This window comes from Ziziphus jujuba, chromosome 5, assembly GCF_031755915.1.
Source record: "Ziziphus jujuba cultivar Dongzao chromosome 5, ASM3175591v1".
Classification (NCBI taxonomy): domain Eukaryota; kingdom Viridiplantae; phylum Streptophyta; class Magnoliopsida; order Rosales; family Rhamnaceae; genus Ziziphus; species Ziziphus jujuba.
The window spans coordinates 11,040,640-11,098,710 of record NC_083383.1 but is presented as its reverse complement, the minus strand read 5'-3'; the positions used below and the strand labels follow the sequence as shown (position 1 = coordinate 11,098,710).

General features: G+C 32.8%; 8 protein-coding genes across 13 annotated transcripts; 4 read left to right on the top strand and 4 right to left on the bottom strand.

The window, feature by feature from the left end:
* Positions 1-1,058: 1,058 nt before the first annotated feature.
* LOC107420760 (VQ motif-containing protein 9) lies at positions 1,059-6,068 on the bottom strand. Of its 2 annotated transcripts, XR_003056365.3 has the most exons (3): positions 3,964-6,068; positions 1,613-1,723; positions 1,059-1,439 (listed from the first exon to the last, which is right to left on the bottom strand). XR_003056365.3 is itself a non-coding variant. In XM_016029800.4 (2 exons), exon 1 carries the CDS (start codon positions 5,050-5,052, stop codon positions 3,976-3,978), a length of 1,077 nt encoding a protein of 358 aa, XP_015885286.2. In that variant the 5' UTR covers positions 5,053-6,067; the 3' UTR covers positions 2,209-2,880; positions 3,964-3,975. The 2 variants fall into 2 exon arrangements, 1 of the variants encoding a protein (XP_015885286.2); XM_016029800.4 differs by lacking the exons at positions 1,059-1,439; positions 1,613-1,723 and adding an exon at positions 2,209-2,880 and having other exon boundaries at positions 3,964-6,067.
* Positions 6,069-10,811: 4,743 nt separating this feature from the next.
* Positions 10,812-15,766, top strand: LOC107420743 (alcohol dehydrogenase-like 2). Of its 2 annotated transcripts, XM_016029780.4 has the most exons (10): positions 10,817-11,031; positions 11,158-11,297; positions 11,418-11,464; positions 11,556-11,881; positions 12,558-12,640; positions 13,091-13,166; positions 13,279-13,343; positions 13,907-14,002; positions 14,173-14,334; positions 14,454-15,766. In XM_016029780.4, exons 1-10 carry the CDS (start codon positions 10,977-10,979, stop codon positions 14,568-14,570), a joined length of 1,167 nt encoding a protein of 388 aa, XP_015885266.3. In that variant the 5' UTR covers positions 10,817-10,976; the 3' UTR covers positions 14,571-15,766. The 2 variants fall into 2 exon arrangements, with proteins under 2 accessions (XP_024930587.1, XP_015885266.3); XM_025074819.3 differs by lacking the exons at positions 14,173-14,334; positions 14,454-15,766 and having other exon boundaries at positions 10,812-11,031; positions 13,882-13,995.
* On the top strand, positions 15,633-19,099 carry LOC107420769 (cytochrome c oxidase subunit 6b-1). Its single transcript, XM_016029816.4, has 5 exons — positions 15,633-15,774; positions 17,284-17,598; positions 17,726-17,808; positions 17,933-18,014; positions 18,744-19,099. The coding sequence occupies exons 1-5, from the start codon at positions 15,733-15,735 to the stop codon at positions 18,795-18,797; spliced, it is 576 nt and encodes a 191-aa protein (XP_015885302.2). The 5' UTR covers positions 15,633-15,732; the 3' UTR covers positions 18,798-19,099.
* Positions 19,100-20,305: 1,206 nt separating this feature from the next.
* Positions 20,306-21,626, bottom strand: LOC107420752 (histone H3.3). Its single transcript, XM_016029789.4, has 4 exons — positions 21,487-21,626; positions 21,072-21,143; positions 20,905-20,981; positions 20,306-20,744 (listed from the first exon to the last, which is right to left on the bottom strand). Exons 2-4 carry the CDS (start codon positions 21,141-21,143, stop codon positions 20,483-20,485), a joined length of 411 nt encoding a protein of 136 aa, XP_015885275.1. The 5' UTR covers positions 21,487-21,626; the 3' UTR covers positions 20,306-20,482.
* A 265-nt stretch (positions 21,627-21,891) lies between these two features.
* Positions 21,892-26,320, top strand: LOC107420751 (serine--tRNA ligase, chloroplastic/mitochondrial). Of its 2 annotated transcripts, XM_016029788.4 has the most exons (10): positions 21,892-22,141; positions 22,298-22,446; positions 23,086-23,179; positions 23,261-23,409; positions 23,506-23,598; positions 23,990-24,169; positions 24,323-24,489; positions 25,159-25,293; positions 25,396-25,489; positions 25,735-26,320. In XM_016029788.4, the coding sequence occupies exons 1-10, from the start codon at positions 21,892-21,894 to the stop codon at positions 26,008-26,010; spliced, it is 1,587 nt and encodes a 528-aa protein (XP_015885274.1). In that variant the 3' UTR covers positions 26,011-26,320. The 2 variants fall into 2 exon arrangements, with proteins under 2 accessions (XP_015885274.1, XP_024930731.1); XM_025074963.3 differs by lacking the exon at positions 21,892-22,141 and having other exon boundaries at positions 22,305-22,446; positions 23,079-23,179.
* A 24-nt stretch (positions 26,321-26,344) lies between these two features.
* On the bottom strand, positions 26,345-29,882 carry LOC107420732 (thylakoid lumenal 29 kDa protein, chloroplastic). Its single transcript, XM_016029766.4, has 11 exons — positions 29,599-29,882; positions 29,328-29,426; positions 28,906-28,990; positions 28,790-28,824; positions 28,590-28,655; positions 28,449-28,489; positions 28,061-28,191; positions 27,713-27,819; positions 27,102-27,239; positions 26,774-26,908; positions 26,345-26,669 (listed from the first exon to the last, which is right to left on the bottom strand). Exons 1-11 carry the CDS (start codon positions 29,698-29,700, stop codon positions 26,559-26,561), a joined length of 1,050 nt encoding a protein of 349 aa, XP_015885252.3. The 5' UTR covers positions 29,701-29,882; the 3' UTR covers positions 26,345-26,558.
* Positions 29,883-30,728: 846 nt separating this feature from the next.
* LOC107420768 (O-fucosyltransferase 7) lies at positions 30,729-36,419 on the bottom strand. 3 transcript variants are annotated; one of them, XM_048475727.2, is made up of 12 exons: positions 35,915-36,419; positions 35,313-35,408; positions 34,843-34,942; positions 34,694-34,761; positions 33,796-33,884; positions 33,519-33,699; positions 33,274-33,402; positions 33,045-33,178; positions 32,726-32,939; positions 31,812-31,996; positions 31,610-31,705; positions 30,729-31,308 (listed from the first exon to the last, which is right to left on the bottom strand). In XM_048475727.2, the coding sequence occupies exons 1-12, from the start codon at positions 36,068-36,070 to the stop codon at positions 31,155-31,157; spliced, it is 1,602 nt and encodes a 533-aa protein (XP_048331684.2). In that variant the 5' UTR covers positions 36,071-36,419; the 3' UTR covers positions 30,729-31,154. The 3 variants fall into 3 exon arrangements, with proteins under 3 accessions (XP_048331684.2, XP_048331685.2, XP_015885301.3); XM_048475728.2 differs by having other exon boundaries at positions 35,313-35,387; XM_016029815.4 differs by lacking the exon at positions 35,313-35,408.
* Positions 36,420-56,208: 19,789 nt separating this feature from the next.
* LOC132803894 (uncharacterized) lies at positions 56,209-57,429 on the top strand. The gene is made up of 2 exons (XM_060817700.1): positions 56,209-56,410; positions 56,727-57,429. The coding sequence occupies exons 1-2, from the start codon at positions 56,216-56,218 to the stop codon at positions 57,318-57,320; spliced, it is 789 nt and encodes a 262-aa protein (XP_060673683.1). The 5' UTR covers positions 56,209-56,215; the 3' UTR covers positions 57,321-57,429.
* Positions 57,430-58,071: the final 642 nt, after the last annotated feature.

Genomic DNA, 58,071 nt, shown 5'->3' with positions numbered 1-58,071 from the left:
TGTTTGAAAGCTTTGCCCAAATATAGCACAAAAATGCATTTTTCTGGTATAAACAGCTTAGATAAGTTTTAGTGGATGCTAAATGTTGTTGTCTAAAATAATACAAATTAAATAATGGGATATTAAGTACTAAAAATGTAATTACTCTTTTATTTTCTTTATATTCTATTTATAGTTGGGACTTGAAAATATGACGTTCTTGATTTGAACTAAATATAAACACAGCGTGCATTCTTATAAAATTATGAAGTTTATATATATATATATATATATATATATATATATAAGTTTCTTTAACAATTTCCTATTCCTTTCTAAAATGATTAAAGATGAATAAGCTCAACGATTTATTATTATTATTATTTAGTATTGAGATTAGGATATTCAAACCTTTGCTAAAGAAAATAATATGAAAACTTGATTGAAGACTTTTACTTCAGTTCTATTTGGTGTATGAACTAAAAAGGAATATGGCAATACGAGTTTCTAATGCTTAATGGAAATCAGTATGGTGTTCATCTATTTAGGATGCATCCGGGTGAGTCACTGGAAACATGGTTGCTCTTTTTTCATTTTCCTTTTTTCTGAAAAAGACCTTTTTTCTTTAAAATAAAAAAAAAATTATAAAACAAAAGAGAGATTATTTGGATAAGCTTCGAATGTTTTGTAGGATCACGATCCCTCCACTACACACTTTAAAAGAAGGAATAAATTATTTTAGGCTGTACGAATGTGGTTCAGCAACTAGACAGGGCTAATATGAAAAAAGTCTTAAGGACCAAAAGAACCGAGTGAGACCCATTTGTTTCCTGAACGGACTGTCCATAAAAATTCATGACCCTTGAGGCGTAAAAGACGACGAGAATGATGATATCACAGTTGTTTCAACCATATCTAGTCAAACCTCATTGCTATCCCATCCCAGTCAAATTTGATGGTCCCACACTGCACGTTTGCTTAATATGACATTTTCGTCCTGATCAGTAATTCACACCGACGGCATAAATGTGATCTAACAGAGACACCAAGGCAATTTTTAAAGACAGTTTCCGCAACCAAAGGAAAACATGTGGTGGTGATTTTTATTCTTCAAGCTCTGTGCTAATTATAGGAAATGCGCATATAAACATATCAATTCAAGGAATCCACACAAGAATTTATATCAGAATATACATAAAGGTCTGTTACGAAGAAAAGGGTGAACGGAATATGTCCAGCTAGAATATTTGAAGAAATTCTTCAAATATAGTAATCTAAATGAATGGTATTCACGCACATGTAGGGACTTTTACAGTGTCAGTTCTCATTTTCTAGCTTCGAAATGTACAAAACACCAACCATGAGTAATAAGCTTCAATCATACTTGGACAAGACAAGATCTTGTTTCCTTACACGGTTTCTCTTTCTTTCTCCATAACAGTTATCATACACAGCAGCATCTGCTTTTTAGCAGTTAAAATGTCATTCATTTTCACAGTTCATAGGTAACTTTTTATTTTCCGCAGAGAACAGTTTATAAGTAAATTATGAGCAAGAAATATGATCGTTTGAACTACCAAATTAGAAGAGCAGTCAAGTTGACATATATCGAAAGGTTAAATTTACATTTTACCTCTCTTAAAGTCAGCCTTCACCTAGCGGCTCAGACTTGGGTCACAGTTCGAATACAAATAGCTCAAACTGCTTTATCCATTGGAATACAGAGCAAGGAGGGGAAGTAAACCTAAGAAATACAGAACGCTCCATATCAAGGAACACTAATCAAATAACTCCCATAAAAACTCAACATTTGCATCGGCTCTACTATTATAAGATACAGAGGGAATATATAGTATAGTAACAGTTAAAATACAAGTAAACACATGAAGTTGAATAAAGAACTCCAGAGGGGAAAAACCAATACAAAACCTAGTTTAGAAAAATGGATTGATGATACCATGGGATTCGAAGGTATAAACATCGTTGAAAATTCAGATGAGATTTAGATCAGGTGCATCAACTAAACTTTTCGAAGATATCTGGGGAAATCTAGTGGTAAAAGTTAAAATTAAACACATGAAGTTGAATAAAGAACTCCAGATTCGAAGGTATAACATTGTTAAAAATTTAGACTGAGAACCAGATCAGCTCTACTGTGTTATCATCCTTAAAAGATTATAGGCACCAAGCATATTTGTAGACTCAAATTCAAATAGTTATCAAGATAAATAAAACTCAAAAGTCTGGCTGGTGGGTTTCAGCACCCAACCAAGTCCAGGAATTCAGGCCCCAAAAATAAGTGGTGCAGATTTTATCATGATGAAATTTATAGGTACCAATTGAAATATCTTATTCTGGTGGACTGAATGAATCATCATTCACCAGATGCACAGTACAATTAGCATAAATATTAGGTAGAAACCCTAGTCTACGTTAGAGAAATCAGATACTACAGGTGGTGTAATAAATTGTGTGGGCATTTTTCTCTATACTTAGGTCACAGAAGCAAAAATCAACTAGGAAACTGAAAGAGCATACGAACAAAAAGGAATAACAATAATAGTATATGCTGATTCTTCCCTCTCCTCTCCTCTAAGTAGGGAGCTTCAAAAAGACTATTTCCTTCAAGTTGAATATGACTTTTGTTTGTCCAACTAGAACGGTCCGTTTACTAGATTCCCAAGTCTTCAGGAAACCTAATTAGCAATCACAATAAAGGCTACACCCGCCTAAGGCTAATTTGCATTTTCTAGCTTAACACCTTGAACAACAAAAGAGCCTTCATATGCCACAAATTTTGAGCTCGTAGGAAGAGTAAGCCATTCCCCATTTCCACAAGAATATAGATCAGAACTTCATTGAACCAACAACGGTACTAGATGGATTTGCAGACATGTTTTCCTAAAGCAAGGATATCAATATTATTAAAATTTCTGACCACAAATGACTTGCAAGCAACTATATATAATTTTAGTTACTACATATACAAATGATTGATCAATCATCAGCGGACCAAATATCTTACAGAGCCAGAAGTTCCAACAATAATAATTATTTCAATTGCAATAAGGATGTACTTGCAATTTTTATATTCAAATCAAAGCGTAATTATTTAAATCAAAATATCCTGGCAGACATGTGAATACACACTGTTCGAATGAAATAAGCAATCAAAGCTCAAATAAAAGTACCTTTCCTATACATTCACATAATGTCAAAGGAATAGCCCACCCTTTGAATTCCCCAGAAGAAAAGGCAATTATTAGTAACCACCGTGCTCAACATGGCCATACCCACTTGGGAAGTTGGGTCATATTTAGTAATTTCAAATCCCCAAACAAAGTCTGTTTTATTTATCTATTTTATTTTATTTTTTAAAAAAATTTTGCTTGGTAGCGAATGTTACTACAATTGAAGCATCTTACACTAACTACTCAAATTGCTAATCTGACCAAAATTGGCATCCTTTGTTCTTGTCAGATAAAAAATTGGCTAACAAAACTAATAAGGACGATACGTTCACAGAATGGAATCAGAAAAAACCATATGTATATATTTAAGTGCATAGAAATTTCACAAAAGTAAAATAGCTGATAAAAAATTTAAAAAAAAAAAAGAAAAAAAGAAAAAAGAAAAAAGAAAAAAGAACAACATCATCCTTCCCACCACAGATTCTATCTATAGCTTTTTTCCAGCTTCTGTTTAACCCATATGTAATCCAACAAGAGCAACAAATCTAGGGTTTCTTTTTTTTTTTTTTTTTTTTTTTTTTTTCCTTCCTCTTTACTTTTCTGTGTCTTTCTCATATGTCCTCTGATATACCATTTACACATAACAAACACCTAGTTAAGCCAGTAGTTGAGCAATTTTCAACTTCAACCACTGGCAATAGAATCAAAATCCCCACCCCCAAATGTACAAAGTCATGAAGAACTAAACCCTAAATCCTGAAACAACGACGTCAACTAAAAAGCGTTTACTTACCCCAAAAGTTAATCAGAAACCTCTCCATCTAGGGCTTGGCAAAGGCACAGTCGGCGAGAGGGGGAGCTGAGGGAAACCTAATTGACCCGACGAAGGAGAAAGTAGAAGACTTGGTGAAAGCAACGGGTACCTTGGCGACCTCGGAGAATTCAAGCACCCGAATGGGAGCGGCGACGACGGCATCGGAAGCTGTGACTGTGACGGTATCATTGCCGGCGCCGGCGGCGGAGCCGAAGGGTGTACCCCATGCTGCTGCGGCGGCGGCATAGGAGCAAGCGGCTGATGTGGGGCCAGATTACTCCATCGAGGCGACACCAAAGGGGCTAAAGGTGAGAATCCCGAGAATTGCTTGTGATTGGGATCGGCGGCCGAGACCGAGTTCTGGAGGTACCGCAGGTAGGCCGAGACAGGCGACTCGGCCGCCGCGTGGACCGTCGGTAACGGCGGCAGAGGCGATAGAGGAGCCACCGGCCGACCGATACCGCCAAAGTGGGAGGTGGTGGGGATAGGGTTATTAGGGTCTCCATTGGTGGGTGGTGGCTGTTGAGGCGGGACGGCGTTGTTCAGCAGCGGAGGAGGACGATTGCTAACATGCTCAAGGGGAGGAGGTCTTATACGATGTAGACGAGAGCTCGGCGGCTTAGGTGGATGAATAGGCGGCGGCGTAGAGAAACGCTCATGCGCCGGCGACCCCGTGAGCTTCTGAACAACATCCCGAAAATCATTCTTATTGATGTTGTAGACCGGCGGTTGATGCTGCTGCTGAGCTTGCAGATTCTGTTGCTGGGTTTGTGTCGAAGCCGCCGCCGCAGCCGGAGGCGGCTGGGGCTGGGCTTGCGGCTGCAAAGGCGGATTGGGCTGCGGCTGCAAAGGCTGCTGTTGAGGATTGAAATTAGTCTGATTCTGATTCTGATGGGTAAGAGAGGAAGGATCAAAGGCTGTTGGTTTTTTGATGATGGGTTTGGAGATCTTATGAGAAAGCTTGTTGAGGTGCTTCAGGTTCAGGTAGTGATCTCTGCCACTGGTGCTACTGTTACTGCTGGTTGTGATACTACTAGACTCTCCAGAGGATTGACAGCTTTTATCCATATTATTATTATCCCGATACTACCACAACACTCTCTCTCTCTCTATCTCTCTCACACACACACACACACACCACAGACTCACCTCTCTGTTTCTCTCTCTAGATCTTAAAATCTTACTCTCTATCTCTATATAGCAACCAAGCTATAATCTCTTACGTCTTTGTGTTTGTGTGTTTTGTGCTTTGTGGGGATAAATCTCCTGGTTGTGGCAGTCGGCGAGTAGGGACAGATAAACAAGTTCATAGAAAAATTGATTTTCCCAGGTTTGAGATATGGTCCCCAAAAAATAAGTCTTAAAATACCAGTATTTTCCAGAGAGAGAATTTGGGGAAAAAATATAAATTAAAAAGAAAACTAAATAAATATTAAAAAGATGTAAAAAGAAGGAATATGTCTGTGTCTCCTTTGGCCTTTCTTTGGCTTTGGCTTTGGCTTTGGCTTTGGCTTAAAAGAAGTAAAAAGACACTTGACCCGTAAATGAAGGCAAGCATCCCTGTCACCCTCCCTATCTTTTATGTTTTACACCCATCTTTTTTTCATCTATTATTTCTCATCTTCTAATCTCACTCAATCAGACTCAGACTCAGCCTCAGCCTCAGCCTCGGCCTCTTTTTGCTGAATTTCACAGCCCGAGTTTCAAACTCAGTCGCTCAGTCTCAGTCCTTCCACTGTTGCTGGTCAAAAGACAAGAAAACTGACATTATAATATCATACAGAGATTCTGTATTGTGTTTCCGCTCAGACCCAAAAAATAAAAAAGTAAAAAAAAAAAAAAAAACCAGTCACTATTTAGAGCCATTTGTGGGGTTGGTCAGGGACCCAGAAAGGGTTCCATCTCAATCTATCGTTGATATCATCTTTCTTTAAAAGATTTTCATGTAAATGTGCTTTGTCAGGTCTGAGTCATCATGTAGGTGATAATTTTGGGATGTAAAATCTGGGATGATCTAAATTCTTTGGCTAAATATTATTGGGAAACAATATCCAAAACGCATATTTTTAATTGGGAAAATCATCAAATTACTTTTAAATATTGGTGTTGTACTGTGTAAATCTATTTAATGATGTTGGTTATTTCCAACTCATCAGTCCCCGAAATGATTGTCTCTCTTGGAATTTTCTAAAGTGGTCAAATTGCCGTTACACTTGAAGACTAAAGCCAAAACGTTACCAAAAACAAAAAAGAAATTCAAGTAAGTGGGTCATTCACTCCTCCTTTACTCTTTAAACCGGGCAAAGACTGCAAAAGCTTAAAGGGGTTTCATGTCTCAAATTTCCTTCTATGCCCACCACCACATCTGCCTGAAAATTCCCAAATTTTTCTGATTCTGTATCAGAAATCGATAACAGGTAAACACATATAAAAATTTGCGTCAAACTTATTGGATTGTCAGTTAGAGATAACACTTTATCATTTATGTTCCAACCCAGTTTCTAAACTTGTCCTCTTCTTGGAAAATTTTTCTTCCTCTAGTGTGTATCACCTTTGCTTCCTATGTTTTCAAATGTCTTTCTTTTTGCTATTGTTTTTTACCCCCTAGTAAACAATAGCCTGTAGATCGGGATTCTCTTCTAACTTAATACGAAAATGTAAACCCTTTTACTTTTTTTGGTGGAAAAAAACATCACTTTGAAGGGAAAACTGAAGGGAAAACTCAAGTCTAAATTGACTAATGCTAATTTCTGTCTTTATATATGTATATATATATATACATGAATCTAGCATTTATTTGACTACATAGATGGCAAAAACAGTTTGATATTGATGTAATATCAATCCTTGTACTTCAATCAACAGTTTACTTAGAAAGGCATTTGTGCCTATTATTTTAAACTAAGCTACAGGGCAAAATTCACGATATTAAACAGTGTTCTTAAAAAGTTTTACAAGAAAGAAGGCTAACAGGAAAAAATTTTCTTAGGCAACTATTTTAGTCAAAAAAAAAAAAAAAAAACTGTGGTGATGTGTTTAAAAAAAAAAAAAAAAAAAATTGAGCTGAGGAGATTTTGTTGCCCGTTAGCACCGATTATAGTATGATTCAAATTATTGTACGGGAAAAAAAAAAAAAAAAAAGTGTGATTGAACCAATTATGAGGTGGGAGATTGTCTAATCTTTCAAAGGGACTATAAATTTACACTCGAGTACACTTCCCACTCTGCTGTGTTTTCTTGTTTTACTGCCTGTGGAACTTTTTCTTCTTCCTTTATTTCTTTTTTTTTTTTTTTTGTTTTTTGGTAATTTTCTTTATTTGTTTTTGTCGTTTCTACTAGCACAATTGGATTTCGTTTTCAGTATGAATGCATCAAGTTTCTTTTAATTTGGAACCCAAAATCAGTGAGTGATAAGCATCTATTATTTAATTAGGTGATCGTACAATGATTTGATTAACACTATGAAAATCACTCTCGATGTTTTTTTATACTTCTCCGCAGTCATGATGAATCAATCTTGATTCATATGACTAAACCTTTTGTATATGTGTTTGTTTAAAAAATAGTTTTAATTTTAATTTTCCTGAATAAAACGGAAATGCAAGGACATTTTGTTAAACGCCACAATTCCTTCAAATCTCTTTTGCAAAAATATCAAGGGCTTTGACATTAAAAGGAGGTATAATAATAACATTTTTTTGCTTCACATTGATTTTAAAAATAGACACAAAATCAAAGGAAAAAAAAGAAAAAAAATATATATATATATATCTATTTATATAAGAAGTTGGGTAATTTTGAAGTCATTCTGTGTGATTGTGATGCTGATGATGTGAATAGTTAGGTGGCCGTTGAATTATATATTCTTAATTTTTTTGTATATAATTAATTGTTTTCTTTTTAAATAAAAGAAATTGGGTGGCGTTTTCATGTTTGACTACTGGTTTTAGAGGCTGGTTTGGACAGTGGGCGGTGAGGGTAGAAAGTCGTTTTCTCTTGGTGGTACACAATCCTTTCACGGGCCCTTGAACCTCACTAAAGTTTTGTACCTCACAACTTCCCAATAATTTCATGATATACCACTGCAACAAAATTAAAACATTTCTTAGTAATTTTTTATTTGTGGGGGATAAGATTTTCGTTAATTAATTAGTTTTTTATGTTGAACTATACGTAACTTTTATCACATATAATAATTTATGCTTATGGTTGTGGATGGGTATTGGCTCTCTCTGCCATAAGTCATGGTGTTAATTTCTTTATTTTAATGTTTCAGAACGAGTCTAACTCACTATTTGTTTTTTTTTTTTTTTTTAAGAAAGACCCTTAACCATACGTAATATTAAATAATGCATATGTGAAATTTGTGCAACCCACGGACTATTATCTAATTGTATCAATCATATGATGTATTTTTCATATTTAATTAAAATATAATCGATTACAACCTATAACTAATTCAACCAGGTCTTTCATAACAAGTTAGTAGGGTAGATATATTAAAAAAGGTGAGATTAATGTAATGGTTGGCTTAACTTATAAGGTTGGGGTTTGCTATGTGCCAAGGATGCTGAACCATATCTTTTTTCTGAGGAACAGACGAGTTACCCATTTACAAATATATATATATATATTTTTTTTCCATAAGAATAAAATAGTAAACAAGTTGTTTCTATCCTTAAAGAAATAAAAAATTAGAAGTGTCATTTTGAGAACAACAATCTAACATATAAATTAAATTAGAATAAAAATAAAAAATAAGAATTATATTCCAATTTTATGAAATAGAGATGCTTCTTACAAGAAAGGAAAAAAAAAAAAAAAAAAAAAGAAGAAGGAGGGGGCAAAATATAGAGGGTAATTTTAAAAATTACCATATAGAAATACTAATGAGAGCCTCACGTTATTTGTTAACATGAACAATAGTTTTCTTGTACCAAAAATCTGTTGTCTCTTTGTCAAAAGCAAGATGAATTGCCTCTGTCCATAATTGTTTGTCTTGAGCTTAATTTTGTAACTTACAGCTTGGAATTAAAATTGAAACGGAGTCCCCCCCAAATGCTTTATTTTAGAAAGTTTAGAAGAAAAAAATTGTTAAATTTTTTATTTATTTATTTTGAAATGGTAAAAGTATTTAGATTTTTCGGGTAGTTTCACGTAGTCGAAAGCGAGGTAAATTATCATTTAAAACCCAATGGGCTTTTTGGCATGTGAACTTTGAAGCCCATTAAACTTGAAATGGCAAGCTTCTAAATTGTGACCCTCATTCTGGTCCAATTATAGATTGTGCAAAACAGATAAATCTGACCCCCCAAAAAATCCACAATCATGTGTGTTTTTTTTTTTTTTTTAAGATCACCAAAAAAAGAAAATCCATACTTTTTTTTTTTTTTTGTTCTCTGAGTACCAATAATCATGTTAAAAGATGTCTAATTTATATAAGTACCTTTCAACCATATATGGTTCCTTGTTTACTTTATGTTGCTTCTTTTGTTCTTTTACTGAATATTTTACCTTTGCTTTTTGGACTTGCTTAGGTTTAAATTAGAAATTTTCATTTGTTGATGCTATTTAAATCATAAATATATTTGTTAGATTTATATCTAGGGGGTCATAGATTAGGATGCCCTGTGATGCATGTGAAAAGAAATAAGCTATTTTATTGGGTAAGTTTATTATGCACTAATATCTAGGTTAGATTTAATGTGCATGCTCACTGTGCTATAGGGAAATATTAAATATTATAAGAGACATAGAAGACGTCACTTTAAAAATTGTTATCTTCTGCATTCTTTTTTAACCAAAAATCAATTAAATAAAAACATTGTGTCTTTGACCCAAACAAACCAATTTTAAACACTAGGAGCATCATAATCAGTTTGGTTATTTAAATTCGTAAAAATCACCTTTTTCTCCGACAATAACTTGAGTTTAAATTGTTAAATCCTCAATAATAAAACAAAAACGCGAGATATTAAATACATATAAATTTAAGTAAAACTTATTTTTTTTTTTTAAATATATATATTTTTTAAAAATTGTTATTTGACATGTAATAAATCATGCGCTTCGTTACTTCTTCTGGCAAATGGATTTTTTCATAAAGAAGAAAAAAAAAAGATTGGAATCAAAAGGATTGTATATATATATAAGCTCAAATTAAGTATGCTAATATTTTTATGGTACACAGATACAGACAGCTCGTAGTTTGTTTTTTATATTATTTATTTATTTATTTATTTTTATGAAGTTTTAATTCAGCTCATAAGTTGAAATGTTGGTGCCATCACGTTATCACATTATCTCTATTTATTTATTTATTTATTTATTTTTGTGTGTCTTTGTCAAAGAGCTTGTCATGATGACAGACAATGACTCTTCAGCTCCAGGAATTCATTGAAACATATTTCTTTATGGTTTTGCAAAGAAAATTTTTGTCCCTAACAAAAGCCTAATGAAATCTAAATTTAGGTTACCATCTGGACTGATAGTTTGGTAGCTATTTGATCATCACTGGTATTTGGCAGCCACTATTAATTATTTCATAAAAGTAATAATATCTGTTTTCCTTTTTTTATATGTAAATAAAGATTTTAGACGTGCAATATCAATTCTACATTCATAAAAGTCTTATGACTCGTATGTTATAAGTTATAACTACTCTTAGCAACTTGGATATTAATGTAATACATATCAACATCAAATTAGAACCCCTTCGGCATGGTCCACGAGATTGAGTTTAATTGTCTTTGCTAGCTCCATGATTCTATCTCTTAAGTTCTAAATCAAACACGTACAAATTCAATGGCCGCGACTAGTATACAAAAAAAAATAATATATATATATATATATTACTAATTTTGTCCTACATATAACACGTTGTGTCCATTTGAAGAGTTGTGGGATCAAGAACACGGAGTCAAAGCAAGCAAACAAATATTCTTGAAACGCTGCAAGAAAAATTTGATCCGAGATATTTATCGGTTTTATTAATGGAGATCGGAAGAACCAGCTCGGAAACTGCAGGAAAAGTTATAAGATGCAAAGGTTCCTATATATATATATATATATATATTTACATATTTTCATATTTTTGTTCTTCTTTGTCCTAGTCGATTCGATCATTTTACATATAGATACTGAATCTTTTGGTTTCTTGGTGACTGTTTTCAGCTGCAATTTGCAGAAATCCTGGAGACCCACTAGTTATAGAGGAAATACAAGTAGACCCACCTAAAGCTTGGGAGGTCCGGATCAAAATCATCTGCACATCTCTCTGTCACACAGATGTTACCTTCTGGAAATTGAATACGGTAATAAGCACCACCACCATGCATGTTCATGATCTCTACTCTCAATTAATAGTAATCTATAAATTTAAAAAAAAAAAAAAATTTCTAAAACAGGGTTCACCATTAATTCTATTTCTCCAGGGACCCATTGCAGTTTTTCCAAGGATTTTCGGTCATGAAGCTGTTGGGTACGTAATAAATATTAATATATTACTCAGCTTTAAGGGTAATTAATTTGTAATTTTTGTTTTGTTATTATATATATATATATATTTGTAGTGTGGTTGAAAGTGTTGGAAAGCATGTGGAAGAAGTAGAAGAAGGAGACAAAGTGGTGCCGGTGTTTTTACCCAATTGTAAAGAATGCAGAGATTGCCAATCCACGAAGAGCAATGCTTGCTCTGTATTTAACAAGAAGTTAGCCATCGATATGCCTAGAGACGGAACCAGCAGATTCAGGGACATGAATGGGGAAGTTCTGCACCATTTTCTCTACGTCTCGAGCTTCTCGGAGTTTACTGTGGTGGATGTTGCCCATGTGGTGAGGATTAGCCCACAAGTCCCTGTTGATAAGGCCTGCTTGCTCAGTTGTGGCATATCCACAGGTATGTATCAGCTTTCCTCTTTTTGCTTATATCACAGTAAAAGAATAAAAACTTTTTATCCTTGGTCAGGCCTCTATCTGTCTTTGTCTGCTCTATTGACATTTCTATTAAAAAATACAGGCATTATTATTGGATTGATTTATATTTAATAGTATTTATCATGGTTTGTTCATCAATTTTTAAATTCTATTAACATGTTAACTAATTGAATAATATATATATATATATATATATATTTTTAATAAATATATTGATAGATTAGATAATATGTTAACTGTATATTCTATACTAATTACTATTTCTAAATAAATTATATTCAATTAATAAGCATTAAAGGATTTTAACTAGTAAGAATCACCGTTATCTGACTTAGGAGCTAAATATTTGCATTTTCAATGTATAAAGCTGAAAGTACTAATAAGTATTATTTTTTCCTTTTTTTGGGCTTTCTGGAGTATCCAAATATATTGATGTCTAGAAAATATGTCAGGCATCAGACATAAAAATAAAAACTACTGTTTCAATTTTTTTCTGTTGATGATCCAAAGAACCAAAATAAAAATAAAGATGAATTAAATTTCTGCAAAAGAAAAGAAATTGAGCACATTTGACATGTAAATAGAAAGTACTTTTTCAATTTTTTCTACTGTTTCATTGGCAAGTGGCCTGATTTCAGGGATTGGAGCAGCTTGGAAGGTAGCAGAGGTGGAAGAAGGATCCACCGTCGCTATCTTTGGACTCGGCTCTGTTGGACTCGCGGTATGCTCCGTATTGTTTATTCAGTGGACCATGCATCCTGATTATTTCAACCCAACAACTGGCCCTGTTTTGTCTCTGTGTTGGACGCTTTTGTCCGCTTCCCCTTTGAAAAATAATCTTCGACTCCTAACCTTGACTTTATAGGATCAAAATTTTAATTTTCTATTTCTCGCTCATTTTTTTTTTCCTTGTTTGACCGTTTAATTACCGTCTTCTAGTATGTTGAATTTTGAAAAAATAAGGTGCTCTCCGAATAAATAAAGATGTTGAATTTTAATTTTTAATATTCGACAAATTATACATATAATGCACAATGGTGCACCATAAAATAAATTGTTATATCAATGCGTGCATATTTATTTGCTTTATATTAAACAAAACTACTTTAGTAGATGCAGAGAGGATATATGCAATTTGATCAACTTTAGGAAATTACAAAAATGATATCAGGTTGCAGAGGGAGCGAAGTTACGTGGAGCTTCAAAGATCATTGGGATCGATTTAAATCCTGAAAAGTTTGAGATTGGTGAGGCTGATCAGCTGCGTGTCTTCAAAATTTCAAACTTTTGAAGTCCTTCTTAATTTGACAAATAATTTCTTTTGCTGACTACAATCCCGTTTCCCTTTTTTACGTGCAGCAAAAGAATTTGGAGTGACTGATTTTGTTAACCCTGCCACCATCGGTGAAAAGCCAGTTAGCGAGGTTGGTTCTTTTGTATATTAAAAGTTTCTGCTGGGCGTGTCCATTGCATGTAATGTATTTGATATATTACCTCACTTACAATGGGCACCATATCTCTGCTTGATGATAAACAGATTTCTGTTGGGTTTTTTTTTTTTTTGAAAAAATCAATTTGGGATCCAACATAAACCCATCTATACATTGAATAATACACTTATCATCATTTTTTTCCATTTTGAAAAATGAATTTACTTTATTATCTCTTGTCTAAAATTTTTTTTAATCCAATGATATAATTATTTTTGTCAAAAATTGTAATTTTTAAAAGAAACAGCAATCCATTTGTATCGACCATCTAATATCAAATCTATCAAATATTCATTTTTCAAGCTTTATTTATTTGGTTAGATTCACATTTTAGACTAAATCCCGTTATATAATAAAAAGATTTTACAAATTTTTGTTGGATCCTCCTTAAAAATGATTGATTTCAAATCCAACATAGGCTCATCCATTTGTTTAATAGTACACCAATATCAAGATGCTTAAAACTTTATAGGTAATTAGTTGATTATGATAAGCAGACGATAAGGGATTTAACTGATGGAGGGGCTGACTATTGCTTTGAGTGCATTGGCTTGGCATCCTTAATGCAAGAGGCTTTTAATTCTTGCCGAGAGGTTCTCTTTTCTCTCTCTCTCTCTCTCTCTCTCTCTCTCTCTCTCTGTCTCTTACACACACACACACACACCCCAAAAAGAAAAAAATAAAAAAAGAGAACCTTTGAATCTTTTTTCTTATCATCGCTATAAGAAATTAGTTGTGTGATTTGATTTGATCTATTTTTCAGGGGTGGGGCAAGACGGTGATACTAGGAGTGGAGATGCTTGGAACGCCGCTAACTTTGAAGTCATTCGACATTCTAAGAGGCAGAACTGTGACTGGCTCGTTGTTTGGAGGTCTCAAACCAAAAACTGATATTCCTCTCCTCGTCACCAAATACCTAAACAAGGCACGTAAATTTGCACTACTTTTACTAACTAAATCCCACTAATTTATGAACCTAATTAATTTAGCTTCTGATTAATTAATTTTATAGGAAGTAAAGCATGGTGTTTGGTTGAGTTTCAGGAACTTAATTTGGATAGCTTCATATCACATAAGGTGAGCTTCAAAGAAATCAACAAAGCTTTCGATTTACTCCTTCAAGGAAAGAGCCTCCGTTGTATCATATGGATGGATGAGTAGCTTGCTTGATTAATCGTTAACCTTTTTCATTTTTATTGTATGGTTAATGCAAATTCATCATAATTCAATGAATTTGTTTACGTTGCAAGTGGACATCCCATAGATGTTTGTTACATTGCTTTTCGAAGCAGACATTAAATGTTTCATAAGGAAAAAAAAAAGAAAAAAAAGAAAGAAGGTTCTATTTGCACCATCCATCAAGAAATAGAATAACAAAATCCATTAAAAGTTTTTTCTCCAAAAGAGGCTATTGGATTCATTTGCTATTTCTAAATTCTGATTATGAATTATTGTTGATGCAATTTGTATAAGGTAATTAACAAGTTTTTGCTAAATGAAGGTTGAATGTGATTTAAATTTCAAAAAAAGAAAATCATCTTTCAAATTTTTGATACACATATTTAGTTTATATAGACTCAAGAAAATAAAGAAAAATCGAAAAAAATCGAAAAAAATTTGTCTTTTATAGACTCAAGAAAATAAAAAAAGAGAAAAAAAAATTGTCTTTTAATTTTATTATTAAAAAGTCTTTATGGGGCAAGCCCAATGGTTAAAATTAATCGGGCAATGACCAAATCCCCGCCCCCCGACATGAAAAATAGTTATGAATGTAAATAAAAAAAGGATATTAAGAAAATTTGTTCAAAAAATAAAAATAAAATTTTGTTTTTTATTACGAAAGAAAAATCAAATTTACACTAGTGTAATTAGCCAAAGGCCCAATCAAATTGTCAGGCCCAAATAAGGTATTGATGGGCTGTCCTGCACTGATTCCACGCTCGCTCGACCGTTGGATAACTTCATATCAATGTGTGGAAGCACCCAGTGGCTTCCTCTAAAGTCAACATTCCCAGCTCTCCGAATTAACTTGAAACTAGAAAAGGACACGTGGCTCATCATGGATGGGTGGACTTGGGTCCTCCGTATCAATCTCATATATATATATATATATAATATATTTTTTTTACCATACTTGACCACCACAGTAACTAAGTAAAAGAATCCTCCTTTAACCATGACCTAACACAAACCATTGCCTCTCTCTCTCTCTTCCTGCCCTGTTTCTGCTTTGGCCGCCTAACCCAAAAAAAGAAAAAGAAAAAAAAAGAAGAAGATAAAAGACAAAACGAAAAAAAGCTGACCAGATCGCGGTGCTCATCAAATGGCGGAAGCCCAAGGCGACAAAACCCTAACCCTATCCGAGGTACTATTTTCTTCATCTGCTCTATGCATCCAAATCCAAAATGCCGCTTATTTAATTTCATAGCAGAGCTCGCAGTTTAACTTCGATCCATATTCCCATTTTTCATTTTTTATTTTTTATTTTTTATTTTTTTGGGTCTTTTTGGTTAAGCAAATTTTAATGCTGTATCAAACAAATTATCTCCGTTTTCTGTTTTCTTGAGCTTCGATTTGAGCTAGATCGGTTGCTGTTTATATCGAAAATACATGCTTTCTCTTTTTGTTTTTATTTTTTTAAAATTTTTTATAGAGGGGCTTTGATTCGAATGTAATTGTTTTGGAGTTATGAAATCGAGAGTTTAATTTTCTACTGGGAGAAAGGAAGTGACAGTGTAGCCGTGGTTGACCATGAAATAAACTTGTTTGTCGCCTCGCTGCCTAATGAAACTTCCCTTTTTATTTGTTTATATTTTGTTATGTATAAATCTTACTAATACTTTGGGCCGCATATGCTAATTGTCTAGAATTATAGGTTTTTATTTCCACCTCGATGAAATGGTTTTTACCTTTTAACTTGACTTCTTAATTAACGTGCTGGTGCTAGAAATGAAATGAAATGAAATAATCAAAATTGTTTCTTATAGATTGAGACGTAATTAGGACTTGCTAGCAGTGTGTGTATTCGGTGTTATTGCAGGGCGATCAGTTTTTCAATCATTTTTTGTATTTGCATCAAATTATGGAAGATTTTATCAAGTCATTGATTGCAGTTCCACCCAAAAAAAAAAATATATATATATATATATATATATGTATATACTGTAAGATGAAAGATAAAGAAAAGAACCTACTGAGTCAAGCGTGAACCACTTTAAGTTATTATGCTCGTTAACAGTTCGTTTCAGGGTCTTTAACAGGAATAAAATCACCTAATAGGAAACCTATCTGAAGTTGCTGCTTTTGAGAGTTGACACGGTTTGAAGATAATGAATTGTTTGATTTAGGATATCTATGCTTCAATTGAATTAGCAGACATGCTTGTGCCATATTCTGATATGAACAAGTAAATCTTCTTACGTTATTCATTCGTTCTCATCATTGGTTGGAAAAAAGAAAAAGAAAAAAAAAAAAAAAAAGGTTCCATGTTCAGGAACATAGAAGGTAGCATTAAGCTGGATTGATGCAATTTGGTCACCTATTGCCTTTTTTAACTGAATTTAAACATTACCTCACCATCCTTTAAGTGTTTTTTGGAATTGCAGCTTGTGGGCAAACCTAAATTTCTAAACACCAAAGCTGCCGCTATGATACAAATTTTCAGGCCTATAAAATTCCATTTTCAGTGTGAATATGAATTCCCTGATTGTTGTCAACTATGTGTCTCTATGTCACTGATGTTTTTATCATATCAACTCTGGAGGATGCTAAAAGAATTTTCCTTCATTGGACTCATCTTTTGGCGCACTTCATAATATCTATTATGCATATGCTTATGGTGGTGGAAATGTTTACCTATTACTCTCCATTGCAGCAATACCACTTGAAGGGAAATGAAGAAAAAGCAAATGTAGGTATAAAACCTGAAGAAGTGAAAGAGGTTCAAAACCCAGAGAATGCAGCTTCTAAAGAAGTAGTTGCTGACAAAGCTGAGGAAACACCAGCTGCAGCTGCTGCTGTTGCTAGTGAAGAAAGCAGTGGATCCACTCCTACTGCTGTTGGTGAAGAGAGCACTGAAGACAATACTGGTGCTGCTGAAAACAGCACTGAAGCAGCTCCTGAGGAAAGCAGTGAAAATACTGAAAACTCAGGTGAACAAGAAGTGGAAGAAGAAACACCTGAAGTTAAGGTTGGTCTGACTATGACTTTATTGGCAGTTTATTTTGTTGGCATGTGATATAACTTGGATAATGTGCTTGTCATTTTCATCTTTGTATGTCTACATTTGTTCGCTTATGTATATATTTGTTGTCCAGCTTGAGACAGCACCAGCAGATTTCCGTTTCCCTACAACAAATCAAACTAGGCATTGCTTTACACGTTATGTAGAATATCATCGGTAAGTCTGCTGTGAGTTTTTTTTTTTTTGGTCGGTTTGTAGTTTGTACATTATCTGTACTTAAGATAATAGCTCAGTCCTACATTCTAACAAATTATATTTTGATTATTTTAATTGTATTCAGGTGCGTAGCTGCGAAGGGAGAAGGAGCTCCAGAGTGTGAGAAGTTTGCAAAATATTATCGTTCTCTTTGCCCTGGTGAATGGGTTAGTATCTTTAGTATTTTACTACTGTCATAATTTGGTAATAATAATTTTGTTCAGATGTTAGATGGTTATATGATGGACATTGTTGTTCACCGTCCATTCATGCCTAACTATATAATCCAAGTTAGGGGAATGCCTACTACAAATTGCACGCAAGGGTTTACACAATGAATATAACGGAAATATCTTAGTGACAGTCACTGAATCACAGTTGATGATGATATTTACCGCAACTTGGCTATGAGAATTTTACAGGTCGATTAGGTTTCTAGATCTCTCCAGTAAGGCCCTAGCTTTAATTTTCGGCCCTGGTTATTGGGCTCTCTCTCTCTCTCTCTCTCTCTCGACACATGTTTGGTACTTAAGAGGGAGAGAGAGAGAGGGTGGGTAGGGCTGAAGACAAAATATGCTAGCCATTTGCAGTGGTAGAAATGTTAAGAGGCTAGTCAGGCTTAGATATCTCCTCTCTGCTTGGCCTTGATCTCCAGCTTTAGGTATTGGCTGAACCTTCCCCCTCCCCCCCCCCATGGATGGCAAACCAAAAATTGAGATAAAACTTGGGGAGAGAGAAAAGTTACTATGTCATGGACTCATGGACGAATCTGATTGCAACACTATAATGATCTTATAACAGCTTTGTTTAAATCTGCCTAAATTTATACTCTTGGACTGTTAACTTTGATGGTATTTTCCTTTTATGCTAATTGTTGTATTTCTCGTGGTTGCCAGGTGGAGAGATGGAATGAACAAAGGGAGAATGGAACCTTTCCAGGGCCTCTGTAGCTGGTCTCTGTTTGAAGCGTTGATATTGTTTGCTCACTCAGATAAATTTCTTTGATGAGAATCGAACTCTCAGGGAATATCCTATTTAAGACAACGAGTTAATAAGAAATTTTGGCTTGTCTCCTAATACAGAAGATTTGTTGCTCATAATGTTTGACATCTGTGAGGCTCTTTTCCTTTGGTATTTCTTTCCCGTATCGTACAACAACGGTTACGGTTTATTGACTGAGACCCTTTAGATAATCATTTACCTTTGGTGAATTGTGTACCTACAAAATAAAAATATGCATTACTTCTTGATAGATTTTTTTCAATTCTTATTGGCCTTGGTTAGAAAAGTAAATTAAGCCGTGCCTCCTTTAGTTTCTGTTTTGGTTTTGCGTTTCCCACTGAACAAAATAAAAGAAAAAAGGAATACAGGGTTTTTTGTATATGGTATGGGAGGATAATCACTAACCGGACTCAAAAATTGTTTAATAAATGTTATCAAGGTTTATTGATTGCTAAACTAACTTTTATTAGTAGAGTATAACACCAGGCTAGGACATTTTAAAACCCAATCTCATTATGTGTCTGCCGACTGCATCACCTTAACAGAAAATATATTTTTGGTGAATTTTATTTATCAAAATATATATATATATATATATTGTGAGTTAACTTACCAGTAAATATATAGATGTATATATATATATATATATATTTTATTTTTTTTGTTCGGTCGACAGGGCTTCACTTTTATAGTGTAATGGGCTTCTCTACGTCCACTAGCTTATCGATGTGGGATAAGGAGTCTACCAAAACAAACGCAGTGTTGGCCGAAGAGGGGCGTTATTTCATTTAATTAAAGCTGACATCGGGCGTCTATGTATGAGTCTATGACCAATTATATTTCTCGAATCAGCTCAATCCCCAGTGGAGTCAGCTTTTTCCATCATTATTTCTTTTAATTTAACCAAGAGTAGACATACTATATTGGTTCATATGAAGTAAGAAGGAATGGAACCACCTGGAGAGTCACTGCAATTTTTTTTTCTCCATTTAATGAAGAGATATTAGTAGTGGACTAAACTGAAAGTTTTCCATTCAATATGGCACTAAATGAAGAGATAAAATTTTACTTTTACATTCCATCAAGTTATAAAAAATGAAAATCTGCTGTTTTCTTTCTTCTTTTGGACGTCAGAAACTCCCTTTGTTGAAAGATTGCCTATCCTAATATCAATACCTGTATGATTGCTCATTAATTACCCTTTTAATATCATAATTACTACCACAAAAGATCATGTCAAGATTAATCACCTCATATTATTGTGGACAAATTTTTAAGGTTTGATGTGTTAATTGTGCATTAGTTGCTGCGCAGTTGAATTACATTCTCATGTCTACATTGATTAGTCTAGTTCCAGGCAACACCATAATTGTTCAAGCCCAATTGCACAAAGCAGTTCATAAATTCAAAAACTACACCCAAATCATGAAAATTTCCCAACAGAAATATCGGACACTTAGCACAAACCACAGTAGTAAGTTGATAGTTTTTAACTCCAAACAAAAACATTTATCAATCCAATATCAAATTCAAGATTCAAATGACACTGATATGTTCCAAAAGGTACACAAACCAATAAGAAAACCCATTTCCACAAAATCAAACTCCCCCGTCTGGTTTTTCTATATTTTCTTTAAGCCCTCTCACCCCGGATTCTCCTGGCAAGCTGGATATCCTTAGGCATGATGGTAACGCGCTTGGCATGGATAGCGCAGAGATTGGTGTCTTCAAACAATCCAACAAGGTAAGCCTCCGCTGCCTCCTGCAAAGCCAACACCGCGTGGCTCTGGAACCGAAGATCTGTCTTGAAGTCCTGCGCAATTTCACGAACCAGCCTCTGGAATGGTAGCTTCCTGATGAGGAGCTCAGTGCTCTTCTGGTACTTGCGGATTTCTCTGCATCACAATGGTTCATAAATTTCCCTTCAATTTTCCTTCTTTCTTTTTTTTTTTTTTTTTTTTTTTTTTTCAGAAAACACCCAGAAGCCAAAAACCACTTTCAAAATCAAAACCAAAAAAAAAAAAAAAAAGTTGAGTTGGGTCATAATTCAAATACCGGAGGGCAACTGTTCCAGGTCGGTATCTGTGGGGCTTTTTCACGCCTCCAGTAGTTGGGGCTGACTTGCGAGCAGCCTACAGTAATAAAGAAAAAACAAAATCAATAAAATGCCAGAAAAAAAATATATATATCAAAAAAGAAAATTGATAGGGTATTTGTTAAACCTTGGTGGCAAGCTGCTTCCTTGGAGCCTTGCCTCCGGTGGACTTTCGAGCAGTTTGCTTCGTACGTGCCATCTGCCAAAAAAAAATGCATTGCCATTCCTTATCAAACACCAATTCCTTCAAATTTTACTCCGAAAAAGTTTCAATTACAGAACTTTTTTTTTCTTCTTTTTTTTTTTTGGGTTCATATTGAATAGCATAAGAATAAAATCGCAGAATATGTGTGAAAATAAATTACAATACAAAGCCGGCGAAATTGGCAAATTGGGGAAAACCGAAAAGAAAAATTAAAACAAAAAAAATGAACAGTTTTTTTGGGGACTAATATTGCATTACAACGAAAAACAAACAACAGTCCACAGAGAAAGAAAAAACAAAAGAAAGAGAAAAGAATTTTGAGAAAGAAAACGCTTACCTTTGAAGAGGATTTTTCGCCGCTGCAGCTCTCTCTCTCAGAGACCTCAGAAGAAGAGCTCTAAACGAATTTGCGAAGAAAAAATTTTGTGAAATGAACAGGGATTTCTCGCTCCCCTCTCTCTATTTATAATATCTACAGGTGAACGGTGGACAGCCGCGATTCACTTCCACTGTGTTTTCCCGGTTCCAAATCCGACGGTTCAAAAACATTACTGGCTCTTTGAGGAAATTACGACGTCGTTTGGCTTGACCCGAATTTATTTATTTTTCCTGCATATTTTATTATTTTTTATGTGAAGGAGTTGAAGATAAATTATGCCCAAAAACTAGAAAAACGAAGGAAAAAAAAGCGTGTCTTTCTCTGAGTGTTACAAACTCAGAAGTTCCAAAGAACTTCTAAGTCATGGGTCTCCAATGTCTGTGCGGGACGACCCTGCAAACTCTGAAACTCGCTGTGATTCCCTCATCATCATCTTCGTCTTCGTCTTCTTCACGCTTCGTTTTCGGACCACTTGCCAAAGTTTACTTCCCTTTCCACCGCCGTACAGCAAGTGCTCAGAGGCCTCCATTCCCCCTCCTTCTTAGAGCTTTCTCGGCCCCTGCTGTTCAAGCTACTCCCACCACCACAACTACGAAGACCCCAGATGAAAAGGGTAAGCTTTTTCTTCTATCAGTTTTTGTTTTTGAATGATATTCCTTCTCTCTCAGAAAGCAAACTTCTTGTCGTTTTAGTAAGATGCGCAAAATATAATATATATATATATATATATATATATATATATATATATATTATATTTGTGGTGATGCAGTGTTGAAACCTCAATGGAAAGCGGCGATAGATTTCAAGTGGATAAGAGACAACAAGGATGCTGTTGCTGCCAACATAAGGAACAGGAATTCCAATGCAAATTTGGAGCTTGTGCTTGAGCTCTATGAGAAAATGTCCAACCTCCAAAAGGTCATTATTATTGTCATTAATCAATCGTTGTGGAGTAATTTTCATTATTTTGCTGAGGGTATGTTAAATCTCGATGAACTAATTGCTAAATTATGGGCCTCTGAATGTTCATTATTTAGCCAAACTATGTTATTTGTGTATTATAGACTGTATGGTTACAGTGTTAACGAGGACCTTTTGATTGAGAATTTCTAGCTTCCTCCAATAATTTTTTAGATTTGAAAGATAAGAAACCATGACAAAATGAATTAGTGCTACTAAACATTTAGGGGTCTCTACCTTTTTACAATATAATTTATATTTTTCCTTGGACACTTTTGGAAGTCTATTAAAGAGCTGTTCATTTCCATAGAAAGGTCATGTAACTCCAGAGGGGAGAATCCTGAAGGGGATTACTCCAAGATTAGGAAATGGTATGATGGATTAGCTTCATTCATATCACAGGAAGTTAAACATAGGAAAAACCTGAATTGGGAATCCCTTTTACAATATCCTTTGCAAGGTTGTAGGAAAGTAGTGTATGAATGGTTTTTGGAGGTTCCATTAGATGAATAATGTGTTTAGATTGGAGCTACTTGCCAAATTTATCAAACTGGTTTTCTTTCTCAGTTTTAGCTAATTGTCACTCACAGATAGCAGGAAGTTGAGCGGCTTCGTGGTGAAAGGAATTTGGTGGCAAACAAGATGAAAGGGAAACTTGAACCATCTGAGCGTCAAAAACTGATTGAAGAAGGTAAAGTTGTGATGTAAATCATGCATTTTCATTGTACTTGTTTTTGGAACTCTTCTTAAGGTTTCTTTAATTTACACTCAGGAAAGAATCTGAAAGAAGGGCTTCTTGCTTTGGAAGAAGACCTGCTTAAACTCACTGATGACCTTCAGCAGGAAGCACAATGTATACCAAATATGACACATCCTGATGTTCCCATAGGTGGGGAGGACTGCTCAACCATAAGAAAGACGGTATTCTCCACTCTTTCTCTCTCCCTCTCTCTTGCAAGGAGGTTTTCGACAAGTTTCAATTAAGCTTTCTTCCTCATTTTGTATGTTCTTTTGCAGTATGGAAGCCCACGTGAGTTTATCTTCCCTGTTAAGGATCATCTTCAACTTGGAAAACAGCTGGATCTTTTTGACTTAGATGCAGCTTCAGAGGTCCTTCTTTACTTTAAGGCTCTTTAAATTATCTCTTATTATATGGTAATTCATCCTAGTTGGAACTTAAAAGAAATCATCATTTAGCTCTTAGCATCTTTATGACATATACTTTTTTGATAGAATGTATTGTATGAACTTTTATCATATCAGTGTCTAAATTGAACTTTGGTCTTATGACTCATAATCTGGGCCCTTTCTGTATTAATTACTGAAGCACTATTTCTGCAGATCTACATTTCCTGCTCTGGTATAAATTAGAATTTCTAATTCATGGTTAGGTTTTCCTTAAACTAAACTAAGCCTTGAATTGATCCTTTGAAAATTAAGCTTTTGTTGCAGTGGCTTCTACCTAGCAAGAAAAGATGTAATTTTCTACATACTTATACAGGTCAGTGGATCAAAGTTCTACTATTTGAAGAATGAAGCAGTTATGTTAGAGATGGGCCTTATTAACTGGACACTATCGGAAGTCATGAGAAGGGGTTTTATACCTTTAACAACCCCAGAAATTGTTAGGTCCTCTGTTGTTGAAAAATGTGGTTTCCAACCCCGTGGAACAAATACCCAGGTTTGTAATTTTCTTTTTGATTTACCTCTCTTATAGATATGAAATGCTGACTTAAATGTACATTTAACGTATGTGGTTAATGGCAAGTGTATTCTTTTTCCTCTCAGTTCTGGGTGGTATGGTTTTCTTGATCGTCTTTCTAATCAATAACAGGTTTATTCAATCGAGGGTACTGACCAGTGCCTTATTGGCACTGCAGAGATTCCAGTTGGGGGAATTCATATGGATTCCATTCTTTCTGAATCATTGCTACCTTTGAAGTATGTTGCATTCTCTCATTGCTTTCGTACTGAGGCAGGCGCTGCAGGCACAGCAACAAAGTATATTTCCACTCTTAGCACATAGTCATTCTAACCTCGTATATTTCCTCTTCAGTGTTTATAGGAATTGAATAACTTTCTTATTAATAGATCTTGAATAAATCAAACTGTTTTTTAGCAGTTAGGCAGATGAACATGTTTGTATTTTCATTTCACCAATTCAAAGTTGATGGTCTTTATATTCCATAAGAAGGTGGGGCATCAGATATAAAAAATTTAGGAATGAGTTGTATTATGTATGATGCTGTTCACTGAGTGATCAAGAGGCACATGACCTTTCATACACTGTTAGTACCATAAGCCAAAGCAAATTGAGGGCACATATCGTCTTAGACAAGCAAAGCAGATTCTAGGTGGTTCAGCTTTTAGGATGAAAGCATATCGTTGTGTTTGCAACTCAACATATGGAAAAGCATATAGAATAAATTTTCGATTTATATAGGTTGTTTTTCAACTTTACATTGTTAAAATTGATAGCTGTTTAAATTGCCTATCATGGAAGGTCGTTCAACATTTTCAATAGATGGATGCTTTCTGTCCACATAAAGTTCTTTTTGGTCTAGGGAATGGCATTTCCCATGGGATCGCTTAAAGTCTTGTGTTCATGTTACCTTTAAATCCATGGTAACACAATTTTCTTCCCATTGTGTAACATATAATTCTCTTCAGGGGTCTGTATCGAGTACACCAGTTCAGCAAAGTGGAGATGTTCATTTTGTGCCGACCAGATGAGAGTGATTCATACCTTGAGGAGCTCATCAGAATTGAGGAGGATCTTTTCTCATCTCTGGGATTACATTATAAGTTAGCACTTCCTAGTCATCCTCCCTGATTAATTGAATTGTTTTTTCCTTTCCTGTACTTATGGTGATATCAAGTTTATGGTGATATTGAGTTTCTTTGCAGAACTTTGGATATGGCTTCTGAGGATTTGGGTGCCCCTGCTTATCGTAAATATGATATTGAGGCATGGATGCCTGGTTTAGAACGTTTTGGTGAGGTATGGCTGTGAATTAATCTGTCCCTCTATATATATAAGTCTGTGTAATATGCAGTCTTTACCCCTTCCCCAGCTACTGCCATCGCTACTATATAAAAGGGGCTTGTGTGGGCTATCAATTTGGCATATCCACCGTAATTAATTAAATATGGGTTTCAAGATCTATGTAATCATCTGATCAGTTGAGGTTGTTATTGCTTGTAGATAAATTTCAAATTCTTTTTACTTCTCATGAATTTGAACAGATATCAAGTGCATCAAATTGTAGAGACTATCAAAGTCGACGGCTTGGAATTCGGTATCGTCCATCAGAACCGTCATCAGCAACTCCTAAGAAGGGTAAAAGCAGTCTTGCTCCACCTCAGTTTGTTCACACCTTAAATGCAACAGCCTGTGCAATACCACGAATGATTGTATGTCTGCTTGAGAATTACCAGCAAGAAGATGGATCTATCATTATCCCCGAGCCTCTGAGGCCCTTTGTTGGTGGTCTTGAGCTTATTGCTCCTAAATCCAGATAAGATGCTGAAATCATTGTACTCGTCTTTACATTTTTTTTTTTTTTGCCCGAGGGATTCTAGTTGCGGTATCATTCTTTGATCAACTTTGATACAAGCTTGTTCTTCATGAGGACGACAAAAATAATTTAACAGCGGAAAGAAAGTAGAAATGAAATGTTTGCTCTTTAAGGATCTGTACTTCCAATATACAGACGAAATATTTGGGCAACTTTTCTTGCTACCAGTAGAAGCGCCCATATATGTAATTTTTAGAGTTTTTGTCCTGGATTGAGGATTTTATAAATTGAACTGGAAGAAGCCAATACTTGGACGCTGCTGAGCACTGCTGCTGATCTATAGTCAACTTATTGTTACCCATTTTTATGTAATCTAGCCACCAGTTGAGTATTTGGCATCCATAAGAGACACAATCTCCAGAGATTAAAAGCTTACAGAGATACACTGTTCAGATGAAAAGTTTTAGCTCCAAAAAATAAGTAAAAAAACTAGTTGACGACTCTACGTTGTGTTGATAAAGCATGGCATGGACATGGGGGCCTGCTTTCTCTCTATAATTTGAGTTTGGTGATATCAACTTTTTGGGGAGGATATGTGTATGCCTCAGAGTTAATTTGTTGGCCCAAGGTACTCAATTTTGTGAGGGTAGTTATCAGATCAACCTGCACAATGAATATGTACACAAAATATTCCAGTCAGTCAATGTGACAGCCACGTGAAGGGTAAATAAAATCTAAAACTCTAATGATAGAATTATGAGACAGACCTCATAATTGGTCTGAGAAACCGTCTCTCGGCTTTGCTGATATTTCTGAACCCAAGGCAAAACCTCCGGATCTGAGGCCAGTAAGGTCTCTGTGGCTGTCTGATCAGGACCCAAGAATGCAGACATTACAGCTAGCTGCCCAAACAATTAACTTAAACAATCATCACCTTGACATTTTGTTTATTTGAAGAGCATATTATTTGTCCATGGAGTGGCATTATCTATAGTGGTATTGCCGCATTTTAGTTTGTTAATTTGAGTGAGAAAAAAAAAAAAATCCAGTGAACGTGAAACGCTATTGAAGAAGCTAAAATAGTGAAGAAAAAACCTGGCGTGGACCGAGGCCAACAGCAGAGAATTTGTCTTTCATTTCCTTAACGCTTGCTTTGTCCCATTGAGGAATCCTTCCCTCTGGATCAGCTTCCTGAGCATCTGTCCTCCCAAATTGCTTATCAAACAAGCCCCACTGTTGCCAAAATAATGGTTGTATGCCAAAACCTTTAGCTACTTTTAACAATATAACAAATGCACCGTAGTTTATGAAAGATTAGTCTCCATCAGCTTTTTTGCAACAAGTGTATCTACATCAAACAACTTCTACAGTTCCATTTGATGCAACTGGTCATTACTCGTTAGAACCATAAATTGAGTTACCATTACCATCTACCTACCCAAAAAGCTTAAGCTAATAGGAACTAAACCCAACTATGATCTCCATCCATACAAGGTTGTTGCTCAATACGATTAATAGGTGAATATTATTAACTAATTCAGGCTTAAAATTTCCCATTAGCATTTGTAATGCAGAATACATTGACGAAAACTGCATTTAATCCACGATTTCCAAAAAATTGCATGGAATTTAGCAGTATCCATCCATGATTTCCAGAATTATACTAGGAATACCTATACAACAGTATTGCAAATCAACAAACTAACCTGCCCATTTGAACCATATGCAGTATATAATAATTTTCCCTTTTCTTCATTGCCACCAGTTTTGCGAATGGCAGCAGCTAAAAAGGTAGCTTTAACTGCAGCTTGACCTGCACTTCTTAAGGAAATCAAGTCAGAAGCACGAACCTCCAAAACATCCAACCATATTCAGAAGAAAAATTATGTTCATTTTCCATGAATAAGTCCATTCTAGAAGACCATAACAAGAGCTTTCGAGAACCAAAAACATTGTGGAAGACAGTATCAGGACTCCAAACAAAAAGGCCATGATATATCACCGGATAAATCAATGGTGCATCGCTCAAATGGTAATATCTACAGATATACAACCTGCATATTGGATAAGATCCGCATAGGAAATGGGTCCACCCTTGGAGAAAGAATCTATCTCTTTCTTTGCTTCCTCTATTAAATCCAAAGCAGCAGAAAGTCCCTTGTTTTCAGGTCTGCTTATCTCTGAGCTTCAAGAAAGAAAATCAAGGGTGAATTCAAGCTAGCTCTCAAACTAATGTTGCCAGAAGGAGAATACAGTAATGTCAAGCAATACAAACAGGACAAGCTAGAACAACCAAACGTTCAATGACTAGTTCCTCACCGTGTAGCCCATATGATACTCAGTTAAGTGTTGAGAGTTTACTTTCCATTACTATGTAAGATTACACTCAGCATACATATTACCGCTTAGTACGCACATAAAATTTCTACATATAACATGTACCTGAATCTTATGGATCCATTTGGGCCTCCAGATTTGGTAGCCTACACATTTAGAAACCATTATTAGCTTCCTTTTCCTCTGTGTTTAAGTTTTGACCTTAGTATTTCAATATTCACAGCTTAAGTTCATTTTTTGACCTACCTTATCATAAGTAAGGGCATCATTCAGTGTCAAAGTAAGTATGGATGGGATAAGATCTGGTTTACCCTGAAATAAATAGTAGACAGAAACTTGATAGCATGTCAATCCATCGGCATCATCTTGAACTGTGAATGGGTTATAAATATGTAGTTGTAGCATGACTTTTTTATTGTGCCCAAGTTAAAATTGGTATGACTTACATTTATTGCTGTTGAAAGAGTTCCCTTAATGCTCGCTGCAAAAAAGAAAATCTAAATTTGATTCAGCAGCTTTAACCAATTATAGCATTTTCAAAAAAGTGTTATGAAGATCTTACAAAGAAGTTCAGAACGCTGTCTTCGCTGTATCAAATCAGCAGCACAAGCCTCTTCAACAAATTTTCCTGAGCTTGCAATCAATTCCTAACATAACAACTGGCAGAAACTCATCGTCGCAAACTTCTATTCCTGGATTCTATGTGTTGTATGCATCTAAAAGAATAACAAAATCGGTGCATGCACAAAACCCAAATCTCACCTTTGGCCAGTGGCATTTTATCTGTTCAATTTTCCTATCAGACTATGTAATTACAATCTAAATTTTCAGAGAAAAATCATTTTTTCAGTAATATTGGAGTTAAAAACAGCATAATTGTTCCCTACAATTTCCCCCCTCTCTTTTATTATCAAGTAAAGTCAACTTCACTAAACACGCTTAAACAAAAGAAGAGAAACAATTAGAAGCAAGGTTTTCTCTCACCATGCCAACCGTGGCACCAATGCATTTAAGGATGTCCCTGCGTCGGAACCCATTTTCATCACAAATTTCAGCTTCCATTTTATTGCAACGAATTGTAACCTGAAATTCCATAACAATGAATCTCAAAGCAATCTTCTAAATGAAGCAAGCTATACTACACGCCAAAAATACCCATTTTAATCTCATATTACAGCAACCTATTTCGTGAAAAAGACAAACATAAACACAATAATTGTTCCACAAACATAAATTAAAAGTAGTCAAAACTTACTGCCTGAGTGGGATATCGAGTAGCAGAGAGAGAAGGGACAGGAACAAGTGGAAGCATGGAAGGGAAAGTTGAAAGGAAGGACACCCCCATTTTACCAAACATTCCTCGCTAAAATTCGCAATGACACTATGAAGTCTCAAGTCTAAGTGTGGAGGATGGAAAGAGAGAAAGAGAGGATATCTCAATGCCTAAATGGCTAACATAGGTGGCGTTAATGGCTTATATGTGTGGAGCTTGCTGATTAATGATATGTGCTATCCTATCTTTATGTCTGACTCGGATCCAAATATCTAGGTCCTGATCCTGTACCAATGTTAATACCCGAATAACCAACTCAATGCCTAAATTTTCTGATGAATATATATATATATATATATTTTTTTTTTTTTGCTAGAAAGTACGTGTTATAAAACCAAAACCCAGAAAGCTTGCACAAGAGCTTGCAAAAGAGAGTTGGTCGCACTCCCATTCTCCTGGGAAACAAAATTAGACAAAAACCTAGGACAAGATAATATATATATATATATATATCTATATTTCGTGTTCTTATCAAATGGGGACTATTTCCAAATAAACTTCAAATTCTCACAATAGGTGAATCCAAAACACTTCCTATAATTATTTCTAAAATGTGCCAAAACCATTAACTTTGCTTAACTGAAAAATCTACTACATTATACTTCATTACATTCTTCATGGACATGCGAAACACGGAAATTTTATGATAACGATGTCATTTTAAACCTGACAAATTTATTGTAGTATTTGTCTTCACCTAGACAGCTTAAATGTTTTGCCATGCACAGGCGAGATCCATTACTTTGGTTTGGCTGTAGTATTGAATTAAGTTGGAAAAAGACCCAAGCTTTTGGACTTAATTCCAAAACACATAAAGCTGATGGAATCGAAATCCTTGAAGTAAAATTTGTTAACATCAAGCTAATAATGATCTCAGATTACAACCAAGTCTTTGTTTTTACTAGTTTCCTTGATGTCCTTTTAATTTATATCCACGTCCTTCGTGTAGATCAATGGAAACGGCAAAACCCACAAGTTTAGCCAAACTTGTGGAACAAATTATAAAAATGTGGTGCTGTAAAATCGAAAAACCCGAGCTTATACCGTGAAGATGAGAAATCTTCTCTTGATTTTCTTCTTTTCTTTTTATTATTGAATTTAGTGAAAATACATGAAGCGTGAGAGTAAATTTCAAACTAACGGAAAAAGTATCGTATCCCAAATGATCCCACTATCCAAACCTAACCAACTTCGCAAAGCGCACATAAATATAAATGCCTTTGGTCATTGAAGGAAAGGCTGTTTTTGGTTCCCATCCCTGTCCTGAACCCTAATGCATTGTCCTTTTCATTTGTAAATTTCCTGTATAGCCCCCAAGCTATCTAAACTCACAATTTACAAACACCGCGTTCCTAGGCCTTTACATATTGGCACCACCAATAATTTGTAAGGTACCAACAAAGTGTTAAGGAATGATATGCGCTAACCCGCAGCTTACAGTTTTTTTCTCAAGTGTAACCCTTCTGCACTCCATGATCCTACTCCATAGCTAGAGAGTTATTCGTATGTGGTGATTCTCGTCGACACAAACAATCTGGTAAAGGGTTTACATAAAAAGCTTCTTCTGAACGAAATCTATCCATGCCCCTTGTTCCAGAGACAGGGCCTCTTCTTTTCCTTGGCGAGCCTAGTCTGCATAATCAAACATTAAAAATAAAAAAAAATAAAAAATAAAATAAAAATAAAAAAGAAGAAGAAGAAATAATATAGAATTGAAACTGTGAGATGCAACAAATTTTAAATTTGAGAAAACTGCAAAATTACTATTGTTTTAACACTTGCACAGAATCCTGAAAGCTATATTGGTTAAGAGAAAGTGGCTGTGAAAACAAAGTTTCAAGCTCTAATGAAACAACCGATCAGCCATTTAGACTCCATAACAATGCCAGTTCAAATAACATAAGCTAAAAAGCACTGTACATAAATCATATACCTCTTTTTGTGCAATTCAATGATTCGATTTGACATCTTTTTTCCTTCCATAATTGTTCCCTGTTCAAGTTTGTCAAACAGACGAACAAGAGATTTCCTGATGGACAAATAAAGATGGACAAGGACAGCTCCAGTTAATGGGCACGTTTGGTGTTATAGAAGTAGTTCAAATCTATAAATGCTCCAAAAATGATTCATCTTACCTGTCAGGAGATATTGTCTTCCTATGACCAAGAAAACGACGATGACCTTCAACTGCACGTGCCATGTTACCAGAGTGCGAAGATATAAACACATCACTTTCAATTGATACTATGTAGTCAAGCGCAGCCAGTTGAGAAGCATAATCTTTAAAAGGTTCGAGCTCCTCAACGGATGCCAATATCTCCTGCATTATGATAGAAAAGAGATGAATCACCACACCAGCCAAAAGCCAATGACTTTTTATCCTTTTGGCAGAAATAGAGGCCAATAACTTGTTCAAGCCAACTAAAGTTGCTCTATATGAGTAATGAGTTTTCTGCCAAACAATTGGAACCTATCACCTTCTCCCAAAAAAAACAAACGCGCATTCATACACACAGTGCTGGATCACAAATGAAAATTTCAAATGTTGCATATAGGAGGTTTGCCAGTGCAACAGATGAAATTTGAGAAACAGTTATATAATTTTAAACAAACAAAGGATCCAAAGTAAAATATGCAAGATAGAGGGGTTGTTAAAAGAGTAATTAAACATTTTTCAAATTCTTACTACCAACTTCAAAGTTTCAAATATAAAAGAAACTAAAATCACAGTTAAATTCAAAAAGAAGAAGTATGTTCAAAGTTGAAGTTTTTAAAGTAACTCAGAGTTACTAGGACGACAAGTACAAAAATTGATCCCATCAGGCCCAGATGAATTTTGGAGAGAGTGGTATGGCAAATATGATCTGAGCAATATTTTGTAGAGAAAAATCTTATAGGTACTATTCCAAATATGAATTTTCTAAAAATTTAGGGCTCACATGGTCAATGTTCCCCTAGAGTTTAATGGCACCCAATCCTAAGGTTCAATAAATTCCCTTAGCCATCTATAATCATGAAGTGTCAAAAACAATATGATACAAATATATACCTTGCTCATTAATAGGGGATAGCGAGATCGAAAATCTATCATATGAGAATCACCCCCATAAATCTCTCCAGCAGCAACATATATGGGAGTGTTTGATGGGTATCCAAGGGCAGTTAGAAATATTCCAACCTCTTTCGGTGTTAAAGGACAAGCACCTTTAGATCTTTCTTCTTCAGAATCAATATCCTTTCTTTTCCAGTACGGCGTGTTTTCCCTAAAGGTTAAAAAAAAAAAAAAAAAAAATGTCAGACATCATTTATTCAGAGTACTATTGTCAAATGACCAAAAAAACACTGAATGCTTGTAAGCAATTCCATACCTAATTATCCTAAGTTCCTCAGCTTCAGCTGGCAATAAATCATGTGTACATCCACTAAAGGCAAGCATATCCTTCTCAAATCGTAAATGCAAAGCAATATAAGGACCATAAGACCTCATCCGCTCCACTAACAACTACAATGTTGTTGAAACCACAAAACTTTTACAATGGGTCTATAAAAGAGAAAGAGACACTCAAGATAAAATATGCATTTAGTCAGATTGCTTACTTTTCCAAAAGCTTCGATTCGAGGCGCAAAACGGAGAGCTTCATAACAAGCACGACAGCGCAGCTTCTGTATTTCTGGAGGCAGGTTGTTATTTGCTAAGCGAGAATCAGACTTGGCAGCACGAATAACCTTATGGGAAAGGAAAAAGAAATGAAGACAACAAAAAGAAAAGAAACTACATGTTCAACAAGGTGATTGTATGAAACTAAGAAACACATGCAAAAGAAGCATTCCAGAAAACATACTTGGTAATCTTCCCACAAGCTACCTATCTCATTCTCATAGTAATCCATACCAGACCAGCTTCTGAAATGCTTTACAGCTCTAGTAGCATTAGCAAATTCCTTAGGAAGCTTTTTTATGACTTTTATGTCATTGGCGAGAGTATTAATAAAATGATCTTCATCAAAAACATCAGAAAAATTGCTGCACATCAAGCAATGAAACAAACTCTAACATCAGTTCATGTGATTGAAAAAGTAAAGAGTATGACTGCAAAAATAACTTAAAAAACATTGCTACCTGGTATCATTCCAAAATGACCTTTTATCAAGTTCCGGAATTACAAGAGTAGCATTTATAATTCGGGCCACAGCTACCATGTCACATATCTGCAAGGATGAAAATTTGTCTTCTTACATGGTAGTATATTATACATATCAAACAATTGACAGTTAATTATCAAATTTCAGAGGTATGTGTTTCAAATAAACCAACACCCAAGCACTGATGTGTCTAACATCAAGAACAACATTAATTAACTATGTCTATGTATTAGAGCAAAGAATAAAAAGATTAGTTAGACAGGTTTGATCTCAAACTTTACCATGTCAAGATTCTTAGCATTTCAAGTCATGCAGATTTTCGAAGGACGTATTTTGCATCAAATACAAAACTAAACCACAAATGATTCCAGGCTGCCTGAGTTAGAGGCTAACACCCTTGTAGTCATATTTCTATTTAATTAGTACATGTATGTGATATAGGAACTTTCAGAAGCTTTTATATAAGTGCTTCAATTAGAATCGTTAATGGAATTAGATTACTGCATTTAAAAGATGGGAGAGCCATTGAAAGCCTATCTCAATGTACTTAAGAACTCCCTTTTTTGAAAGATCAATGAAAAAGAGTAAAAAACCAAGAAACCAACAACCTATGAGCAGAAAAATGAGCATCATTCTACATAACAGAAATTAATACCGTTGGTTTGTACAATGTCTAGAAATTAATTTTAGTACATGAATAAATTTTATTAATGATACAATAACAAGGAAAATACATTTACACCGTCATTTAAAAGTCAAGTACATAAATATTCCAGATTCTAATTAACCAATCATAGAGGATCAATAAATTTCCAAGTTTCACTTCTTCCACAATTATATCACATACATAACAGAGGGTTTCAATTTTTACATACCCCAGCACGCATTTGGTTGAGCCCTCCATTTGAATGAACTAGAAGGTAACCTTGCGACTCCTGTGGAGCTGAAATATGAAACAATTATGGAAAATAAGTATTCAAGATCTCACAGCTGATCGATAAAATTACATCAGTAACTTCCTTACATGTATAATTAAGAGTCGGCTCTATACACTGCACGAAATCACGATTCAATGGACGCTTCCATAGCTTGTCGAAATCCAAAATCCCATTTGCGCCATTCAACTGTCAAGTCTAAAGGAGTGAAAACATGAAAGAAGCATGACTTCTTCATATCAAAAAGAGTCATCAGAACCAATGAGGTTCAAATCTAACTGAACAGGGGTTTAAATCTCAACCCCTTTCCCTTTTTTCATCTTTGTTCACTTTTCTCCGATGCAATCTAACATGAAAAGAAACAAATCCGTATTGCCTAGTATGTATTTTGCAAAGTCCTTGAAGTGCTGATTGTAAAATCCAAAACTTTCAAATCCCAAATGTCCTTTTATGAAGAATTAACAACGGGTAAATATATATATATATATATATATGTATGTATGTATAGTATTTATTAGCTAGTCATTAATTATAAAAAGTATTGGTAGAAACACAAAACCTTGGGAGAAGGAAGAGGAGCTTTGGAATGGGGCGGAACGAGCTCCTGCGTCCAGCTCCTCTCGGCGCTCAACCTCTGGTATTTAATTTCATGTTGCTATCAAATTAGATCAGTTAAAAAAAAAAAAAAAACCCTCAATTTCCAATCAAAAAATAATTGAATAAAATGAAAAATGTGAAAAATAATAAACCACTGGCACTACCAAAGCACTTTTTATCTACCACAAGGATATAAGTCAGTATGGTGATCTTTAATGTATATAAAAATAGAAAAACATAGATCAAGTAAATGAGATTAAAAAATAAACAAATAAAAAAAAAACATACATTATACATATAAATAAAAGAAAAAGTAAAAATAAGAATAGCCACCAAATAATATTTCAACAAAAAATAAATAAATAAATAAATAACAAGAACAACAAGAATGGTGAAAAGATTCTGAAAATCCATTGGAAAAAAAAAATTTTGAAAAATTCAAGAAAGTTTCTTAGTTAGAAACAAAAACACGCACACGGAAAGCCCTAACCAGAAGAACACAGAAAATCAAGATAATTGGGGAAAAAAAAAAAAAAAAAGAGAGTGAGAGGGGAGGATCATCACCGTGGGAAGCTTGAAAGGGTCAGAAAACTGAGGAACCTCAGAAGAAGGAAAAACCGGAACGTGGACTGAGAAAAGCGCCATAAGTGCTATGGAACATATGGCGCAAGTTAGCACCTTCCTCAGCAGCACCAATGGTTTCCATCTCTTCTTCTGCATCTCTCTCTCTCTCTCTCTAGAATATTTCTCTCTCTCTCTCTCTCTCTATATATATATATATATATATATACCCACTAAAACCACACCACCATTCCTCCACTACAAATGGTACTTTGCGCGGTTGCGATCCCAACTCTGTGCTGCTGTATGTGTGTTCTCTCTGAAGGAAAAAAAAAAAAAAAAAAAAAAATTATGGGGTTGGGCAAAGGCAAAGCGGTCGGGGCAAATTTGTTTCGGCTGTGCGCTCTCTCTATAGCTGTTGTTTCTTATTTCTTGTTTCTTTGTTGTTGTTATTAAGAGTGTGGACTCTCCTTGCCCATTTTGCTTTCGTTTGGGCAGTATATATTTTTTAGCATTCACCTACACCAATGTATAAGCCGCATTATATGCTCAAGACCCGTCCAGGACACAATTTTGCGGGTAAAAAATAATAATAATAACCAATAAAAATAAATGATTAATCGTACGCGTAAAATCCCCTTCTGGGTCCCATCTAATTTGTACTCCTATATCGTATTCGTACTTGTATTTTATATTCCAGCAATATGATATTCACCTTGCTTCAATTTCAAACTAGTTTTTTTTTTTTGGGTAAATAATTTCAAACTAGTTTAACACCATTTTTACTTGGATTTTTATTCTCCTCATTATTCGTAAGTGAATCTTAATTGATATTCCTCTGTTTTCTATATATTCATCAGCAAAAATCATGCACACTGGATTTTTTTTTGCATATTATGTCTGGATGGATGGCATCTCTCAAATCTTTCATTCCTTAGTATGGATATGAATGATTCAACAGCCTGGAAGGCTGGTGAAATTAAAATAAAATAAAATAAAATAAAAATTCAATACCAAGGAATGGTTCAAGGTTTCAGTAATTATAGTAGTAAACATTATCACCAAAAAAATAATTATAGTAATAAACATTAAAATATTGTAACATCTTATTAAAAATACATATTTTGTTATTATCTTCAAACTTTTTTCTTTAGATTTTATTCAAGCACTGAAAATTAAATTTTGCTTTCTCAAAAATTTTACAATTTAAATACTAAATCATACGGCCACCTTTTATTTTTTTGTAACTAAACAAAAATGTAGTGAAATTATCAGTTTTTTGTGTTTATATATATATATATATATTATTTTGCGTTTCAACGTTAAAAATAAAGAGATGCGGATCTCGAGAAGGGAGTGAAAGAGAAATTGGCAAATGCATTGATGGGACGAAACCATGTGCTTTTACATTTCCATTTCGATGGCGAAAGGGAAAGGCCACTCCTCCTGTACTATCTACTGCTACTCTCTCCTGCTCTGCTCTGCTGGAGTCTCAGAATTTTAATTTCTCTACCTTTTGCTTTAATACAAAGGTAACCTCTTCTTTTTTGTTTCTTCTTTTTTTCTTTTTTCTTTTTTCTTTTTTTTTCTTTTTTAATTTCATGGATTTATTAACAAAATAATATATACTATATTTTTTATACATGTAAATTGTAGGTTTCATCAACTAATTAAATGTCTCCTAAGTATTGTGGCTTTTGCTTTTTGAATACCTACTACGCGACTTTTGGTTGAATTATTGTTACGTGAATTGTTTTCTTTTTTTCTTTTTTTTCTTTTTTTTGTTTGGGTTACAAGGAGATGATAAGTTTTGAATGAAGTATTTATTATTTTTTTCGTGCAAAGATAACACTAATGGTATTTATTTTTATTTTTAAAAAAATATTATTATTTTTATTATCATGATAGTCATTATTTTATATGTTAAATTTTAATTAAAATATTTAATTTTATTATTATTAATTATAAAATTTAAAAATAAATTATTTAATAATAATCAATATGTAAATCCTACTAAGTGATCGTTTATTAAATAATATTTTTTATTTTCTAATTTTAAATGCTAATTTTTTTAACTAAAAAATTATCTTTTCTAATTGTTGATATATTAGAAAATGATATAATTTTAAATATAAAACACTTCCATATTTTTTTTATTTCAATTTAAAGCTATAGCATTAAAAATACAAGATTTGATTAAAAAAATCCAATCCAATTTGGCTGAATTTTAAAATCATTCCAATTTGACTTAGCCAAATTTAAATTTGTCAAGTTCAATATAAATTCATCTCCTGCATTTCAAATTAGATCAATTGACTAAAAGTTAAAGTTAATTATATATTATTCGATTAGAAAGGCTTAATTTTATTTATTTTTTAACCACAAAAAGATTTAAACCAAAAAAAGGTGTAACTTTCACTGGAATAATAGTTTTATACTTTTCCTTCCCAATCTTCTCCTTTTATTTTTTTATTTTTATTTTAGGGTCCTCCAAAAGTTTGTATTTGTAAAAACACCCAATAGGAGATTTTGGGGTAGGGGGTGTCTCAAGTGAAAATAACATGAAAACGTCAGTCGGTCAAGTGACCGGTCAAAGCCTCTAAACTGATTAATTGACGGGTTCCAAATTCCAATTCTAATACAGAAATTCCAGACATATAGATGACTTTTATCCTGTGCGGTGTGGTCTATGCTCATATATATGAGCCACGCGTATACACTACCAAGTCTCCTAGCCATTTCCCCAACACATACACTGAGTTTTCGATAGTATCCGGATAGCGACAAATACGAGAAAATGACAATAAATTTTTTTGTTTGCCAAATTAGCAAAAGCCTTTCCGTTTTCCCGTGATTTTTCCTCCTTCATTTTCCTTTATAAAAATACCAGTTGCTATTTTGGGGACCCCTCATGTAATAGTTTCAACGTGCAGGCAAAGAAAAGAAAGAGGTGGGGGCCAACACAATGTTTTGAAGCGAAAAACAGGTCGGGGACATTTCATGCTTCCCTCATGCTTTTCTACTTTCTCGTGAGTTAAAATGTGCCTTTGGTGCCTGAAAATTTTTTTGTCACTCTCGTTCAGTGACGCAATGAACTATTAATAGATAATATATAATTTTATTGTTCAATGAGGTACATAAGTCACTCATAATAGGATATTTACATAGTTTTTGTTTATAATGCTGCATTTATACATAACTATTGACTGTTGTATATATAGGCTCATAAACGGACTTTTTTTTCTTTTTTTTTTTGGAGATATTATAAACGGACATTTACATAGTTTATGTTAATGTTGTATGTAATTATTGATAATTATATAGGTAATGCGATATAATCTTGTCGAACTTTTTGTTTTTATTCATCTAAATTTATTTTACCCTCATTTCGAAATTTATAAATTTTTAATTTTAAATGTAAGTCATTTAACAATTAAATTAATCTAATTTAACAAATTCTAATAAATTGAAAAACTCTGTTCAATATTGATTACAAAAAATGTAGTTTTCATATCCACCAAAATGGAAAAAATGTAAACTTAATTATTTTTGTCCACCACGTTCAACATATTAGGACCGGCGGAGCAAAAAAAACAAAAAAAGAAAAAATGTGTCTATTTCAGTCCAGCACGGATCCAGATAAAAATTTGACCTCTCGTCCGCGAAAATGGTGCTAGAAAGCTAATGATAAGAACAAAATTATAAGTAATGTGGTGATTTCGGCTAGACCCATTTTGAATTGAATTAGTAATCAGGTCTTTGCTTTTCTAGGTGTCATTTTGGAAGATTCCGTACTATTAATAGGATAGCTGCAGATATGCATTCACCGTTTCGGCAAAACAAATGGAGGATCATGATTAAGCGGCAAGTTAATTTAGGACCTACCTTTTGTCCTTTTCTAGGCCAAAATAGAAAATTTTAATCAATTAAAAAGAAGAAACAGATATATCTTAAGTTTGATCTATGGTAAAATAGTTGTAAATACATTTTTTTTTTTTTTGTTTAAATTGGAGTTGCTACCTTAAAATTTGCGCCTAGAGAGATTAATTGAGGTCTAGGATCCAAGGGAAACTAATATCACTCAAAACTAGTTTTATATATTTTGTTGAAAAAAATTATATATTTAATTTTTAAATCACAAATTTAATTATTGTAAGTTAATTTTTTGACACTAACCAAACATTTGAAAAAATAACTATTAGCAAATTTGATTCATGATAATTTAATTATTGGAAATAAATTTTCCTCCAAACATTTATTGGCCTAAAAAAATATTTATTTAGATAAAAGTTCATGAAAGCATATTCAATGATCTTGTCAAATTTATATGGTTAAAAATTTAAAAGATAACGATGTTTATATGATTTATTGCCGATAAACAATATTTATTCAAAATTTGTCTCCAGTAAATTTTGTTTAAAAATAATAAAATAAATTAGAGTGTTGAGAAAGAAGAGAGAAGGCGTTGTAAATTTACGAGAAGAGAGAAAATAGAAGAAGCTCTGAACTTATGAGAAAAGAGAAGAGGAAAAAAGCGGAATTGTGACTCACATTGTCCTAATAAACCTTTTCAAAATAAAGTATCTGTTAAACAATTTTTAATTTTTCTTTAATATCATCTTAGTTTTATTAGAAGTCTTTTATAGCATTATTGAAGATGATTTCTTAAAAAAAACTATTCTTGGTTTGATATGGTAAATTTTTTATTTTAAATGAACATATACCTAATGGACAAATCGAAGATGCTATGATAATACTGGATTTAATGTGATACTCAACCCATTCTTCACAGTTACGGTACCTTTCCTGTTTTACATTTTACAGGTTTGAAGTTTAAGAATATACTACTAAATTCTTTGCTTTTATCTTCTCCGGAATAAAATAAATCTTACACAAAAATATAAATATATATATATATATATATCCAAAAGTGACCATGGCAAACAATAAAGTTAGTAAAATTTTAAAAATCACAAATAGGTGCACATTGCGAATAATTGCATTTTTCAGAAATAATAATGAAAAAAATGTGTTTGGCACTCCTTTTTTCCATATGGAATAAAAGCAAAATGTATATTTTTTTTTAAAAAAAGTTGAAATACAAAGTTTTTTTTTTTTTTTCTTTTCCTAAACACCCTTAAAAAATCAATATAATTAACTTTAGACATGCTTGCGAAAAGGATTGCACGTGATAATAACACTTTTTAGTACCCCATCAAAGATGGAACTTATTTGTGTAGATAGATGTAAATGGGTTTGTTCTTTTGAAACCACCGCCTTTTGACGTGACTCCTAGGCAAAGCATCGCAATCTCGAAGAAGCTACGTGTCCTTTATGTACTGGACAAGAATTTTGATAAAAAATTCTTCATCAAAATAGTTGGGCTGTGTGAAATTAAGTGGGGAAATCGTCTGGCATCGGATTGATGATACTCCAGTGTGGTTCTACACGTGGCTGAAGATCCTTCAAACTATGCGCCAATCATGGTTCAAACCAGCTCCGTGTGGACTCCTCCGTGTCGAACCATAAGGCTTTTGGGCATGGCCCTCTTTCCCTATTTGTTGCATATATTTCCGTACATATATCAAATCAGGACCGTCCGATTTATCACCATCAAGTTTGGTCACATGCCCGGTGGTCCCTCTCGGTCAAGATCTCACGAGTCACGCTAGTCCGCGGGGTATGCATTTTATTATTAATTATTATTTATTTTATTATTATTATCATGTTTTATTTTTATTTAATTGTTTTTGTTAATAGATTATTTAGTGGGGAAAAAAAAACATTTTTTTCCTTAAACAATTGAAAAAAAAAAATCAAATCAAATAACATAAGATAAGCATCAATTTTCCTTTGCATGGGCAATGCTATAAATATACACAAGAACAAAAGAGAAACATTCTGATTGATTTATATTTTATTTTTTATAATTGTAACTTTTACGAAATCCTAATTTTTTAAAATTTTAGATTCGTTAGTAAATCTAACAGGGAAATATATTCTCCAACATGTATACACATGGAACAAGTCAGGTGGGGATGCTTTAAAGAAAATTTTTAAAACGAAATTTTATCTTATTTTTGAAATAAAGAAAGATTTTATTTCCGTATAAAAATACTCTTGAAAGATATAATTAGCCCAAATAGAATCCAAGTGGAAAACACATTAGCAAACAATAAAATGTTGTTAGTTAAGCGTTAGAATGTATTTTGGGTTGGTAAAATAGGAGAACAATCAATAACAAAAACATGAAAAAGTATTTGAAAGGACACATCAATCTGTTCAGCCACGAGCCTAGTAACATACCAGTAATATTATATAATTAACCAAAATCAAATTCAATCAAAAATCATTTTTATGTGAAGACATACTCTTTGTTTGGTTTTATGAGAGATTTTTTTTTGTTTTTTTCTGAAGCATATATTAATTAACCAACGGTTTTCAACACGGTATGTGGCTATACGTAGCTCTCCAAACCAAAGAACTGAGCAAGATCTTTTATTATTATTATTATTATTATTATTATTTATTTTATAAAGAAAAATGCAAATAATGAAGATCATTAAAATTGGAGTCGGTGTCATCCACCATAAGCCAAAAGTTAAGGAATGGTATAGTTAGTAATGGTCCTGTCCAAGTCCCACTAATCTCCAAAAAAAAAAAAAAAACAAAACAAAAAACACAACTGGGCTAATTGGCAATGGAACTCCGATCTGGTCACGTAGTGCCGCAAGACAAGTACTCGTGGGGTCAACCAATGTCTTCGTTTCAACATCATTATTTCTTTATCAAAGCAAATAGAAGGAACTTCATAAAAAAATAATCAACTAAACTTATGTCCCAAAAAAACAAAAAAAAACAACAACTATATATATATATATATATATATAATATCGTAGCTTAGTTAAGCTTCGAATTAATTACTTATCATTAATTAAAAAGATCTACGTTGAATTTCTTAAAAAATTGAATGATTTTTATTCTAGTATTTAATTAGGTATTGCGAACTATAATTACACATTTAATTAAATCGGAGTGGATTTGAGTTGTTGTGTAATTTAATTAGTGGTGTAGTATGTGACTATGTTAAGCTAACAAGTGGAATATATATGTATATTTTTCTTAAAAAAAGAAAATATGTGGCATATATAATTACCCTAATTTGGGGTTTACCGAACATGCTGCCTACCCATGACAGACTTGCAGATAAGGAGTGAGAGCGAGCATTTATTTATTTATTTATTTGCTGGAAAGAGAGAGCTAACATTCATATTTGTCTAATTCACCAAAAACATTCATATTTGTCTTTCTTCTCCTTATTCATCGGCCAAACTTATATTTTGGTCCAATTTGCATGACTTAAAAAACCTATTGAAAGGAATATTCAAACTTTGGTCAATTTATATCATAAGAGTTTTAGACTTAGAAAATATTATATATATAATAATCACAATTTAAAAAAATAAATAAATAAGATACACTAAAAATGAGGAGGGACAAATTTATAGTAAATCACTTTAGTTTATTTTCTTGTATAGGTTTATAGTTTTTGGAAAATCACATTTAAATCAAATTAAATCAGTCCCCATATCAACATAGATATATATATATATATATCTTCTAATAATGGTGAAAACGACACTTATGCAAATGAAAAGAAATTATTAACTTGGCCACCATAAAATTCAGAGAGAAACAATAAACTTATAGTTGACTTGAAACGAGTTTTGGAGTGGTTGGCTTTAAAAAGTGGAACTAGTCCATAAAAACGATGCATTAAAGAAGTTTATGATTACAACCAACAATATGGATGTTGCTAAAACTTTTTGTTACTTCGTTGGAATAATTAGTGGGTGTTTGAAATGGTGGAAACTCAACAAATTAGTTCACCTACCCATTAACAACACATTAATTAATTGATGGATGGAAGAAAAAAATTGAATGGGTTAAAGAAAAAGGTAATGTAGAGCCAGATGGAACATCGAGTGGGGCTTGGAGTTTAGGCATGGGCAAGGAAGTGGGATGGGTGGGTCTTTATCTTGAGATGGGTATGTATCTTCTGAATGAATGTTTTCCACCCACCTTTTGGATAGCGATGCATTGTCATAATTTTTTAGAGTAATGTTAAAGATATTAAATTTTTTTATCAAAATTTCGATAATTATTTATATAATAATTTTTTTAATAATATTAAATTAATATTATTTTGTATATATGGATAGATAAAATATTTAAAAATTATTAAATTATAGATATCAAAATTCTGATAAAAAAATTTAATCACTCTATATTTATTTTATATTTTAACCTATATATATATATATATATATATATGTATTAACCAACAAAAAATAAAAGGCTCACATTTCTTGCATTAAAAAATGTCACACTTTCTGTACATTAAATGAGATTATAAATTTGGAAGCTTCCAAACTTTTTTTTTTTTTTTTTACCTTTTTTTTGATTTCCGACTTTTACCCTTTCACCTCAACAGATATTTTACGACAACAAGTTTTGATTTGTGTCGTTTGTATGGAAATATGATATTTTGTTCATCATTTTTAATTGTTTGAGTAATATTATGTAAGTATAATAGAAATATTGCTCACACTGAAAGTAATTCTCTAAAATAAGAAAAAGTTTAATAATAAATGATAATAATAATAGTAAGAGAAGATAAAGAAACTATAAATACCTTAAAATAAGTGGTTAATGTTACTTAAGAAGAAATAAGTGGTTAATTTGAAAAACAAATTAATATATAATTTGTTTACAATATTATCCGTACTTTTAAAAGATAATAAAATGTTTAATGCATCTATATCCACTTTTCAGTAATACGAAGCCCTATTCCCTCCCCCCCCCCTCTCTCTCTCTCTCTCCAACAGAGAAAAAAAAAAAAAAAACGCAGCAACATCATGCCCTTAACATTTAACGCGCACTGATATGTAATATATATATATATACGTATATTATATTTTGTGATCTTAGTTAATTTTGCATTTTCTATAATAATTGAATACGGATTTGATATATAATTATATTATAGTGCCATGTAAGTTGATATCAAAATGACAAAAATCATTACTCTTTTAGAAGGCTAACAGGACACAGCATGAAAATACACATGTATATGACCATGACGGGACTTAATTAATATGTATCGTTTTTAGCTAATATTATCCAATAATATTACATTTGGTCAATTAAGAAAATCAATGTCATAACTATAGTTGACCATTTCATTCAAAAAATAAATAAATAAATAAAACTATTGTTGACCAAATATTAAAAATGACATAGAGAACATTGTCATGGAATGACAAAGATTAGAGCTCATTTAGAAAAGAGAAATAATGAGATTGAGTATTATGGACTCAAAGGAATATTAAATATACACATACATACAAAAATATGTATAAAGTATCGATTTTTTCCATTTTAGACATTTCAAGAATAATAATAATAATAACAAACTTTCCTTCCCATTTTACTCTATCGATCATTCCTATAAAACATATAATAAACGAGTTAATTGCATTTGAAATATTCGACTTTTATGAATTTACAATTTAAAATTTTATTTTTTTTAATAATAAAGGTTATTAAATTGTAAAATTTTAATATTTTACACTTAAATATCTTTTAATATGAAAAATAATATAGTTTAATATCAATCAAATAAGATGGCCATTAGATACTATAGTCAAAAGTAAAATAAAACTTAAATTGTAACAAATTTTAAAAATCAAAAACTTAAATTGTTGAGTGAAAAAATTAAAAGTCAAAATTACAAAGCTTCAAAAATTAAAAATATCAAAATGAAATAAACACTAAATCGCTTTTAGGACATATCAATTATAGGAATAAAATTTACACAGGTCATTCTCGTTTCCTTCAACCAAACATTATTCAAAACCTGTATTTTGATAATTAACTCAAACAAAAGGAAAAAAATAATTTATGAATGATTGCATTAAGAAATTTGAAGGTAATACGCATATTATTGGGGGTTCCCATATAATTTTGCTTTAGAATTCAGATGCTTGAGTGGGGCGTGATAGATGTGCGAGTTTGGGCTGATTGATCCAAGGCCCAACATGCCCAAAATGAAATTAACTTGGATTTTCCTTTGGACCTCACCTTCACAAATTTCCAAAATGATAAGAGTTTTTGAGCGAGGAACAACAGACAACAAATTTGTGATATATGCCCACGTACAAACCCTTCAATCATAGACTCAGAGACATCCAACTACTACTACTATATTACGCATTATAAGAAAAAAAAAAAAAAAAACTATTATTATTTTTCCATTTATTTTAAAAGCAAAGCTCATTATCATCCACGAAAGTTCTTATATATTAACAACCACATTTGATCTTTTCTGGTTCTACATTCCGAAATCCAATCTTGAAGAGATTTATGTATATAATTGTTTAGTTTATGTTTGGTTCGAAACTTTTTAAATTTGTGTTTAACTGTCATTTTTACACAATAACAAAAATAAAATATAATAATTTGTCCTTTTGCAACCCTTTCCATCTAATAATACTATTGTTTGGGATACTAAACTTATATTATTTTAAATTTTTATTGGATCAAAATTTAAAATAGTCAAATACAGTCCAACATAGTAAACCAGCAGGCAATAACAGAAAGGTTATTAACTTATTTTTCTTTTACTTCTAAAAGAATATATAACGAAATTTGTTATCTCACACCAAGTTGAAATCGTCTATCGAAATTTTGTATATCAAGTGCCGTATCTATATTTATTTTCGATAACTAAGAACTACAATAAGATTACTTGTCAAATTTTGATTAATAAAAAACAAGATACAACATAGTATTAATGCACGAGAAAATATCTTATTCTTAAATAATAATAATACTAAAACTGCCACAAGCACAAGGCAAATCAACTTGCAATTTCAAAAGAATAATCTGAATTAATTAATAGGAGAGCAGCGATTCCGTACCTCCAGATATACATCATTATTTATTAATAGCTTAGCCCATAAACTTTATGACTTGTTGTTATTTAGTTGAATTAGTGTGTCTGCTTGGAAATCCCTTGGGAAGTTGCCGAGAATATGAATGTGGGTTAAATCATTCCGCTTTTGTCAGAATTATTGAAATATTCAAATCGTTCCATTTATATATTTTTCTATATCCCAGCTTCACGGTTTGAACTTTACAACCTCCATAGGAAATTGCCACGACCCCCCCATCCCACCCCCTTGCTCACTTTTACTGGCTGTCACACATCGAAATAAGACACAAACCCTTCACCCTCCCCTTGTTTTTTCCACCTCAGTCTTCCCATTAATTAAATATTTAAAATACTTGACAATTATTTAAATTCCCAAATCAAACCCGCGTACATACCGCGCGTGGGGTTGACTGTTGAATTCTCATAACCTTTAAGAAATTTCTTGGGTGCAGATTTTGCCAGGGAAAAAAAAAAAAAAAAAGCTTTGTGGACAAAAAATATTAGCTTTATGGACTACCAGCCACGTCATGCCAGTGTGTTCATTTGCTGTTTGCATATGGTATTCTTGTCTTTTTAATATCAGAGACAAATTTCAAAACCCTTTTGGATCTGATCAACTACAAAACCATTCAAACCCCATTAATTCCAGTCTTTTTTTTTTTTTTTTTTCTCTTTACGTACATAGAGCTGGTAAACATACATAAAACTTATACGCAAAAAAGTGCAAGTACTACGCACGTAATTCTTTCTTTCTTTCTTTTTTCCTGGATTTGGTATGCTTATAATTCTTTTGTTTTGGTCTATTTTCTATTGTACAATTCTTAACTACGTACAAATCTAGAAGAAACAAAAAAAAAAAAAAAAAAAAAAGAAAGAAGAAAGAAGAAAGAAAAGCAAAAACAAAACAATGAAAGAACAAATTCATTTCCCATGAAGCTCTTTCTTCAATATATTATTGCACCTTGCTTTCCCTTACGGTCCTCGAGTGCATGAAACTAGTCTCATCCGTTCTCTTACTTCTGTGACGAAGCAAAAGTTTGGACCAAAACCCACCTTTCTTTTTCTCATCAACGCCATCACTATGCTCTCTACGTCGACGTGACGTTCTTGGAGCAAAAGCAAGCGATCTGCTTTTCTTAAGCACATTGTTGGCGCTCACCACGAAGGACATAGATAACGAACCTTTTCCTTGGGTCATATATCGATAGGAAGGGGCCGGAGTCGAATAAGAAGAAGCTGAGGAAGATGAATAATAAGAAGATAAAGAAGAAGAGGTAGAGCAATCCGAAGATCGGGTGGTATAAGACGTAGCACGAGACCAAGAGTTATTGGACAATTGGTATAGCTTCTCTTTCAAACAAAGCGAGCAAACGCCCGGAGACTGCCGATGCTTCGGGTGTTTCTTGCAACGCACGACATCCGACTTGGATCCTCGTCCGACGCCGCCGGCGACGTAGACTTCATGTTTGGATCTTCTTGAGTTTGCCATGATCGATGTTGGTTTTGTCTAAGGGATGTGGGTTTGGTGGTGGTGGTGTATATATACAGGAAGGGGTTACGTTGAGGTGGGTGTGGGGGTTGTATTTTCCATGATACTTCTTGTGGGCTTCTTCGGGTTTTCCTGAAAATTTGCTTTTTTGACGGGGTTGTATTATATGGGGCTTTGAAAAGTTTTTTTTTGGGTTGGAATTCGTTGTGAAGTGTGTGTGTGTCGCGCGTGGAATATATCAATGGCTCGTGTGGATTGTGAGATAAGTGGGACCCACTTGGTGTTAGAGTCGGTGGCCGTGATGATCTCGATCTCCAATGGCTATATGGTAATTACATCCAGCTTTTTCCCTTGAGGCGGCGTGGAAATTTTATAGAGGGTATGTGGAAACGACCAAACAAGACAGTAAACGGTGCCGTGCTGTTGTGTGGAATGTAGAAATGAGTATTTATATGCAATTTTTGTCAGTTTTCACTGTTTTTTCTATAACTTTTTTCTTTTTCTATTTTATATGTTACTTTCTGTAATTCTTCAACATTATTTTAAACACGAAATGTTCTACCATTTATTTAAAAGAAATTAAACGAAATGAGTTTTATAAGTTTATATCAATTAGTGCAATTAGTCTTAGTTTTTTTTCGAAAATTCCTGAACCAATCGAGAATAAATATCATAAGTATTTGGTTAAAAAGAGTAATATTAATGCTTGAATGATATTTATATACAAATAAGATTGGTAATTATTTAGTAACTAGTATTGCTATTTATTATTATTGATGATTGTTATTTGACTTGTAGAATGTAGATAATGTACAAAATTTCCTCCAATTTTTGCATTTTATGTCATTTTCATAAATGCATCTAATTCTTAAATGTATTTTAATGAAAATCAAAATTCTAAACGCATTACCATATTAATCGACACGTCATGGAGTTTTGATTAAAGAAGAGAAACTGGAATTGGGCACCTCTAAGCAATTTCTTATACATATACTATATATATATATATAGATAGTCCCACTTATAATTTGTAATTGAAACAAAGTCTATTATATATGATAAAATAATAATAATAATAATAAAAAAGGGGTGCAATGCAGTTCCTTCTGCCCTCCCCGAACCCAAATATATATATAATAATAATAATAATAACAATAAACCAAAATACAAGAAACAAATGAAAATAAAAGAAACAAAGTCTGTTACTCAACTGAAAAAATTGTTTTGAAAGTTATATGGTTAACGTTCAAAGGTACATGTATAAAATAAAATTAAAACATTTTATTACATACCAACGGGAACATATTATGTTATACATATATAGTATATAATTGGTTTTTTTTTTTCAAGTTATTATGATTATTTGAACCTAGATCTTATATATGAAAGAATATGAACATTATCAGTATATTCAATTTACAATTTTAAAGATTTTAAAAGTGTTTAGAAGTTTAGAATTAATCGATTTTAATTTTATAGGAGTTTATACAAGTTTAATGATATTTAATTTAGATTTTAATGGATTTTATAAAAATCTATTAAAATTTCAATGTATTCAATTAAAATTTTGTAAAATTCTTTTTAAAATCTATATGTATTAAAAAGTTATTGATTTTAAAAAATTTTAAAAAAATAATAAATTTTAATGGATTTGAAAGAATTTTAAAAATAAAAATTGTGAAAGAAAATTGTTAATACGAAATATAACCTTTACCTTAAAAATTTTGTTGGATTCTTATAAATTTTTTATAAAGTTTATAGAATTCCATAACAATCCAACAAATCCTTTAAATTTTATAACTCATTTTAAATCCATCAAACTCTAAATTAAATACACCTCTTAAGTTATCTCCATAAAAGTTAATGTCAAAAAAAAAAAAAATCAACTACCAATTATTTTTAACCAAAAAATCTAAAAAGTATATAATTTTATATAATTTAATAAATAATACATAAGGTGTTGTGTGCTAAAAGGGATGCATGTATAAAAGTGAGGATCCCATTTTCATTCCAGAATAATATATTTTTCAAAACCACGAGATAATTCAAAATTAATATTCAATGCTCCTTCTATGAATTATGTAATTTTGATATTTAATAAAACTATTTGTTTTTTGTTTTGTTCATGTAAGGCAAAAGTTATTGTATAGTTATTTTAAAATATCTATTCTCAAAGTACGTAAAAAACAAAAATGTGAGTTTTTCATTTATTTATTTATTTTTCGTTTAGGTTATCTTCTTTCACCGCATGAGATTTTGCTGTTGAGATAGCTTCAAAAGGTGACAAGTGCTTTGAATTATGAATCTTTCGTATCAGATAATGATGACAAATTTGAAAGAACTTATTCGATTATTAGAGATTCTATGATCTTCTTCTCGATCTAGTGTATGTAGAAGAGTCTGACAAAGAAAAAAGTCCACATGTGATAAACTTTCTTGTTTCAAATATATATACATATAATTTTATTATAGTAAATTTACATATCTGTTTTATGTAACTATACCTATTTAATGGTAGACATCTTATATTTATTATTTTATTATAGTAGATTTGTATGCCCATGTCAAATCGATGTCCTATATCTATATATATAAATATATATAATTGATGGTTTTTTATTTAATTAATGAAAGTTCTTGTAGTTGACCAAAATAAAAGAAACATATATGTGTGTGTGTGTGTGTGTGTGTATATATATATATATATACATATATGTATGTAATTCGGAAAAAATGAATGACTTGGATCCAATCCAAAACCACAAATAAAATCCATGGTGGGAACTCCAAGGGAGAGACACTAGTCTTTTATCTTTATCGTCAGAAAGCGTAAAGCAGAAATTAAAAACGAAAGGAGTGGTAGAGAGAAAAAGGAATCGGTTGGAAGTTGGGAATGCAGCAAAGCAAGAGCCAAGTGGGGTCCAGAATCTGCGGCATCTTCATCTCCATCATCATCTGCGGAAAGTTGGTTTTGGTCGACAAATTCCGTGACAATTCATTTTAATACAACGCGTCACCGGGTCAGAGCCAGAGACGACGGTGGGATTTGTTAAATGCTCACTCTCACTCTCTCTCTGGCCTTCGCTGTCACCCAGCTAGCTTAGATTCCGTACTACTACTGCTACTACTAAACTACTCTTACCTGCAATTCCAGACATTAATTTCAGGTTAGTTTATCGCAATAAAATAAAAAAATAAATAACAAACAAAAAATCACGTTAGTTCAGTTCGTTATTATTATTATAAAAATAAATTTCAATGGCTTTTTGCATTTAGGTAATTAAAAGCTATGTAATTACATAAAAAAAAAACTATGTAATTAAAAGCTAAAAGTATAAATTGTGAAAATTAACCTATTATTAATATACACTTTGTTTTAAAAAATTATTATGTAATAATAATATTTAAAATTAATATCAAATTGTTGAAGTTTGAGCACTTTTGAAAGATGAATATTTATCAAAACCATCACACATTGATTTTTGGGTTAAATATCTTTTATTTTTATTTTTTAAATAATCTCTCTCTACCATCTGAGACAACCAATCCTTTTAATTTTTATGTACATACATTGCAATACACATTTTCATTGGAGAGGCTTTATATTTTTTTATATATATAAATACATTTTAATTGATTTAGGCTTAAAACTATTTCTAAAACTTTAGGAGAATATGTAGATCTTATTTATTACACAATAAAATACTAAACACAATAAAATAATAATGTTATCTCAATAATAAGAAAACTCTAATGACAAAATTATTATTTTCTCTAATAAATATTATGGTTCCAATTTTCCCAATCTAATATAGAAATAAATATTTATAAAAAAATATAATTAAATAAAAATTAAATGATAAATATTATTTTATGTCTAAATTTTGATAAATAAAATCGGTGATTAATGTAATATATCATTTGGAATAGTTCAATCTCTTTGAGCGAAGAAAAAATATATTAATTAATTAAATTTTCAATTAATTTGAGCTCGCTACATGGTTACTTGAGAAAATACCACATTATTAATCATTTTTCTTGTGATATGAAATTAAATCTAGACCTACCAATATGTCATATTAAATTGTATCCATATTGTGTTGGACTATGTTCGAATGAAATTTAACCAAAATATTATAAAACCAGCATAATTATAAAATTATTTTTTTAATAGGTTTAATGGATTTATCGTGAATTATCATATTTCACCACATTAAAATCTGTTGAATTTTATTGAATAACATTGATACAGATATGATACGATATCATTAACTTAAATTCATAAATTATATTTATATTGAAATATAATTATAAAAATACTCCTCTTTAATAAATATTATATATTTATCATATATTATCGTATTTCATCTTATTAAAATTTATTAGATATTATTAGATGATATTGCTACGAATATAATACGTTACCATTAATCTAAATTCATAAATTATATTTATACTATGCAATCGTACGGTGATTTTTTGCTCCACCTAAAGCTAAAATATTACTCTATACACTTAATAGATGCCACGTATTCATCTTTATCTTCTTTGAAAAAGTAGAAAGCGGAAAGAAATTTTGGTGAAACTGCCTCCAATGGGAAAAGTTTGGGCGGTTATGATTAAGGATGGAGTAATTTGCTTGACTTTTAAGTCTCTTTGAATTTCTTTTTTGAAGGTGATTATGATTTATTTTCTTTTCTAAAAAATAAAACAAATAATAAATAAAGTATAAAATCAATAACCATAAAAATAATCAAACTTTAGATTGTTTAAACATGAAGAGTATCTGATCAAATTAATTTATACGTTAAAATACATAATAAATGAAATTTGCGTCTCTATGTCAAAGTCCATAGATTGAGTTTATCTCAAAAAAATAAAATAAAATGAAGAAAATGAAGAAGAAGAAGAAGAAGAAGAAGAAGAAGAAGAAGAAGAAGAAGAAGAAGAAGAAGAAGAAGAAGAAGAAGAAGAAGAAGAAGAAGAAGAAGAAGAAGAAGAAGAAGAAGAAGAAGAAGAAGAAGAAGAAGAAGAAGAAGAAGAAGATGAGGTCCAGGTTGAGCTAACTTTTCTAAATGTCTGTTTGACAGAGTATTTTTTTTTTTTTTTGAACAAAAGCTCTATTTGGATGCTAAACATTCTTTTGTTAAAAAATAAAAATATTTGATAAAAGTTAATAAGTACATGTTGACTGAAAAAATAGTTTTTTAAAACTGTTTTGAAAAAGTCCAAATTTTATATTTTTTTAGAAAAACTATTTTTTAAGCTTATATAAAGATTCAATGAGTATTTAATACAATTTTTTTGGTTTATATGGAAATTCATTAAATATTTAATACAATTTTTTATTTACAGTCAAATATTTATTAATTTTTTCATTAAATTTTTTTTTTCAATAAAATCTATTATACGAATATCTATAAACTAAAATTTCATTTTTATTAATTTTATCATACGGATCCTAAAAATATTTTTAGATAATGGAGAAAAGAAAAAAAAGAAAAAAGCCGGATTATAAAAGAGAATTATGTTAGCCCAGTCTAATAAAGAAAGCCAACTGTAGCTTAAAAAAGTCTTGATCCCAGACAGTTGGTTCCGGGTGGTTCTATATACAGCACTTTTTGAACCGTATACACACCACATTCATCAATGAATTACTAAAACACCCAAATACTGATTTTGTTTCAGAATCTACTTCAGCATTTTTTATTTTTTATTTTATTTTTTTTATTTTTTCTTTGTGTAGTGAAGCAGCTATTTTTTCTGTTAGAAACTAGGAGATGGTGACTTTTTATGGTTAAATAGTCTTTGTTTCTTGCTTCTTTTTTTGGATTATTTTTATTTAATTTAATGAGACTTTTTTCCCTTCAAAATTAAGAATAAAAAAAACTAAAAACTAAAATAAAAATCTTCACATTATGAAACAGTGGATTATCTGCTAGGGGATAGGGCCCGACTAGCCCAAATTGATAAAATAATAAAAATATATAGTTTTAATATACCATAAAAATATAAAATAAAATATACCATAAAAATATAAAATAAAACAATTATTTTTTTGAAGAAAACGCATCAAACATGTAAAGAAAGAAAGTAAAAAAGAAAATAGAAAGAGCGGAGAAAGAAAAAGAAAAAGGAGAATGAAGTAAAGATACAGTTATTTTAGTTGCATTTTATTTATTCATATTTTGTTTTTGTTTTGTTTTTAATTTTTTATTTTTAAAGTTTTTGTATTGTGGTAAGTTTACCTATTTTGAGAGGTAAAGTTTACTATGTCTCCCCAACTAACTGTGTTTCCCTTTAACTGTGAGTTCTGATTACATCGTTGTTACCAAATGACACCATATTTATCTTCTAGTATTGTTTCTAAAATTTCTTATTCTTTCTAGTTTTTCTATTTTCCAACCGAGGGATACTTGGCCCAGGTGTATGAGTTGTGTGGGCTTTGTAATCTTTGAGGAAGTTTCAAGGGGAATTTGGCCCAATACCCCTGTAGGACCGAGCTTCATGAATTTTACCCCCTCAATTCATTTCTTTTTTGATCTACCCCTTAATATCCCTTATAACCCTCAAACAAAAAACAATTACTTACATATCCTTTTATTTTTAAAACCAAACAAAAACAAACGGCTTTATACATGAACACACAAATACAAACAACCAAACCGAAGCTGTCGTGGAAAAGGCAAACATTAGGATCTCATCTCAGCACAGGGAATAAGGTAATTGGTTGAATCTCTTTCTTTATTTGTTGCCGTGGGACCGGTGTGGGTTGTTTTTGTGTGGATTTGGCTTTATGTTTATTTCTTTCGTTGCCGTGGAGTGGGTTTTTATTTATAATTTTTGTGTTTATATTTTTTGAAGATTTATGATAGATTTATATTGGGAATTAGTAGGAAATGAAGAGAGGAAAAAAAGGGACCGGTTTGGCCTTGATCAGTGGCCGGAGGTGGAAGAAATAGGCCGGTGAACAATCGGGTCGGTAGTGGTTTAGGTGGGTTTATTTTTTGAAGATTTAGGATAGATTGATATTGGGAATTAGTAGGAAATGAAGAGAGGAAAAAAATGGGACCGGTTTGGCCTTGATCGGTGGCCGGAGGTGGAAGAAATAAACGGGTCAAGAATCGGGTCGTGCTGGTTTAGGCGGGTTCGGGTCGACCCGGACAAGGGTTGAAGATGGATTGAATGACATGTCGTCTGGGATGGACGACACTCAGACGACACGTCGTTTTTTTTTTTTTTTTAATTTTTATAAAAAATGCTTTTTTTTGGGTATAGATATATATATAGAATTGAAGATAAGAGAAAGAGAGAAAGAGAGAGAGAGAGAGAGAGAAATTAATTAGAGAAAAAATGAGAGAAATACTTTATGATTATTTTTTTTGGGTATTTTTTGGGAAAGAATGAGAGAAAGAGAGAGAGAGAGAGAGAGAGAAATTAATAGTAATTCATAAAGGAATGTAATACCGTCAAGAATTTCCTATTAGATTTTTTTCCTTGTATTCATATACAAAATAATGAAATATATTATGAATTTTGGGTCACAAATATGTATGAAAACTAGGGTGGCGTTTATTTGATCCAAAAAGCATAAAAGCATCTTGTCTAGATAAAGGTAATATGTTTTAACGGTTGTTGACTAAGACCAAAAGGACCCTTACAAGCAGCAGCATCAACATACCCATCCTTAGGAAGAGAGCGTATGAAATTGAGGATTGCGGATATTTATACATGTATGTATACATAGTTGACAATGTTGTTAAAGGTAGATAAAAGTTTATTAATGTTGTCAATGTACATTTGTAGGTTGTACTTTATAATGGCACCAAAGAGGAACTTGCGACGTCAACCGAAGAAGGGAGTTAAGAAGGTGGAAAGTAAGAGACGCGGTGGTAGCACAGCAGCAGTACCCGACTCTAAGCGTCAACGTACTACTAGGAAGAAATCCAAATCTGAGACGGAAAGCACCAAACTTCGAGGGCACGTTCCACTTTCCTCTCCCCCATCTGATATGGTAAGTTTTATATTCATTTAGGTTGTTTTGTGCGGTAAATGATAAGACATGTGACAGTATTTATTCATGAATGTGAAAACTGAAGAAAAACTTCACCCGATGGCCATCGGTAATTGCCGATAGGCCATCGGGCTTTTTTTTTAGTTCATTGTAGGTTGATTACCGATGGTTTCATCGGTAATTTTCCGACAGTTCAAAAATGTGAACCCATATGTCTTAAGATTTAGTTGGAAATTATTATTATCAAGTTAGGGTGGAAAAATAGGGTATGATTAAATCGTTGATGTCAGTTCCATTTATGTAATTCATATTGCAGCCCATCGATGCTCCAAAGGAACGGATGTTGCAGGATGCCGATATAAATAAAGGTAGGGCACATTCATTCGGGAATCCAATAGGGGTGAACAAAGTAATTACAAGTGTCCTCACAAGTGAGCAGCTCGAAAAGTATAGACAAACATGTTTTGGACACTTACTTGACATGAAGAACCTCCGGTTCTCTGGTCAGTTAGTGCATCACCTGCTTTGCAGACAAGTTGAGTCCAACAATCCAGAAGTACTGGAGTTTAACTTCGGCGGATCTGCAGTGCGGTTTACGAAGTGGGAATTCGCACTCATTAGTGGGTTAAAGTTTTGTAGGTACCCTTCGATGTATGATTTGCAAATTTCCAAAGGAAATGAGCTGCGCACGAGGTTGCTAGATGACAGGAGTGACTTGAAACCGCCTGAACTGGAACGACTATTCAAGGATACACTTTTTGTGGATGATTGGGATGCTGTTAGAATTGCGTTACTATATTTCTTAGTTCATGGTGTACTCGGAATGGATCCGAAGGTTCAAATAAAAAAAAATTCATTGATTTGGTTGCTGATCTCGACGTATTTAATTCCTACCCTTGGGGCATTCTGAGCTACAAGGAGACGATCAACTCATTCCACAATGCATTCCAGCTACGAGGACGAGGACGTGCAGTAAAGAATATATCACAGTATTATAACCTAAAAGGTTTTCCATTGGTGTTTCAGGTACGGTAATATATTTAATACATGTAGCGTTTACTTAAAATTTATATTTAATAACCTATAATTTGTATTTTGTAAGTGTGGGGGTTTGAAGCAATCCCTGATTTTGGTAACCAATTTGCCGACCGGTTGGAAACCCGTTGTCCGAGGATCCTTGGATGGCATACTCCAAGGCAACCGAACCATTTTGCTGTCCATAATTGGTTCTCCTCCAATAGCAGTGTAAGGCAAATTTTGTTTAGACTACATGGTACGACTATATTCAAGTTACATTACCATAGTCAGTTTCCAAATTTACTTTTTTTTCCTTTCTTCATTGCATGTAGTATGTTGTGCACTGGACGTTAGATGCTACCGATGAGGAGAAGACTATGGATTACTGGCGAACAATAGCAGTTGACATACATGAAGTTCGCTACACGTCACCTCCAATTGTAGCACCAATAGTTGGCGGTAAAGATGTTAGAGCTAAAGATGCGTCCAAAGCTGGGGAGCATTCTAGTGGCCCTCCAGATTCTAATTTCAGGGTATGCAATTGTTACTTGCACGCAAATTTGTATTTCATATGTTGTACTAATATATGTTGACTTATGTTTTGGATATTGATAATGATTAGCTTGCTTGCTTGGAGGCAAAAG

Excerpts from the sequence above, each read along its gene's own strand:
- LOC107420760 (XM_016029800.4), bottom strand. The coding sequence starts at position 5,052 with ATGGATAAAAGCTGTCAATCCTCTGGAGAGTCTAGTAGTATCACAACC.
- LOC107420743 (XM_016029780.4), top strand. The coding sequence starts at position 10,977 with ATGGAGATCGGAAGAACCAGCTCGGAAACTGCAGGAAAAGTTATAAGA. Across the intron at positions 13,167-13,278 it reads TCCTGAAAAGTTTGAGATTG|CAAAAGAATTTGGAGTGACT; the intron begins GTGAGGCTGATC and ends TTTTACGTGCAG. Across the intron at positions 14,003-14,172 it reads CTTTTAATTCTTGCCGAGAG|GGGTGGGGCAAGACGGTGAT; the intron begins GTTCTCTTTTCT and ends TCTATTTTTCAG.
- LOC107420769 (XM_016029816.4), top strand. The coding sequence starts at position 15,733 with ATGGCGGAAGCCCAAGGCGACAAAACCCTAACCCTATCCGAG. Across the intron at positions 15,775-17,283 it reads AAACCCTAACCCTATCCGAG|CAATACCACTTGAAGGGAAA; the intron begins GTACTATTTTCT and ends TCTCCATTGCAG. Across the intron at positions 17,599-17,725 it reads AAGAAACACCTGAAGTTAAG|CTTGAGACAGCACCAGCAGA; the intron begins GTTGGTCTGACT and ends TTTGTTGTCCAG.
- LOC107420752 (XM_016029789.4), bottom strand. The coding sequence starts at position 21,143 with ATGGCACGTACGAAGCAAACTGCTCGAAAGTCCACCGGAGGCAAGGCT. Across the intron at positions 20,982-21,071 it reads GGAAGCAGCTTGCCACCAAG|GCTGCTCGCAAGTCAGCCCC; the intron begins GTTTAACAAATA and ends TTATTACTGTAG. Across the intron at positions 20,745-20,904 it reads CCTGGAACAGTTGCCCTCCG|AGAAATCCGCAAGTACCAGA; the intron begins GTATTTGAATTA and ends ATTGTGATGCAG.
- LOC107420751 (XM_016029788.4), top strand. The coding sequence starts at position 21,892 with ATGGGTCTCCAATGTCTGTGCGGGACGACCCTGCAAACTCTGAAACTC. Across the intron at positions 25,294-25,395 it reads TCTCTGGGATTACATTATAA|AACTTTGGATATGGCTTCTG; the intron begins GTTAGCACTTCC and ends GTTTCTTTGCAG. Across the intron at positions 25,490-25,734 it reads GTTTAGAACGTTTTGGTGAG|ATATCAAGTGCATCAAATTG; the intron begins GTATGGCTGTGA and ends GAATTTGAACAG.
- LOC107420732 (XM_016029766.4), bottom strand. The coding sequence starts at position 29,700 with ATGTTTGGTAAAATGGGGGTGTCCTTCCTTTCAACTTTCCCTTCCATG. Across the intron at positions 28,991-29,327 it reads TTGGTGCCACGGTTGGCATG|GAATTGATTGCAAGCTCAGG; the intron begins GTGAGAGAAAAC and ends TTGTTATGTTAG. Across the intron at positions 28,825-28,905 it reads ACAGCGTTCTGAACTTCTTT|CGAGCATTAAGGGAACTCTT; the intron begins GTAAGATCTTCA and ends TCTTTTTTGCAG.
- LOC107420768 (XM_048475727.2), bottom strand. The coding sequence starts at position 36,070 with ATGCAGAAGAAGAGATGGAAACCATTGGTGCTGCTGAGGAAGGTGCTA. Across the intron at positions 33,885-34,693 it reads TCAACCAAATGCGTGCTGGG|ATATGTGACATGGTAGCTGT; the intron begins GTATGTAAAAAT and ends TCATCCTTGCAG. Across the intron at positions 33,403-33,518 it reads GCTTGTGGGAAGATTACCAA|GTTATTCGTGCTGCCAAGTC; the intron begins GTATGTTTTCTG and ends CTTTCCCATAAG.
- LOC132803894 (XM_060817700.1), top strand. The coding sequence starts at position 56,216 with ATGGCACCAAAGAGGAACTTGCGACGTCAACCGAAGAAGGGAGTTAAG. Across the intron at positions 56,411-56,726 it reads CCTCTCCCCCATCTGATATG|CCCATCGATGCTCCAAAGGA; the intron begins GTAAGTTTTATA and ends TTCATATTGCAG.